At 47.8% G+C, this 71,234-nt stretch overlaps 1 protein-coding gene across 2 annotated transcripts; it reads right to left on the reverse strand.

Annotated features, from left to right (window-relative positions):
- Positions 1-18,418: 18,418 nt before the first annotated feature.
- On the reverse strand, positions 18,419-53,862 carry GPR20 (G protein-coupled receptor 20). Of its 2 annotated transcripts, none has more exons than XM_005291057.4 (2): positions 53,656-53,862; positions 18,419-21,481 (listed from the first exon to the last, which is right to left on the reverse strand). In XM_005291057.4, the coding sequence occupies exons 1-2, from the start codon at positions 53,845-53,847 to the stop codon at positions 20,384-20,386; spliced, it is 1,290 nt and encodes a 429-aa protein (XP_005291114.2). In that variant the 5' UTR covers positions 53,848-53,862; the 3' UTR covers positions 18,419-20,383. The 2 variants fall into 2 exon arrangements, with proteins under 2 accessions (XP_005291114.2, XP_042716885.1); XM_042860951.2 differs by lacking the exon at positions 53,656-53,862 and adding an exon at positions 36,212-36,314.
- Between the last annotated feature and the right edge of the window lie 17,372 nt (positions 53,863-71,234).

The following is a 71,234-nucleotide window of genomic DNA, read 5'->3' on the forward strand; positions in this document are numbered from 1 at the left end:
GGGGTCCCAGCCAAAAAAGTTTGAGAATCTCGGAGCTACACTGAAAACAAAGCCCTACCTAGCTACGCACCCCGTGCAACTCTACTCAGTTCTGCCAATGCACCACAGCATGGATCTGTATAAGCACAGCTTCCCTCCACACCTAGCCTCTGAGCACAGGCTGCTAATCATGCTAAGCTATAAGGTGACCAGGTGTCTGGTTTTTGACCGGAACTAGGGTGACCAGACAGCAAGTGTGAAAAATCAGGACAGGGGGTGGGGGATAATAGGAGCCTATAGAAGAAAAAGACCCAAAAATCGGGACGGTCCCTATAAAATCGGGACATCTGGTCAGGGCCGGCTCTAGGTTTTTTGCCGCCCCAAGCAAAAAAAATTTTGGCTGCTCCCCGTCCCAGCCCTGGGCTCCTCGCCGCCCCCCCCCCGCCACCCCAACCCTGGGCTCTCCCCCCTGACCCGCACCCCCCTGCCACCCCAGCCCTGGGCTCCCTCTACCCCCCCCACACCTCCTGCAGCTCCACCTCCTGCAGCTCCAGCTCTCCCCCCCCCCCCGCCCTGCACCCTCCTTCTGCCGCAGCCCTGGGTCACTGGTAACTTGCTCCCAGGGCGGATCATTCAGCAGGAATTTTGGGTATGCACAGAACACAGACAGGATTGGTTCCCATATGGTTACAGAACTGCAGTAAAGTGGAACAATTTTCAGCTTGTGTGATTGGAGGATATCTGGATGCATATTATAAGACTGTCCTACATAAATGAGGAAAAGTTGAGGTGCCTTTATTATTCTTTTGTTCCACTCTTTCTTTCTATGGGGAATTTGCCAATGCAATATCACTGTCTTCCTTTTAAACGAACAAACAAACAAAAGGCAATGGCTGTTGACAATAGCAATTCCAGTCCTAATAACCACCGGGAAGCATTTCTTGCTCAATTTTATCCTACTTTTTCTACAGCAAGTTCCAGTGGATCAGTATATTTGATTTGGGAGAAATGAAGTAAAAGCTGCCCAAACTGAGCTTGAGCACTCCTGAATTTTGAGGTGTTCAAATCTGAAAGGCAGGTGCTGGGGGCGGGGCTGTGGCTCCGCAGGGGAGCACGGCACTGCGTGAAGCCAGACACGCTGGTCTGAGTGGCACGGTAAGGGGGCTGGGGGCTTGGAGAAGGGGTAGGAGGTTCCGGGGGGCAGTCAAGGGACAGGGAGAAGGGGGGGTTAGATGGGTCAGGGATTCGGGGGGGCAGTCAGGGGACAGGCAGCAGTTGGATAGGCATGGGAGTCCCAGGGGTTTGTCAGGGGACAGGTAGGGGGTGAGGTCCTAGGGGGGAAGTTGGGGGGGGGTCTCAGGAGGAGGCAGTTGGGGACAAGGAGAAGGGAGGCTTAGATAGCGGGTGGGGTCCTGGGAGGGGGCAATCGGGACAAGGACTAGTGGGGCTTAGATAGGGGGTGGGGTCCTGGGGGGCAGTTGGGGCAGGGGTCCCGGGAGGGGGTGATCAGGGAGCAGGGGGGTTGGATGGGTTGGGGTTTCTGTGGGGGGCAGTCGGAGGAAGTAGATGGGGGCAGGGTGGGGCTACCCTCTCTCCCCGTGGAGTGTCCTATTTTTTTAATGTTAAAACATGGAATCCCTACTCCCTGTGCAGCTCTCCATTCACAGCAGGCTACAGCATGAGGTCTCAGCTTCCTCACTCCCTCCCCCTCTTTCCAGTTGGTAGCGGCCAAGGGAATGCTGGGAAATGTAGTTCTTTCCCTGCTCCAGGGCTGGCTCTATAGGCAGGGAGCTAACCAAGGAACTACAGCTCCCAGGGCCCCCTGTTGGTTCTCAGTTCCCATGCTGGATCCCTGCCGCCCCTGCAAATGGGCTGCCCCAAGCATGTGCTTGCGTTGCTGGTGCCTGGAGCCGCCCCTGCATCTGGTCACCCTAACCAGAACACCTGGTCAAAACGAGATTCTGGCAGCTCCGGTCAGCACTGCTGACTGGGCCATTGACTGTACGGTTGGCGGAGCCGCATAGGAGCCAGAGTGGGGACATGCCGCTGCTTCCAGTAGCTGCTTGAGGTAAGCGCCGCCTGGGACCTACACCCCTGACCCCTTCCTGGGCCACAACCCCCTTCCCCAGCCCTGATCCCCCTCCCACTCTCCGAACCCCTTGGTCCCAGCCTGGACCCCCCTCCTGCACCCCAAACCCCTCATTCCCATCCCCACCCCAGAGCCTGCACCCCCATCCGGAGCCTTCACCCCCTTTGCATCCCAACCCACTGCCTCAGCCTAGAGTCCCCTCCTGCACTCTGAACTCACCCCGGAGCCCACACCCCAGCCCTCTGAGCCAGCCCGGTGAAAATGAGTGAGTGAGCGAGGGTGGGGAGAGCAAGCGACAGAGGGAGGGGGACGGAGTAAGTGGGGGCGGGGTCTCAGATAAGGGGCGGGGCATGGCCAGGGCCTCAGAGGAGGGGCGGGGCAGGGGGCGGTTTTGTGTGAGTAGAAAGTTGGCAACCCTACTAAACTGTGGGGAGTCTGGGGCCATTCAAGGGCATGCACTTTTTCGGCTTGTGATCCAAGGCATGCCTGGAAGCTTGGGTCCAAATCCAGACCTGGTGTAAGCCGGGTGCCACTGTACTCTTTGGACCTGGACCCATTCCTGGCCTGGGGAAGTCGGCCTTAGGGTCACAGAGCTGACAGGTTGATGCACTAGTAGCACAGATAACTCAATTTAGCTTAGTTTTGACTGACTGTGAGAGCCGAGCCATAAAACGGCAATGGTTTGAGCTATTTCTGACTCACACCGTCCTGCCAATTGCCCCGACATCGCGGGAAAAAATGTGTCTGGGCTGACAGCTGTGTAGACAGCGCTTCACTCGGGTTCAATTTGAAACAGCTGCGGCACGCTGCAAACAGAGCCTGCTAGCGCATGGAAAGGAAAGTGCCTTCCGTGATGGGACACTATAAAACTGCAAGGGCCTGCTGCTTCCATAAGGCGCTGAGACTTCTCAGCTCCCACTGCACGCAAGGGGTGCCCAGCACCCTGCAGGATTGGGCCCTCCGTCTAAAAACAGCTGATAGGAATACTTATGCTTTCTTTATACAAGCTTCATCTTCTCCATTTGCTCTCAGGCAGACAGTTTTCTGTGAGTGTATGCTCCAGTGGTTGAGTGGAGAGGGCTCCCTAGAGGGTCATTAAAAACAGATTTCAGCCTTTCGCTGTTTGTGGAAGACAAATTGCGCCTTGCGATGGAGGCGAGGGAAATCCGGGAGGGCGCTTGCTAGAATGGGATTATTGTTTTCTTTTAAAGGCAGCAAAAACTTGTGCCTTGCTTCTGATCAGCTTTGTAAATACTCTTCGCTCCCAGCTGGCTTAAGTCTGTAACCACCAACTGCCTCCTGAAGAAAGCAGACACCTCATGGGACGCTAGATAGAGGCATGGGTTTCTGTGCTCCTTCCTGTAGGGAACAAGGGGCCAGATTCAGACCTACAGCTAGAGACAGTGTCAGCTCCTGCCTTCAGTTACATCATGTAGCTACCTTCCATTGGGAATCAGACGCGTTGACCTTCTATTAGCATATCTCAGCACCCTACACGCCTCAATGGATTTATCCTCTCCACCTCCTTGTGAGTACTATTATCCCCATTTTGCAGCTGGGGAAACTGAGGCACAGAGTGACTAAGTGATTTAGCCACGGCCATACCAGAAGTCTGTGGTGGAGTGGAGCACTGACCCTGGATCTCCTGATCCCATGCTAGTGCCTACCCCCCGGGCCAGCCTTTTCCTGATTGTCATCCACACCCACGTAGAGTGAGTGCCAAGTGCATGTAAAACATCACCACTGCTATAAGCAGAGAGTTCTGGGTTTGCCACACACTGCACAGGTGTTAAATGGTCACCCACAATGCAAGGGAGTAGAGACTCAACCTATGTGGTCTCAGTTACACCATGATAAATCCAGGGAAGGGGCCATATTCTGATCTCAGTTATACCTGGGTAAATCTAGAGCAGCCCTATTGCCATCAGTTCTCCATGGCATATGGTCTTGGTTCCCGAGCGACAGCAAGCATGACACTACCAGTCCGCCAGGAGTTGGCGACTGATACCAGTATGACCAAGCTGTGCTGGGCCCAGGCAAAACTCCATGTCCATTCAGGGATATCCATTGTAAGGCCTCAATAGTTCAGGCTAGAGGGCAGTGTAGAATGCTCACAGTTGCTTGGGCTGTAATGGATACAGCTGAGGCCTGTGATTCTGTAGAGGGCAGAGATCAGTTTGTACTTCGTACGACTTTGTTCTTCCCTTCCCGTAAACTATTTAAATGATTTTAACACTGTTTAGATTTGTGTTACTGCTCCAGGCTAATTTTTAAGCCCAGATTGTTTTGCGGGGATGGTAGCAGAGGAACGCCAGTTCAGAAACCGTGAATAGCGTCACTTCAGGAGTCATGGGGGCGTTTACAAGAAGGAGTTGGAGAGGACCACACTTGGGAATGATCCTGGCTACCCTTTGGCAACACCACGTATGGGAAATTGTGTAACCCTGCCTGGCATTGGTGACCCACAAGAAAAGAATGAGAGGTTGACACAGGCAGCCCTAGAGCTGTGTCTAGGGTGCTGAAAATAATATCTGGTATGTGGCGCAAAATGTGTCAGGTGCTGTCTCACTGATCCGATACCTCAGGCTGAAGCACTATGGAAGTGTAGCCTAGTGCTTGGCACTCCAGCTGGGGAGTCAGGAAACCTGGGTTCTATTCCTGGCTCTGCTGCTGGATAACCTTGGTCAAGTCACGTCACCTCTCTGCACCTCGGTTTCCTCCTCTCTAGGAAAATGCTTTGAGAGCTACTGGTGAAAAGTGTTGCATAAGAGATAGGTATTCTTCTTCAATTTCCATAGAGAAAAACTTACAAGTAGCCCTCCACTGATGTATACATTTTCTTTGTGCAGATAGAAAAACTGAACTGACTCATCCTGGCCACCCTCTGGAACCCAAAGATCAGCCTCTAAAGATCCCCACTAGTTTCTTCATCCTAGATATTAAAGGTTTCCAGTGAGGGAGACTATTCCCCAGACTAGAGGATCCCACTGCTAGGAAGTTCCTTCTGATACCCAGCTTGTGACGGGGCACACTCATCTCTCATGAGTGCCTCCTGTCAGCTGGGTGTGAACCTGCACTCTCTCTGCTAATGGTGCCTCCCAACAGCTATTGCCCTTGTCAGGTGGGTCATCGGTGGCTCAGCCCTCTGGCTGAGTCACACAGTCTAAACACATGAAGGAACCCCTTCCGGGGTAAAAAGGTCCAACAGGGCCTGTCCCTGTGCCCCTGTTACCATCTACAGCCCTGGCTCTGGGCTCAGTCCTCAGCCCCTTCTGGGCTAGCATTAAGTCTGTATATGCCTTGGTATAGTGCAGTGCCCCCAGGGCTTTCTCCCTGGAGACTCTTTATGTTCTGCCTGTTACTTGGGCCTCTAAATAAGCTATATCCCCTTCTCAGGGCTTTGGCTACACTGCCAGCGTTAGGGCCAAGCTCACCCGCTACTCCGGGTCCCAACCCAGGTACCCTACAAATAGCAGCCACATGCTGCTTCCTGAAATTACTGCTGCTGCTGCTGTTCCCTGGGCCACTTCCCATGCGCTTCACCCTTCCCTCAGGGATGAAGATCTCAACTCTCCTCCTTACCCACCCTTCTGGTCCCAGCCAGCAACTGACCTGCTCAGGCCCTACAGCTCCTTTTAACTGGGCCTCTTGCACTCTGATTGGCTGCTTCCTTGCAGCCCTTCTAGGCAGACCGGGAGGACCCACCTTTGCTGCTCCTTTTCTGTGGCGGGGTGTGGTAGGACTGCAAGGCCTCCAGCAGGGGGCCCTCAAAGGGCCTGGTACACCTCATCACACAGCTCAAATTTGCCTGTCACTTACTTTCATCCTATGTCTCCCAGTAACAAGAGTCACTCTAAGGGTACGTCTACACAGCAGCTGGGATATGGGATTCCCAGCTTGGGTAGATGTACACACGCTCGCTCTGATTGAGCGAGCGTGCTCGAAATGTAGCAGAGGCTGGCTCAGTCCTAGAGCCTTGGATGGGTTTGTACTCAGGTAGCTAGCCTGAGCCACCACCCGTGTGACTGCAGCCACATGGCTAATTTTAGCATGCCAGCTCAATCAGCAGTAGTGTGTGTGCCTCCCCGCCCTCTTTGGTGTTTGCACCCTCAGATAGTTGTGTTTGGTTGTCAGATCCCCCTCTCTGGCCATTGCTAGACCATGAATAAGGCACCTGCCCAGTTGTCCCTTTGGATTCGGCTTACAATTTATCCTGGTGATTATACAAATGTTTCACTTCCTTGTTCTAAGTCTGGCCATTTACGTCTTCTCTGCACTGCACGGGGACGTGGCAGTGGCTTCCCTTTGAAGGGCCGATGTTCACCCAACACTGGAATTTCTGAGGGACGTACAATATCCAACATGGGCCTGATGCCAAACCCTCAGTGGAAAGACTCCTATTCACTTAATGCCCTAGATGCAACCGCACCTGATCTACAATTTCCTCCACGTAGCAGGAAGTTCAACAACCCACATACAGAGCAAGGCTTCCCAACGGTGATTTGATTTGTTCCTGGCTTGTGGCTACCAGTGCGAGGCTGGCGTACCTGATTTCCCATTACACTTTAGTGGCACCAAGGCATTCCCAGGAGGTAGGGAAAGTTCCTATCCCTGCCCATCTCCTTGTGCATCTCCTGCATGCCTGCCATGTACTGAGTCACTCCATAGTTCTCAGATTTCTGTCAGAGCCTCCTCCACCAGGTGCCGAAACTGATCCCATTGATTTTTCACTGTCCTGTGCCTGCGGGAAGAGCAGCCCCCTGACTATTGATCCGAAACACAGACTTGCACTTGGCAGGTCTCCACTCCCTGCCCCTCAGCTCACTCACAAGTCACTCCCCTCTCACCTTTGCAGAGCTAGAAGAGTGCGCTGGCGGTGTCCAATCTCCATGCAATGTATGGACTATGCCAAGCAGTGCAGCAGTTTTCTGCCATCGCAAAGCAAAGCTGAACTGGGAGGACAGCATGACAAAGACCTCCCCTGAAGTCTGAAGGGAATCAGAAGACTCCTGTGTTGCCCATCAACCGTGGTCATTGAATGCCCAATAATTAGAGACAGTCTTTGAGAAACATTGACTAAAGGGTCTATGCAGAGACACCAGACTCTCCCTCACTCAATCTGCAGATGTTCCCTACCCCTAATGTATTACAGGCCCAGATTGTTTTTGATCTGTGTAATATTGATCTACAGGACAACAGTTATACTCTTGGTCACTTTAAAGGATGAGAGAAGTGAGTCAGAAAAAAAAAATCTTCTCCACCATACATTGTTCAAAGGGGGAAGAGCGGGACGTAGCTCCAGGACTTCGACTGATGTTAACAGGACTAGCTGGGCAACAAGGTAACAAGCTTTCTAATAAAGCCAATTGCAAGGTCATATATCTAGGAACAAAGAGCGTCAGTCACGCTGACAGGATGGGGACTGTATCCTGGGAAGCAGTGACTCTGCAGAGGACTCTGAGGGGTCGTGGGACATAAACAGCCTGAACACAAGCTCCCAGTGCAGTGCTCTGGCTATAAGAGCCAATGCAACCCTTGGCCGTATAAACAGAGGCATAGAGAGCAGGGGGTGGGATTGCCTCTCTGTACTGCATTGGTGAGCCCATCACTGGAATTCTGGTCCAGTTCTAGTGTCTACGCTTCAAAAAGGGTCCGGGGACATTGAAAAATTGAGGAGGGGTCAGAAAAGAGCCACAAGAATGATCTGAGGTCTGGAAAACCTACCTTAAAGTGAAAGACTCAAATTCAATGTATTTAGCTTATCAAAGGGAAGGCTAAGATTATGGTTTACGAGTACTCACACAGGGAGAAAATATCTGATACCAGGGTGTTTTTAATTCTAGCAGACAAAGGCACACAATCCAATGGCTAGAGTTTGAAACGAGACAAATTCAAACTGGAAATAAGGTGCACATTTTTTTGAGCAGGGAGCAGGGCCGGCTCCAGGGTTTTGGCCGCCCCAAGCAGCCAAAACAAAACAACAAAAAAGCCGCAATCATGATCGCGATCTGCGGCGGCAATTCGGCGGGAGGTCCTTCGCTCCCAGGCGGAGTGAGGGACCATCCGCCGAATTGCCGCCGAATACCTGGACGTGCCGCCCCTCTCCGGAGCGGCCGCCCCAAGCACCTGCTTGACAAGCTAGTGCCTGGAGCCGGCCCTGGCCGGGAGGTTAGTTAACCATTGTAGCCACTTACCCAGGGATACAACAAACTGTCCAGTCAATTCATGTCTTTGACGGGCTGTCTTCCTCCGAGACATGCTGTCGCTCAACCTGGAGTTACAGGCTTGATGCAGGAATCACTGGGTGAGGTTCTACGGCCTGGGTTATGCAGGAGGTCAGACTAGATGACCATAATGGTCCCTTCTGGCCTTAAAATCTATGGGGGGAAAAATCCAGCAAGTTACCGGGGCTGCAAACCTGCATGCCTTGTTTTAAAGCTGTAGGGGTTAATATACACTAGGGTGGTTTGCAGAAGGCTTCTCGGCTACATGAGCTTTGTATGGCTAAGCTGATGATTCCCAGATACAGCAGTCACATCAGTGCAGATGTTTAGATTGCATAGATATGTACCATCTTCAACCTCCAATAGTTTGCTTTAATGATGACAACATGGATTTGTTTGCTTTACACAGTGTTTGTCATAGGATGAAACATAATTACCAAATTTATACCATAGGCTCCTCTGTATATACCAGCAGGCCAAGGGGTTAGAAGAGCAAAGGCTTCCTGGGTTTGTAGTAGGCATAAAGGAAAGTTGCCAGATAAACAGGACATAATTTCTGTCAAGAACCTATCAACAGATTCCCACTACACATGTTGTGACTGGGTAGCTCCAATGAGGAGTTCATCGGCGTTGGCATGCTGGGTGCATGCACTGTGATATTTTCAAAGTAATGCTGGCAGGATGGCATTTCAGATTCTAAATAATATCAATCAGAGAAGGGCCTGACCCAGAAAGTTTGGATTCTGGTCAAGTTCTGAGCTATCCCAAAGCTCGGGGGTTTTGGTTTGGACTCGTCTCTGAAGCCCTTTACAGAATGTATGCCTAGGGATCATTTACTCACCAGGGAAATGCAGCCACCTCTGGGATCAAAGATAGGATGGGTCCAATGCTTGAGGGTGCTAGCTTGCGACTTGGAGACATCAGTGTAACTCCTTGCTCTGCTACAGGCTTCTTGCAGGACCTCGGGCAAGTCACTTTATGATTTGTCTTATCATAGCACCGAGGAGCCCCAGTCATGGGCCAGGACCCCATTGTGCTAAGTGCTGCACAGCCCCAGAACAAATACAGTCCCTGCCCCAAAGAACTTACAATCTAAGTATAAAACAAGAGACAACAGATGGGAGTCCAAGGAAACTATGAGGCAATAAGATACTTAGTCTTTCTGCCTCTCAGATGCCTATAATTGCACTTCTTTACCTCATGGGGTGGTGGTAAAGACTGGAAAAGTATCTAAGAGAGCCAGCAATATTACACAATAGTGAAGAAGAGACAGAGGAGCAATCACATGCCCCGAGAGCTTTTAATAACCTTAAGTGGTCAAGGATTTGTTTAAAAGTCTGATCCCAAAATACCACCTCTCCAGGACTGAAGCCAGTATCTTCTTTGGACTCTTCTGTTGAGTCATTTTGATGTCAGGTGCTTGAACCCTGCAGAGGTATTTTTGCAGATGTGTCCAATTAATTTCAATCTAGGAGTGCAATAGAGGGCGTGTCTGTGCCAAAAGGAATGAGAGGCAGAGATGGAGAGGCCTTCCAGGGAATACCCTAGAAACAAGCAAGCTTGAGGAGAAAGCTCAGGCTGATTAATTTAAATAGTAACAACAAAACTATATCAACAAAGACAAAACCCAAGATGGAGATAAGTTTGGATCATATCTAGTGTGAATATCCTTTCAGCTGAGCAGGGTGCAAATGTCACCTGCTCACAGATTTGTGAAGCATTATATATTTCATAGGGCTATCAAGCGATTAAAAAAATGAATCGCGATTATTCACATGATTAAAAAAATTAATCGTGATTAATTGTGCTGTTAATAATAGAATACTATTTATTTAAATATGTTGGATGTTTTCTACATTTTCAAATATATTGATTTCAATTACAACACAGAATACAAAGTGTACAGTGCTCAGTTTATATTTATTTTTTATTACAAATATTTGCACTGTAAAAAACAAAAAAAATAGTATTTTTCAATCCACTTAATACAAGTACTGTAATGCAATCTCTTTATCATGAAAGTTGAACTTACAAATGTAAAATTATGTACAAAAAATAACTGCATTCAAAAATAAAACAATGTAAAACTTTAGAGCCTACAAGTCCACTCAGTCCTACTTCTTGTTCAGCCAATTGCTCAGACAAACAAGTTTGTTTACATTTGCAGAATATAATGCTGCCCTCTTTTTGTTTACAATCTCACCTGAAAGTGAGAATAGGTATTTGCATGGCACTATTGTAGCCCACATCGCAAGATACTTGCATGCCAGATGCACTAAAGGTTCATATGTCCCTTCATGCTTTAACCATCATTCCAGAGGACACGCGTCCCATCCATGCTGATGACAGATTCTGCTCGATAACCATTCAAAGCAGTGTGAACCGATGCATGTTCACTTTCATCATCTGAGTCAGATGCCACCAGCAGAAGGTAGATTTTCATTTTTGGTGGTTCGGATTCTGTAGTTTCCGCATCAGAGTGTTGTTCTTTTAAGACTTCTGAAAGCTCCACACCTCGTCCCTCTCAGATTTTGGACGGCACTTCAGATTCTTAAATCTTGGGTCGAGTGCTGTAGCTATTTTTAGAAATCTCACATTGGTACCTTCATGTGCTGGATCATCATCTGAGACTGCTATAACATGAAATATATGGCAGAATGCGGGTAAAACAGAACAAGAGACATACAATTCTCCTCCAAGGAGTTCAGTCACAAATTTAATTAACACATTTTTTTTTAAGCAGTATCATCAGCATGGAAGCATGTCCTCTGGAATGGTGGCCGAAGCACGAAGGGACATATGAATGTTTAGCATATCTGGCACGTAAATACCTTGCAGTGCCGGCTACAAAAGTGCCATGCGAACACCTGTTCTCACTTTCAGGTGACATTGTAAATAAATAGGCAGCAATATCTCCTGTAAATGTAAACAAACTTGTTTGTCTGAGCGATTGGCTGAACAGGAAGTAGGACTGAGTGGACTTGTAGGCTCTAAAGCAGTGGTTCTCAAATTGTGGGTCGGGACTCCAAAAGGGTCCCAACCCCATTTTAATGGGATTGCCAGGGCTGGTGTTAGACTTCTTGGGGTCTGGGGATTTGGCTTTGGGCCTCCCTGCGTGGGGTGGCAGAGACGCTGGATTCTTCATTCAATTTGGATTGAAACAGAAGAATATAATGAAGAATCTGATGTGGAAAATGTTTCCCTCACTTGCTCCCTTTGTTTCATCTCTCCTTGATGTCTTAAATGTGTTACATTTTCTGCTGGGCTGTCGCCAAGCTGGTCTTAGATTGTCAAGACAATGAAGAAAGCAGGAGACCAGAACAGGCTGCCAGTTGTTTAATTTCCTGCTATTAATGGAGCATAATCTAAACACCAATGGCAAATATTTACCTTCGCATTCCTCTGGTCCAGTGTTTTGATGGGTGATAGACAGCACTCTGCCCTTCTCATTCTTGATGCTTATTAAGGCAAATCCAAAAGGAGCAATGGAGACCAAAAGAAGGATGCTTATCTTTTGTTTGCAACAGCCTGAATCTGTATCAACCTGAGTCAGTTGAAGTCATTGTCAGATTAACCCTGGATTTTTCTTGGGCATGCTCTGGGCCTGAGTTCATCTGTGTGCTTTGCTTCTTGCAGAGGGTGGCCCTCAGATCTGTGTTGAGCGGCGCATTCCATCCATGACCATAGTAAGTGAGAATGAGGACTGTGCCGGGAAGAAAAGGCTAAGGGAGAGGAAGACACTTGGGCCCGGCTTCAGGGCAGCACTTAAGCCCATGCTTAAAGTTAAGTAAAATCCCAAGGGATTTAAGGTAAGCACATATGTAAGTGCTGTCTTGAAGAGGGCTGTTTTCCTGAATCAGAACCTAGATCAGTGGTGGGCAACCCACAGGCCGCATGCGGCCCACCAGGATAATCTGATTGCGGGCCATGAGACATTTTGCTGACGTTGACCGTCCGCAGGCACGGCCCCCTGTAGCTCCCAGTGGCCGCGGCTCACTGTTCCCGGCCAATGGGAGCTGTGGTCACCGGAGGAAATTAATAAACAACAGGTTTAAAGCAAACATAAAAAAGTACAACATAAGAAAGCATAAAAAAGTACAGCGCACAGTCAAACCTGTGGAACTCGTTGCCAAGGGTTGTTGTGAAGGCCAAAAGTATAAAAAGGTTCAAAAAAAGAATTAGATAAGTTCATGGAGGATAGGTCCATCAATGGCCATTAGCCAAGATGGTCAGGGACACAACCCCAGGCTGTGGGTGTCCCTAAATTTCTGACTGCTAGAAGATGGGATTGGACATTAGGGGGAGGATCACTCAACAACGTGCCCTATTCTGTTCACTCCCTCTGAAGCATCTGGTACCAGCACTGCCAGAAGGCAGGATACTGGGCTAAATGTACCATTGGTCTGACCCTGTATGGCCGTTCTTATGATCTATTGCTACTAAGCAGCTATGGGAGCTCTCCTTCGGTTTTTGTGGTAAAGATCTGCAGTATTACCAACCCCAAACATTGAAAATCCATAAGTCAGGCCTCCCAAAATCCTGGGATTAAAAAAACCAGAATACGTTGTGGATGCTTTTTATTCACCTTCTGGTTTCTGAGGCCAGGTCTACACTAAAAAATTAGGTTGACTCTGCTACATTGCTCAGGGATTTTTCATACACACAAGTAATGTAAAAAGCAACAAAGAGTCCTGTGGCACCTTATAGACTAACAGACGTATTGCAGCATAAGCTTTCGTGGGTGAATACCCACTTCGTCAGACGCATGTATTCACCCACGAAAGCTTATGCTCCAATACATCTGTTAGTCTATAAGGTGCCACAGGACTCTGTCGCTTGTGACAGATCCAGACTAACACGGCTACTCCTCTGATACTTGACACCAAGTAATGTAGTTAAGTCAGCCTAGCCCTGGTGTAGACAGCACTAGGTTGATGGAAGAATTCTTACGTCAACCTAGCTACCACCTGTTGGGGAGGTGCTTAACAACAGCAATGGGAGAGCCCCTCCCATCCCGCCCTGCCTGCCCCTTGGCACATTTGGCCCCTGTCCTTGGCAGCTGGGCCCAGGCAGGGAGTGGAAGGAGCATGATCAGCCACCACTCTGGCTGCCTGTGAGAGCCCGGCTGGGGAAGTGGCAGCGGCTGTGCTCTCTGTTAGGTAGCTACTGAGCAGCCACCTTCAGCCAGCGTGAGAAGTGGCTCTGCCCCATCACCTCCACTCCCCACCTGGGCCCGGCTGCCTGAGAGAGTGGCAGAACGTGCCAGTGGGGGAGGCACACTGACTCTGAAATGCTCAGGGAGATTAGAGAGGCTATTAAAATAAAAAACTCAATAATAATAATGGGGGATTTCAACTATCTCCATATTGACTGGGTACATATCACCTCAGGAAGGGATGTTGAGATAAAGTTTCTTGACACCTTAAATGACTGCTTCTTGGAGCAGCTAGTCCTGGAACCCACCAGAGGAGAGGCAATTCTTGATTTAGTCCTAAGTGGAGCATAGGAGCTGGTCCAAGAGGTGAATAGAACTGGACCGCTTGGTAATAGTGACCAGAATATAATTAAATTTAACATCCCTGTGGCAGGGAAAACTCCACAGTGGCCCAACACAGTAGCATTTAATTTCAGAAAGGGGAACTACACAAAAATGAGGAGGTTAGTGAAACAGAAATTAAAAGGTACAGCGCCAAAAGTGAAATCTCTGCGAGTTGCGTGGAAACTTTTTAAAGACACCATAATAGAGGCTCAACTTAAATGTATCCCCCAATTTAAAAAACATAGTAAGAGAACCAAAAAAGAGCCACCGTGGTTAAACAACAAAGTAAAAGAAGCAGTGAGAGGCAAAAAGGCATCCTTTGAAAAGTGGAAAATAAATCCTAAGGAGGAAAATAGAAAAGAGCATAAACTCTGGCAAATGAACTGTAAAAATATAATTAGAAAGACCAAAAAAGAAGTTGAAGAACAGCTAGCCAGAGACTCCAAAAGTAATAGCAAATTTTTTTTTTAAATACATCAGAAGCAGGAAACCTGATAAACAACCAGTGGGGCCACTGGACGATCGAGATGCTAAAGGAGCACTCAAAGATGATAAGGCCATTGCGGAGAAACTAAATGAATTCTTTGCATCGGTCTTCACTGTTGAGAATGTTAGGGAGATTCCCAAACCTCAGCCATTCTTTTTGGGTGACAGATCTGAGGAACTGTCCCAAATTGAGGTGTCATTAGAGGTGGTTTGGGAACAAATTGATAAACTAAACAGTAATAAGTCTCCAGGACCTGATGGTATTCACCCAAGAGTTCTGAAGGAACTCAAATGTGAAATTGCAGGACTCCTAACTGTCATCTGTAACCTATCATTTAAATCAGCTTCTGTACCAAATGACTGGAGGATAGCTAATGTGACGCCAATTTTTTAAAAGGGCTCCAGAGGTGACCCTGGCAACTACAGGCCATTAAGCCTCACTTTAGTATTGTGCAAATTAGTTGAAACTATTGTAAAGAACAAAATTGTCAGACACGTAGATGAACATAATTTGTTGGGAAATAGTCAACATGTTTTTTGTAAAGGGAAATCATGCCTCACCAATCTACTAGAATTCTTTGAGGGGGTCAACAAGCATGCGGACAAGGGGGATCCAGTGGATATAGTGTATTTAGATTTTCAGAAAGCCTTTGACAAGGTCCCTCGTCAAAGGCTCTTAAGCAAAATAAGCAGTCATGGGATAAGAGGGAAGGTTCTCTCATGGATTGGTAACTGGTTAAAAGGGTAGGAATAAATGGTCAGTTTTCAGAATGGACTAGATCACTGGTTTTCAAACTTTTTTCCTGGGGACCCAGTTGAAGAAAATTGTTGATGCTCACGACCCAACGGAGCTGGGGACGAGGGGTTTGGGATATGGGAGGGGCTCAGGGCTGGGGCAGAGGATATGGGGGTGAGGGCTACGGGGCGAGGCCGGAAAAATGAGGGTTCAGGGTGTGTGTGTGGGCCTCTGGGCTGGGGCAGGGTATTGGGGTGCAGGAGGGGGTCAGGGCTCTGGGCTGGGGGTGCAGGCTCTGGGGTGGGGCTGGGAATGAGGGGTTTGGGATGCAAGAAGGTGTTCCAGGTTTGGGGGTCTCAGGGCTGGGGCAGGGGATTGGAGCGTGGGGTTGGGGCGCGGACTTACCTCTGGTGGCTCTCAGTCAGCAGTGCAGCCGGGGGGGAAGAGGCAGGCTTCCCATCTGTCCTGGCACCTCAGACCACACTGCACCTGAAGTGGCCAGCAGCAGGTCCGGCTCCTAGGCAGAGGTGCCCAAGTGGTTCCGCATGGCTGTCGCCAGCAGGCACCGCCCCCCCCAGCTCCCATTGGCCGGAGCTGGTGCTTGGGGCGGTGGCCCCCCTGCCTAGAAGCTGGACCCGCTGCTGGCTGCTTCCAGGGCACAGCGTGGTGTTGGAACAGGTAGGCACTAGACTGCCTCAGCTGGGCAGCACCGCTGATGGGACTTTTAACATCCCAGTTGGCGGTGCTGACTAGAGCGACCCAGTGCCTGACATGCCACGACCCAGTACTGGGTCGTGACCCGAACTTTGAAAAACGCTGGACTAGATAACCTCTCAAAGTCCCTTCCAGTCCTACGATTCTATCATTCTATGATTCTATAATATACAAATGATGTTACTAATAATATATTATTGCATCCTCCAATATCAAGGGTATGTGTGAAGATCCCCAAGTCCCATTAAAGTCCATCACCTCTGAAAATCAGGCCCAAATCTGCCTTTATATGCTAATGGGACTTATGTGCATAAACTCTCCACATCTAAGGGGTAGCAGAGGCCAAGAAATAAATGGGACGGAAGAAATATCCGTTGACTATGTGGAATGGATCATTGTTCCATTTCCTTTTTGAATGAACAGGATTTAAATGCACACACGGAGTGGGGAGTACAGCTTGTTAAATGTCCAAAAGGAAGTCGGTAAGTTGGGGGAACTGATGTTTGGAGTTGAGGGTTCTCATGTTGGGCGTACATCGGGCATTCAGCTGAAGCATGTTAACCCTGTCAGTTGGAGTGTGTTTGCAATCAAATTAAACGCTGGTCGTTAATAAACGCTGTAGCTCCTAGGGTGACCAGATGTCCCGATTTTATAGGGACAGTCCCGATATTTGGGGTTTTTTCTTATATAGACGGCTATTACCTCCCACCCCTGTCCTGATTTTTCACACTTGCTGTCTGGTCACCCTAGTAGCTCCCCAAACTGAAACATGTCTCTATAAAGAAAAATGTGGAGCCCTGGTCCATGACTAGCGCTCCCAAACTCTACACCAATGCCACTTTGAACTAGCGAACATCCTTCATGAAATAAAAGTGGCCCACACAGGCATGGTAGTAAAACACAGCTTTATTTCCTGGCCTGCATCACCTGACATATGCCAAGGTTACAGAAGGTTATACATCTCTGCCACATGACAGAAGTCAGCACCCACTGACTCCAGCGGCTACTGTTACACTTAATACAGAGCTTCTTGCAATACAAATGGTTTACATCAGATATAAATACACATGACATGTTGCAGATATTCTCTTTGTTAGCCATCAACAATCAGTGGAGGAGGAGATTTCACCGACAGTACTTGTCTTTCAGAGATTCTAGATACATTCAAAGAAACCCCAGGAACCAAAGAAAAATGGACACCACGGCGACACTGAAATGTAGCCTTTTCACCAAGCTCTTTCGGTTGAGCTTTCAATGACCTTTAGAGAATGTCTTCTGCTTTAAATTCCAGGCCTGATTATGTGGAATTTCCAGACATCCCTATTATTATTATTTGTACTTTGGGGCTAATATCCTGACCCTGCAAGCTGTCCATGTGCATCGCTCCCATTGACTTCACCAGAAGAATCGCGTGCAGAAGGCTTTAAGGAACCAGCCCTGCAGTTTCAAACATAGATGTCTGCAAAATATGTGCACTGCGAGGAATGTTGGAAGAGACCAAACCACAAAGAAGGAAATAAAGTCCAGGCCAGCCTGACAGAAGAAATACACACATACTGCATCTACAAAAGAGGTGTTTAACCTCAGTCCAGGCCAGTGCATGCCCGGGTACTGGTTTGTGTGTGAAATCCGAACGTGCACAATTACCCACTTTTCACGTGCATGCTTTCCTCAGGCACAATGACCTCTTTGCATGCGGGCATCATGTTCAGGCAGAGGATTAGATGCCAAAGAGCTAGATCTTGCTCTGTGTTGTGCAGGTGCATTGTGGGAAGGGAGTGGGTGTAGGCAGCCATTCATAGTGTAACAGCTGGGGAGGAGACCCACCTAATGCTCAAGAGACTTTTAAGAGTGAGGCCTGGCTGGCGGTTCTCCACTACCCAATGGGGTGAGATCTGCTACTTTGGGGGTATGGTTAGATTTCCCCATGCAATCTGCAGTTTGCAGTGTGTGTTAGCAAGGGGTGCTGCACTGCTCCTTTTCACAAGAGTGGCAGTGTGCCCAGCACCGCGCCCACTCTGCCCTGCGCCAGCAGGAGTGCTCTGGGAACAGTTGTATGGACAGCACCTGGGACTGCCAAATGTCACGCCCCGAGTGGGGCATGCATGTATCTGGCAGCCGGCGCACACCTTCATGCATCCCGGTGGAGAGCTCCGGCATTCATTCCCCCGGCGGTAAGTTGCAGTTCCTCTTGGCAGTTATAGGGGTTGCTGTAGTGTAGGTTTCTTGCCCTGCTGGCAGCAGACCCACACCCAGGCCCCCGGGAGGAAGTGGCGGTGGCAGCTGGGTCGGGGAGGAGTGTGTATGTGTGTTTGTGTGTGTGGGGGAAGTGCACAATGAAGGATGGAGCTGGAGAGGGCAGAACGGGGGGAGGCTAATGGGGGTGATGAGAAGAATAAGAGTCACTGCCACAGGTTCCCCCCAACAGTCTCCCCAGGCTCCAAACCCCTATTGCCCAGTCCCCCTTATTCCCCAACAGTCCCAATGATAGACTGACACAGACCCTCCCCCACCCCTTCCCCACCCCCATTGTCCCCCAATAGCCCCAACCCCAGGTTGCCACAGGCACCCTGTTCCCCACCCCTCCAAGCTTCATCACCCGTTGCTTAACAATCCCTCTTTCAGACTCTTCCCCCCCTCAACCCCTTGACTCCCCTTGTCCCCCGAGGCCCCTGACTCCTTCCCATACCTTGGCCTTCGCTAAATCCTGCGAACCTCCCCTTGCTCCTAAGGCCTGCCAAGAATAGGCTCCTACCTCCCCCAGGCCTACTGCCACTTGATTGAGGTGGGGAAGCACCTCGAGGGGGAAATCCCTGACTTCTCCCCACAAGCAAGAAATGGGACACATAAAGCTGCACAAACTCCACTGCCCCATTCCTTCGCTTGGCTCCCTGGAGCAAGAGCAGGACTTGACCCTAATTTGTACATTTTGGCATGCAGCTCTCCTTTGCTGGCTCTTGTGCAGAGTTTGCTAGTGGAAATTCCAGTGGGTTCCATTAGAATCCTTTAACTAGTCTCAATTGGTTTCTACTGGTTTAAATTGGAGGACCAGTAGTCCCAGTAACCAACAGACCAATAGATCCATTGCTCTGTTCCTCAAACCTCGTTAGCGAGGTGGAACCCGCTGAAAATATTTCAAGTGGCATTTCCACTAGGAGAATAATCACAGCAATGGATGTTTTCATTCATGCTGTGGGTCTCGCTGTTTCTCTGGGTTGCTTTTTCATGCTTATGCTTTTTTAATGGTGCCGTATAGAATGCAAATGGTACAGCCGCCAGCCAGCACTGTAATACGGAAACTGGGACTCTCATTTGCGCCGATGTTGTGAGTCAAACACCGCGATGGGATTTTTACAAAGGGTTGACTCGTTTTATGGCACTGCACGATGAAAAAGGTAATTCATGCTCCAAGAAGGGTGTAAACCTACCTGCCTGCTTTGGGGTGTAACCTGATTGCTGCAGGGGATCAGGAGTGAATTCGTCCCTTCCCAGGAACAGCATGACGGAAAGAGGTGAAGTTCGTCCCTGTGTAGAGGGCCCTGAACATAATTTAAATCCTAAACATAGGTCTGCCCTGGGATGGATTTCAACCTAGATGCTTTATGGGGTTGTGGGGTTTGTGGTTGTTGTTGCTTTCCTCTGAAGCCTTAGAGGAAAGGCAGATACAAATTAGTTGGACCAATGGTAGGATCTGGTAGCAAACCCTAATTTAATGCCGCATCATAAAAAAAACTCAAACAAGGCTGACACATCTTCGTATTTCAGTTCTGCTTTTCATCACCACTGAGTTGCTGGAAGAGGGAGCAAATGTGGGAAACAGAGTTTCCAAGAAACCACATACGTTTGGACAGCTTCTTTCCATGCCTGTCTGAAACATAAGAAAACTGGTGATCCAACTGAATAATATGAACCAAGCAATACAAATCCTTGCATGTTTATATATTATATAAAGTCATACAAATCCTCTCCTTACAGCTGAAATATGAAGGGTGTGTGTGTTTGGGGAGGGGGGGATATTGTTTTGTGTTAGAGTGCCTTCCCTGAGGAAATTCAGATGTGTTTGAGAAATATCCGAATAGCTGCTAGTGACAAGTGGGTTAGATTTATTTTGTCCCGCTTCAGTTCAGTCACCTGAAACCAACAACTCTGCTCGGTGTCTTAAATCTTTGCTGTCTCTAGTAACGTAGAAAGCTCAGCAGCACCTGCGTTACTCAACAACAATATTCCTTCCCCAGGCTGGGAGGCTTTCACAGACAAGAAGAGAGTTTATGGCCTTCTACGTCCTCCTGCAGTTTGGTAGCTTACTGTCACACTGCAGTGTGAAACAGTGAAAGAAGACCACAACAGTAATGGATTTGCTGCTAGTAAAACATATATATTAAAATGCAAACAGAGCATTCCTGCTGTGAACTGTTATTAATGGACTTTCTTTTGCATTGGTACTAATGGCACTGAGAGTTCCTCTTTCCAAAAAGAGCATAATGTTCTCGAGGAATAAATTCTAACACAGTCGCTCCAAAGCTCATATTAGAAAACAAGAGGCCAAGGGCAATAGTACCAGACAGCCCAGCAATATTCCACACGGGGTTACTGTAGTGTGTCCCTCTAGGAGCTGGTTATATCTGTGTACTGTTTGTTGAAGGTAAGCTCAAAGGGCTGCCTATTGTGTTTGAGAAGGCAATGATTGCATTTGTACCTGAGCCCTTGGAGCTCTTGTTCATACTGATGATGTCCCCACTTGTCTGCTCAGGCTCCGACTTCCTGAAGATACTTTTCATGGTCGACTGGAAGTTGTTGGTGACAAAGCAGTAGACGATGGGGTCCATGCAACTGTTGAGGCTACTCAGAGTCACGGTCACATGGTAGACAATTAAGCTGATGTTATGGGGAATGTCTGGGTTGATGGAAATGGCCACCTGGCGCACATGGAAAGGTGTAAAGCAGATCATGAAGATGATGAGGACGGTGGTCAGGAGCTGAACGGCCCTCATTCGCCTCTCACGGCTCTGGTGCATGAGGCTGGGCTTGGATAGCGCACACATGATCCTAGTGGTGAAGAAGGTGATGATGATGAGCGGGAAGAAATACTCGCAGACCATCAGGGCAAAGATCTTGGCGAGGCAGCAGGGTGCAAAGGTTATCGCCATGATCAGAATGGAGAAAGTGACCACAGTTGCAAAGACCCAGATGAAGACACAGATCCCCTTGGCACAACTGGGGTTCCTCCACTTACGTGAGGCTTCCACCTGCACAATGGCCAGGTACCGGTCGATGCAGATGCATGTCAAGAAGAGAATGCTGCAGTACATGTTGACGAAGTAGCCAAAGATGTGAACAAAGGAACACCTCAGGCAGTTCCCTGCAGTGTAGAACATGATGATTCGGATGGGCAAGGAGAAGCCCACCAGTAGATCAGTAACGATTAGGTTGATGGTGTAGATGACAGAGGTGGTTTTCGTCTTGGTGCGGAAGCAGAACACGTAGAGAGCTAAACTGTTCAGCACAACGCCCACCAGGAAAATGATGGCATTGACCGCCATCAGGGCTATCCACAGGCTGTAAAAGTCTTGGTAAAGTTCTTGGTCCATATGGATGAATTTGTCGAACATGTTGACCTCATTTGAGCTGTTAGAGTTGGGTGCCCTCGTGGAGTTGAGAGGGTTAAGGGCCGGTTCTCGGGAGGAGGAGGCGTGCATACTCAGTGCTCTGGGGACCTGAAAGAAGGAAGCAACAGCAAAGAGACATTTACAGGCATGTTCAGGGGTTCACAGCACAGAACACTGCAGCCTCATTATGAAGCATTTTGAAGGCATTTACCAAGGGTTGTGTGGATTCTCCATCACTGGCAATTTTTAAATCAAGATTGGGTGTGTTGCTAAAAGATCTGCTCTAGGGATTATTTGGGGGAAGTTCCATGGCTTGTGTTACACAGGAGGTCAGACTAGATGATTACAGTGGTCCCTTCTGGCTTGGGAATCTATGGATAATTATATCTCCCCAGTGGCCTACAGCCAGACCATCTCAGTCTGCGGTCACATCCCATCTCACAAGCTAAGCAGAGTCATGCTGCTGCCCTGAACAGCTTACACTCCATATTTTAGATATGGCCCAACATGATGGGATAACAAACATCAAGGAGGGAAAGCTCCGTGGATGGACCAGAGGTACAGCAATAGGCAAAGTGAATGTAGGGTATGTCTACGCTTGGAGCTGCGGGGAGCGGTGTATTCCAGCTTGAGGAGACATACCTGGACTAGCTGTCCTTGAGCTAGCCGACCCAAATACATGCCCATCAGAGACTCTAGGCATGTACTCAGGGCAACTAGCTCCTCCTGCTGCTCCCACTGCCGGGGCCACGCTATTTTTAGCCCACTGGCAGGATGAGAGCTAGTGCAGGTATGTCTCCTGGAGCTGGGAATTGCACCCCCAGTGCCAAGTTCAGATGCACACATCTGTTCAGTTTTTCAAGTAGAGAAGATACCGATCTGTTGACTCACTTATTGCTGGGCGTGGATGAGAGGCGTGACCTTTCAGCAGAGTTTCACAGGAATAGTGAGTAAGCACTGGGCAGACCAGAGCAGGGTGAGCTTGTTCCTTGCATACAGGTGGTATGATTGATTGTGCCACTGGGCACAGAGATGAGCCAGCCATGGTGGAAAAAATGGTCTCCAAATTATTCATTCTCATTTAAAAAATCTTAGCGGGCTGGGGAAGATCCTATTGCTCAGAAGCTTGGGACATGTAGAAACGCTATCTGAGCAAGAATTAGGCAGCTGGTGTGCTTAGAACACAGCCTGTCATGCTGAGCAGTAGTGTCTGATTGTTTCCTTGTGCTCCCGCTATTCGTCTGTCTGTATCCACCTTGTGTCTCTTGTCTCATACTTAGATTGCATAAGCTCTTTGGAGCAGGGGCTCTTTGTTTGTTCTGTGTTTCTCATGGAATATCAGGGTTGGAAGGAACCTCAGGAGGTCATTTAGTCCAACCCCCTGCTCAAAGCAGGACCAATCCCCAACTAAATCCCCAAATGGCCCCCTCAAGGACTGAGCTTGCAACCCTGGATTTAGCAGGCCAATGTTCAAACCACTGAGCTATCCCTAGAACAAGGGGGTCAATGACAGGGCACATAGCACTATTCTGATGCAAGTCCATAAATAAATAATAATTAATAAATAAAGTGCCAGACAAGCACAGCAGGTGGGCCTTGGGGTAGTGTGGGGACACTAGGCACATCAGCAGTGGTCTGGGGTAAGCTTCTAGTCATCAGGGTTGTGAAGAAAAGATTGAAAACATGACATGGGCATAACCAAGACAGCAACATCTGCCTGAGTGTGCAAAGAGCCTGAAACGCTTACTCTGAGAGATGTGAACTGTCCCATGAATTTCAATGGGCTGTTAGCTACACCTGGAAGTGACAGCAACATCTCCCTGAGCGTACAAAGAGCCTGCAATGGTTGCTCGGAGAGGTGTGAATCAATGGGCTGTTAACTACACCTGGAAGTACAACTCAGCAGCCAGCATGTAAATACTGGGACCCTCCCCACTGCCTGGTGCAGTCTGAGTGTAAGAAAGGGCCCCAGATCACTCCCCTGTCCCTGCCTCGCTTCCTTCCTTCGCCACTTCAAATGGAGGGGTGAGGCCATGGAGAAGTGATGGTGCCACAGCTTGGGGGTGAGCCACTGGGACACGGTGTCTGCCTAGAGCTCTGTGTCGTCTTGCGGGTGGGTCGTCTAGGGGTTGAGTGGGAGCAGAGAAGTGAGCTTTGGCAGTGATGCTGTATGGTTGAACTATTACCACGCTTGATTGCTCATTAAGAACATTTCACTCTCACCACGGGCCATAGAAGAAACTCATTCCGCCTAGATAAGTCTTCCTTGAACACCTTAGTACAGATATGGCCAATGGCTGCCCCTGTGAGTCAGCAAGCCGTGTAAGGACATGTGACCTGCTCCTGAGACCCTGGACTCCATCTTGTACCAGTAATTTCCCACAAATTGCGCTGTGAGCTTTGTTTGGGACTGTACATTTCCAGGCAAATGGCAAAGGGTATAAAAGACCCCTAAAATAGGAGAACAGGAGGACTTGTGGCACCTTAGAGACTAACAAATTTATTAGAGCATAAGCTTTCGTGGACTACAGCCCACTTCTTCGGATGCATATAGAATGGAACATATATTGAGGAGATATATATACACACATACAGAGAGCATAAACAGGTGCTCTCTGTATGTGTGTATATATATCTCCTCAATATATGTTCCATTCTATATGCATCTGAAGAAGTGGGCTGTAGTCCACGAAAGCTTATGCTCTAATAAATTTGTTAGTCTCTAAGGTGCCACAAGTCCTCCTGTTCTTCTTTTTGCGGATACAGACTAACACGGCTGCTACTCTGAAACCCTAAAATAGGGTTACCATACGTCCTCTTTTTCCCGGACATGTCCGGCTTTTCGGCAGTCAAACCCCCGTCCGGGGGGAATTGCCAAAAAGCCGAACATGTCCGGGAAAATGGCGGCTCTGTTTAAGAGCCGGGCTGCCTGAACGCTACCGGCTTCGGGCAGCCCCGTGCCTCCAGACCCTGCGCCGCCGGAGCCCGGGAGGGGAAGTGCCCGGCTGGGGGCGCAGGGTCTGGAGGCAAGGGGGCTGCCCGAAGCCGGTAGCGCTCGGGCAGCCCGGTTCTTAAACACAGCCTCCAGCGGCTGCGGCTCTGTGTAACTGACACTATGTCAGTTACACACAGCCCCGGCGGCTGGAGGCTCCAGCCGCCCCCGCTCTGTTTAAGAGCCGGGCTGCCCGAGCGCTACCGGCTTCGGGCAGCCCCTGTGCCTCCAGATCCTGCACCCCCAGCCGGGCACTTCCCGTCCCGGGCTCCGGCGGCGCAGGGTCTGGAGGCACGGGGCTGCTCGAAGCTGGTAGCGCTCGGGCAGCCCGGCTCTTAAATAGAGCGGGGTCGGCTGGAGCCTCCAGCCGCCGGGGCTGTGTGTAACTGACACAGTGTCAGTTACACAGAGCCGCAGCCGCTGGAGGCTCTGTTTAAGAGCCGGGCTGCCCCAGAGCTACCGGCTTCGGGCAGCCCCGTGCCTGGAGACCCTGCGCCGCCGGAGCCCGGGACGGGAAGTGCCCGGCTGGGGGTGCAGGATCTGGAGGCATGGGGGCTGCCCGAAGCCGGTAGCGCTTGGGCAGCCCGGCTCTTAAACAGAGCAGGGGCGGCTGGAGCCTCCAGCCCCCGGGGCTCTGTGTAACTGACCCAGTGTCAGTTACACAGAGCCAAAGAGGAGCAAAGCCTCCAGCCCCCTGGGCTGTGTGTAACTGACACAGAGGCTCTGTTTAAGAACCGGGCTGCCTGAGAGCTACCGGCTTCAGGCAGCCCCCTTGCCTCCGGACCCTGTGCCCCCAGCCGGGCACTTCCCCTCCCGGGCTCCGGCGGCGCAGGGTCCGGAGGCACGGGGGCTGCCCGAAGCCGGTAGCGCTGGGGCAGCCCGGCTCTTAGAGCCTAAGAGGAGCAGAGCCTCCAGCTGCGGGGGCTCTGCTCCTCTTCGGCTCTGTGTAACTTATACAGTGTAAGTTACGCAGAGCCGCCGGAGCCCCGGAGGGGAAGTGCCCGGCTGGGGGCGCAGGGTCCGGAGGCATAGGGGCTGCCCAAAGCCCGAGCGCTACCAGCTTCACGGTTTGCTGGGCAGCCTCCAGACCCTGCGCCCCCGGCTGGGCGCTTCCCCTCCCAGGCTCCAGCTGCGCTGGGGAAGCGCCGGCCGGGGGCGCAGGGTCTGGGGGCTGCCCGGCAAACCGTGAAGCTGGTAGCACTGGGGCAGCCCTTTCCCCCTGGCTGGGAGTGGGAGGGAGGAGGGGGCGGAGTTAGGGTGGGGGAAGGGGCGGAGTTGGGGCGGGGCTAGGGGTGGGGAAATGGGCGGGGCCATGGCCCGTGGAGGGTCCTCTTTTTTTATTTATGAGATATGGTAACCCTACCTAAAATGACTCCATTTTGCCTCTTTCCTTCTCTGAGTCTCTGGACTGTGGATTTACAACTAAAAGGAGCATATTGGACTATGGACTGAGGACCTTCCAAGCTTTTGGAAGTTACCAGAGACTTTACAAGCTAGCAGTCTATACCGTCACTGCTACAAACCTGATATAAGAACATTGTCATTATTGTAGGTATATGATTCTATTAACCATATTAACTCTCTTCTTCTTTTCTTTATTAATAAACCACTAGATTTTAGTTACTAAAGGATGGGCAGCTGCGTGGTTCTTGTATATTGACCTGGCTGTGTGGGTGATCTCTTGAGATCAGAAGAACCCTTTGTCTGATGAAATTGGATTTCAGTAACCGCTCATCAGAAAGTCCAGTGTCTGGGTGGACCAATAAGGCCTGGACTGCCTAAGGAGGCTGCATTTTTGACTTCTTGTTAACCAGTGTGGCGAGACCGAAGTTTACTTTTATTACTGGCTTGGTACAATCTAATGATAGAGTAACCACCAGTTTGAGGTGTGCCTGCCCTATTTCTCAGCAGTTTGTCCCGAATCTGGTATTCTCCGCTGTGACCCACTGAGGCATGGGGACGGGTGGGAACAGGGAGAAGTGCCCCGTTGAGTATGCCTGAGGCCGAGCCTTGCTTTGAGTGTCTGCTGGCGCTCTGATCCGTGTCCGGGGTGGGCAGATAAAGGGTCTGGGTTCTTAAGCTACAGTCAGATAGTTGCCAGGCAGTTACCTTCGCCATAAAAGTAAGGCACAGTTTCATTTTACAGCCAAGACCCAGTAGGCTGTGTAGCAGCTTCTCGAGCTCTGTAGACATAGCAACATCAGTCTTGAGATTCCAAACCAAGCTGCTGCTGCCAGGGTCCGACAGTTTAATTTTCAAATCGTTCCCGGCTTACCCACTGTTTTAAACAGATCGATATAAAAACTATGTACACGGAAACTTGGCTGATTGAAGTAAGTGGTTTGAAAAACATCTGGAATACCTCAAATCAGCCTCTTGGGACCTGGGGGTTAAACCTTCACCCCCACCCACGAGCCTCAGCCTGAATCAGCAGAGGATAATAAAGTCAGTCCTGGGCCAAGCGAGCTTAAAGCACATGAGACCAAAAAATAAACGTAGTAATATGAGAAACTTAGATGTAAACATATTTTCCAGAATTAACAGAACGCTAAATATCCTTGGGGATCCCGTCAGAGAAGGGGAGACGTCCTGTGCAATCTGCAGAAAGCATGGGAAGGTTTCTAGAAAGGCCAGTGCTCTTCTAAGCGAGCGTTGGAGCATTTGAAGAGATTCTCTACATGTGCTCAACCACTCTATGCTCATGAGAAATTATTGGAAACAGAACGAGAGTCGCTTTGCCCGCAAGAAGCTCCTATTAATAGTTAGCCTTGTAAAATGCAACCTAACGAGCAGAGCTGGTTGGAAATTCGCCAGTGGAATGGGTTTCCATCCGGGAATGCCAATTAGCTGCAATGCTTTGCAGAAGTGGTTCAATTTCAGCAAAGTGGCGGGCTGCTGGGGATCCCCGGGCTTCTAGGTTCCCAGCTCTTTGGCAGCCTATCTGGGGGTCTGATGGGGAGCTGGGAACCTGGAAGTCCTGGGAGGACTGGCTCCCTGGATTGTGGTTCTGGGGCAGCATGGAATTCCAGGGCTACTAGTGTCAGCCCATGAGGCAGATGGCCCCTGAACTGGAGATTTCAGGGTCTGTGGCTCTGGGGTAGCCCACGAAGGGCATGACCCTGGAGCTGGGGATCCCAGGGGTCTCAAGGTTTGCAGCTCAGGGGAAGTCATGGAGAATTTCAAAATTGTTGGGTTTTGTTCCAAAGCTCAGCAAAACCAAATCTGAAACATCAAAATGCTCCATGAAACCGAATCCCCTTTCTCTGCCCTGCCCTGCCCCACTAAGGAGAGCTAAAAGTGTGCTGCTTTGTCTGACCTTCCTCCCCATAATTTCCTGCCACTGTGAAAATTTAAATCATTAAAAATCGAAAAATGTTTTAAAATGAACAGCAAGATTATCTGTTGAAATGATAAAAAAATAGAAATCCAGTTCTGCCCCGCCTCGATATGAGAGTTTCTACCTGAGTCTGAAATACAGGATGACACAGTCTCTATTCTGCCTCTCAAACTGAGGGTGGCAATGGCATTTTCATTTATATTAAAGTAAGGACAGAATTAAACATATGAGACCAAAGGCCTAATCCAAAGCCCATGAAAGTCAAAGAAACGCTCCCGCTGGTGTTGGATCAGACCCCAAGTAAGAGTCAGATACAATGCAAACAAGAGAATGCAAATGAGAAACACCGGCACAGTACTCCAAATCAGAGAAAGCAGAACGCCGGAGATAGACGCCTTCAGACAACCACGGCACCAAAGATATTTCATTGTAATTTACGTCAGGCAGTGAGAGCAGAGCCTGGGAATTGAGACAGCCAAATTTGAATTGTTAGCTGCCCTTGGTCATGTGATCTGATTTGCTCATCGTCTCTACGCATCCAGTTTAGTTTTAAATGTCCCAAGTTATGAGCTTCCACTGCAGCGCCTGTGCGATTTTTCTTCAGCCTTACAGTCCAATATTCACCCTACATTTTCCTTTGCTCCAGTTCAGTTCATTACACCGAGTTAGCGACATGCCTCGTTATCACTATAATTGAGAGTGTCATAGGTCTGCCTGGTGCTTTACAGACAAATGAAATGGACATGCCCCGGCCTCGAGGAATATTGTTCATATACCCTAGATACTTGAGGCAAATCATAGGGCTTGTCCACCTAGCCCCGGTTTAAAGTGAAGCAAACTCTTGGCGTTTGCAGACCTAGCATCCAAAAGGTGGTAGATAACCCTTTGTCTGCCAAACTGAATTTACAGTGTTGGGTTTTTGTAAGGGAGAGTCCAACCTGGTTGGTTTAGATCTGTTCACCCTGCCTCTGCTTGTCTCCATGGAAAAGGGAAGGATCGGTGTCAGGGAAAATTAGATACAGGATGGCGTGGAGATGGCTTCTATTTGGGGTCCCTTTGTGCCTGCCTTGGTACCAAGGTCTCAGTAACAAAGCCAAAAGGGTTACGCTAAAGGTTTCCTCACTAGCAGGCAATGCAAAACCCGGAGATTGGGCCCCAAGCAAAAGAGAGCTTGCTCCTTCTCCAGATCAGAATTGAAATTGTTACAGAAGATTTGTAATATAAGATGAATGGACTTTTATTGTTGGGTCACATTCCATTATTTTTCTGCCCCCCATCGCTTGGTAATACGCATTAGGAATTGGGGAGCTGGTAAGGCAAAAAACTAAAAACCCTCCACCCATTTTTTTAAAATGAGCTGGCTCTGGACCAAAATCCCAGTTAATATTACTCAGTACTCTTCAGCTGTAGAGCGCCGAGGGCTTGACAAAAGGTATATTGTCCTCATCTGTAAAATGGGGATATTGAAGCACAGAGGGGCAAAGACCCAGGTTTCTGTAGGTGTTTAAGCACTGCTGCACTCAACTTCGTAATGCCTACCTGATTTAGGAGCCTAAGTCTAATTTTCCACAAGTGGCTTAGGCACACAAGAGCCTAAATCCCATTGATTGCCAATGGGATTTTGGCTCCTAAGTGCCTATGTCCCTTTTGAAAATGAGACTTAAGCCCATAACTCAGTTAGGCATTGCAGTGCTGAGTGCAGCAATCCCCAAACACCTTTAGCAAGCTAGTCCAAAGTGACTTGCTGAAGGGCAAAGAGAAAGTCAGCGGCAGAGTCAAGATTCTCCAGAGGTCTCCCAGGTCTCCTTATTCCAAATCTGGTGTGCTGTTCACTGGACCATGGTACCTCTCTGGCACAAGCACCCCTGACATGTTGGGAAAGTTTGCAGCTGGATTGCTCAGATCTATTTCTCTTTTTATCCCATTATTTACATCTGTGCATCGTGGGGACAGCAGAGTGGAAGTACCATAATATCATGAAAAAGCTTCTTCTCCCAAAAATTCCTACCCATTTTTGCAGACCCAGTAATCGTCTAAGTATCTGACTTCAGCCTAACTGTTCAGTTATCTAACCACTAGCTTTATTATCAAAGGCGAGATTCAGCACCTGAGGTTGTGAGGCGCTGTATACTGTTTCTTTCTGGGCCGGGGTGGGGAGAGCGAGCTCCCCTGGCCACAGGGCTGCAGCAGGGGCACAGAACCTGCCCCTCCAAACCCAGTGAAATTTAAATTCCTGCACATGCCCCTGATTTCTTTAAATCTGTAGTAGGCAGCTAGGCAAGACGGGGATTGGGAAAAGGAGAAAAGAAAGGCTTAGGGTTGCTATTGTTTTCCTTATTCTGATCAAGCTCTTTGTTCAGTGTTAGAAGAGCAACTCTCTTTGCAATTCTTTATCCTTGACCCATGCCCTGGGCTGATTCCATCAGGAATTGTGCCAGGGAGGAAACAGATGGATGCTTTGCTGGCCCAGACCCTAAAGTCGCTTTCCCTGTTGTCTCCATGCTTGGCGCTACGTTAGCTTATTTCTCATGGGTAGCTCAGCCCTGGGCCTGTCGGGTCACTCCCAGAAGGGCAGACTCGACCACCAGGTTTTCATTCACTGCATTTTTAGTTTTGCTTCTGCAGCAAAGACCAACTTCAGCCTCGGCTTTAGGGGCCTGATCCAGTGCTTAGCAAAGACCAGGGGAGTCTTTTCACTCACTACCTTGGCCTTTGGATCAGGTCCTGTGATGCGAAGTGGATGCAGAAGACAGGCAGCCAGGGGTAATGAACCAAGCTCTGTTGTAGCAGCACCTGCATGGTTAAAGGGTTATTTAGTGGCAGATGCAGATAGGATCTCGGCATGGGGGCACAGAGAGAGGGAACGAGAGAGCCATCTGCTGCGACAGCCAAGACTGAAAAGAACATTAACAAACAAGCCAGAGTGTAATTCAAATAAACAGTCAAAGTTAATGCTTTGGCTTTTTCCCATCTCACAGTCCTGAATCCGAACAGCTGGGCGAATTCCCACCCCCCACCCACCTCCTGCCTTCGAACGTTACGCAGCTCTCTGGGAACGGCTTCAGCGTGTGTTTAGCTTTGCAGCCGCTCTGTGTTTAAATTTCCTCCAGTGATTTATCATCTTATTTATAAACGAAGGGTTAAACCCGCTTTCTTTCGATTTAAAAGGGTCAGATCCGCGTGCTGGCAAGTTCTTTCTCAACTATGGCTCAAACTGGCCAAATATGGTATTTTTTGTAGACAGAGCACAAAGGACAGCTTTTATGCCATGTGTATCTCAGTGAGCTTGGAGAGGATGGCTATGCTGCATACTGCCAGCGGAATACCCTGGGTTCAGAACTGTTCAGAAGAAAGGAAACTACCTAAACAAATCCAGGGGGAAGCTCACGGGCTTTGCAGAATGTGCTAGTTTCTCTACGGGACAATTGACCCCACCACTAAAAGAACCATCACTAAGTGGCACCCTCGTTGGCATTCCCAGCAGACGCTAAGGTCTGGATGCACCAGAGTGGCCGAAGGTATTTAGGACCCTAAAGCTGCAGATAGACACAGTGAGATTTTTGAAAGTGCTTAACTCCTATTGAAATCTTTAAAGAGATTTTAGGTGCCTAGAATCTCTTTAAAAATCTGTCCCTGGCTGATCACAATCACCCCTAGAATGGCCCCCATCGTATCACAGTTGGGGCAGGTTGGCTGGGGCTGAATGGGGGAAAATTGCCTTTACCGGGCTCTGAGGCAGGAGAATTTCAGTACCCAGGAACGCCAGCTCAGCACTTTTCACACTTGTTCACATGTATTGCCCTCTCTCATACAAAATGCTATGTTACACGAGCATCAGGCTTGCAGAACGAAACCCTGCAAAGCAAGGAGGCTGCAGGTATGGTTATGCACACCACAGTAACTCTAGCCAGGTGTGTTCTTTCACCTAGAACGCTGGTTAAAAAAAAAAGCCGTTTCAATCCGGTCTACTGCGTCTGCAGAGAGGACAATTTTCAAGCCCTCAGAACATAGTCAAATCAACCCCCTCTTTTTTTTTTAACCAGAACACTCCAATGAATTTCTTTTCTGTTAGGGCTATTTCGGAGATAGCTGGGAGTGCTGGTGGCGTAGGGTCTGAGTAGGGACTCCACATATCCAGACAGTCCTTCAGTGAGAGTGCCAATGCCCGAGATGATGGGGCGTCCAGGATTTCCAAGTTTGTGGATCTTGGGTAGTAGATAGAATAACCCCGGTCGGGGGTCTAAGGGTATGTTGATTTGTTCCTGTGTTAGTGTAGGGAGTGTCCTGAGTAGATGGTGCAGTTTCTTAGTGTATTCCTCAGTGGGATCTGAGGAAAGTGGCCTGTAGAATTTGGTATTGGAGAATTGTCTGGCAGCCTCCTTCTGGTAGTCAGACCTGTTCATGATGAACACAGGAACAAATCAACATACCCTTAGAGCCCCGACCGGGGTTATTCTATCTACCGCACCATAACAACTCTAACTCAGGAACCAACCCATGCAACAAACCTGGATGCCAACTCTGCCCACATATTTACACCAGCAACACCATCACAGGACCTAACCAGATCAGCTACAACATCACCGGCTCATTCACCTGCACGTCCACCAATGTTATATATGCCATCATGTGCCAGCAATGCCCCTCTGCTATGTACATTGGCCAAACTGGACAGTCACTACGCAAGAGGATAAATGGACACAAGTCAGATATCAGGAATGGCAATATACAAAAACCTGTAGGAGAACATTTCAACCTCCCTGGCCACACTATAGCAGATGTAAAGGTAGCCATCTTACAGCAAAAAAACTTCAGGACCAGACTCCAAAGAGAAACTGTTCATTTGCAAATTTGACACCATCAGATCAGGATTAAACAAAGACTGTGAATGGCTATCCAACTACCGAAGCAGTTTCTCCTCCCTTGGTGTTCACATCTCAATTGCTAGCAGAGCACCTCACCCTCCCTGATTGAACGAACCTCGTTATCGTCATACTGATTTATATCTGCCTCTGGAAATTTCCATTACTTGCGTCTGACGAAGTGGGTATTCACCCACGAAAGCTTATGCTCCAATACTTCTGTTAGTCTTAAAGGTGCCACAGGACCCTCTGTTGCTTTTTACAGATTCAGACTAACACGGCTACCCCTCTGATACTAAGCCCTTTGAGGGAGCCATTTAGGGATCTGGGGCGAAAATCTGTCAGGGACGGTACTTGGTCCTGCTGTGAAGGCAGGGACTGGACTCGATGACCTTTCATGGTCCCTTCCAGCTCTATGAGATAGGTATACCTCCATTAAAAAAAAATTAGCCGCTCTCTGCTGGCCCACTGGGGTTTGAACTGTAGACCTCCAGCGCTAAAAAGCATAACTTGCTACAACTTGAGCTAAAGAGCCAAACTTCTGTAGCTTATGTCTTTAACAACTCTTTGCCTCTGTGGATCAGATCAGCACAGCGTGGGCCCTCCAACACACACTGAGCGGTGGGTTACACATGCATACAGGTGTAGACAGTCCCTGCTCCTCAGAGCTAGCAGTCCAGAGCTAGATCCTGTCATCTGACCCACAAAGATGCAGGCTCCTTCATGGATCAGATTGCAGGAGCATCCCCTCAGAAAACTATACCTACGTTCCAGCAATTATCTATCCTAACTTCCCATTAGTGTCATGCCAAAGACCTAAAGGGATTTTTGTCAATTAAAAGAAGGTGAATTCAATTTTTCAGAATTAGTTTTTTAAAGTGTAATCGGGCCATTCAGTTGGGCAGAGCTGCATTCTTTCTGAAAGCCGGCTAGAAGCCGATGCTCTGGCGAAATATCAGCAATGCTAGACACTCTGGAGACTCTCTATTTAAAACCCGGAAAGAGCTGCACTCCTCCAGCTCTGTCATAGCTCAAGCATGGAAAATATGGAATGAAGCTTGTGAAAATACAATACTAGGAAATCTTCATGGGCTTGTCTATCACTATGTCTATTTTGCAGTGGTGTAACTCCACTGACTTCAACAGAGGTACTCCTGATTTATACCAGTAGAAGCGAGAGAAGAAGAAGACCCCTATATATAGAGAGAGAAATATGTCACTTGCCTGTCACTAAATATACACACACAATGGTCGGTGCTGTTATGAGTTTATTCTTATCATAAATCAGAAATGGTTACATTACACAGGTCGCCTATCTCAGTGCCAGTAAAGCCTTCAAGCCACCACTGACTTGTTTATGCCACATTTTAGAGAAGAGTTACTCCTGAAATGTTTAGATTTTTCAGACATCTTATTGATGCCATGTATTTTGTATGTCCCTCTGCCTGTAAAACCTTAGGTTAAGTGGTACATTTTCATATCTGTACAAATTATCTATTAAGCTCTCCCATTATGATTTTGAAGATTCAGTATCTCACAATCTGCCAGAGCTAGAAACAAACGCCATCTGTCACTGAGAAGCATTGGAATGACATAGCTCTAGTGGACACAATGTTAATCTCTAGATCGGATATTGTGTGGGAATACAGACCTCACCGATCCAGGACTGAGATCTGTCAGTCCCGGTTGAGGGATCAGCATAACTGGGGGGAAAGTCCATGTCTGTGAGGAAGACAGGCCTTTTTGTAACAGATTCTTTTAGAAAAGGGGCCGTTTTCAGAAAGAAGCTCAGAGATTTTGAATGCTAATAGTACACCTGCTAGAGATGGATTAGTGAGCAGACTAGAGGGCAAGAAATATATTTTATGTCATGATGTCCATCATCTCTCTATAGATCTCTATTACGTAGTAACTCCCTACAAGAGGCAAAAGACATTGGTGCAGTACCTTTTGGAAAGGGAAGGTTCTTTTATTTGAAAGACCTCTGAGCCATGAGCCATTTGTGTATTAAGGTGAAGTTCTGCTCTTTATTTTTCTCCTGCTACTTGGCTGCTCTTACATTTGACAACAGGCCTGAGCAGAATTGGCTGGGGATATGAATGGCAGAGCCTTTCAACGGGGAGTTACGTTTGGTCCCTTAACTTTCTCGCCCAGGGTTACGTGCCAAACAAAGGCAGACTATGAGAATCACTCCATCAGCATGTCATCCAACATATGACTTCCCCACATAGGCTCCCTGTATTTTAGTCATTGCCAGTAGAAAGAACAGTATTGGCCACTCCAGAGTTTGGTTCAAACGCTGAGTGAAAGTGCAGAGGGCACAATGTACACTGCTTCTCCTGAATGCTCATCAAAATACTTCATTCTTATACAGCAGTTTCATCCCTTGATCCCCAAGTGTTTTGTGAGTACCCTTATCCTCTTTCTACTGACAGGGAAACTGAGGCACATAGCAGGTCAGTGGCACAGCTGGGAAGAAACTGCACATTTGATGACTCCCTATCAACTGTCCTTTCCATTGGACTGCACTGTCCTCCTAGTTCTCTCTCTGTAGATCGATAATAAAGATTCCACAGGAAATAAACTTTTGCTTGGTTGAATTCTCAAATGTTTGAGTCTCGACTCTTTTTAGTGAATTTTTCATCTCTTGTTTCATAGGATTTTAGCACTAGACACGTGTCAGGCTTGCTGCAGTTCCGACCACCTGTACGGGCTTTGCACGTTTAATCTTCGCTGAGGAAAAGGTTTGAAATGAGCAACGGGTCGAGTATTTTACCCGGAATTTCCCCCTAGTAGCAGCCATAGCAAAAGGGCATGTCATGTGACCATGCTAAAGTGTTCCTTCTAATAGTGACCTAGGCACTTGATGAAAAGAAGGAAAACAGCATTTTTCTGAAAGGTCTCTCACTTTCTGCTGTGCCGTCAAACTTAGGCCTGCATCTTTCTCCAGCCCTCAGCAAGCCTAGCTTTCTGTGCCAGGTGTTAAGAGACAGTGCACACTGCATCACGGCCTTCCTACTTTTTAATCCATATAAGCCAACTTTAACAAGAATTCACGTTTAACAACAAATTACAGACCCAAAGTAGTGACAGATCTTAACGGCGATGTGATACCTTTCACACGAGCAATGCAAAGCCCTTTGTAAACCTTAAATAATTCTCACTGTGAGTTAGGTAAATGCCTGTGAAGTAGATAAATCTGGAGATACTATTTTACAAACTCCGCTGCAGAGAAGTTCAGGGGATGTGCACAAGGCCACACAGAACAGTCAGGAACAGAGCCCGGCTGGGACTCATTCCCCCTTCATGGGCAATGAGGGACTCAACCACAACCAGAGAGTTACTACAATGGGAAAATCAAGGCCAGGAGAGCTTATATACCCCACTGTTTAGTGTGTGCTACACCTGTTCCTCTACTCTCAATCCATGGACCATCTGAGTCTGCTACAGCTTCCTGCTTTGGGCCTCTCAAACTCATAGCACTCGATTGCTGAGTTCAGTCCCCCGGAATGACCAAGCAGAGTTGATTCACTTACTCCAAACCTTTTCTGAAACTACTTCAGTCATTCTCCCTGGCTAATAACTGATCATTGTTCATCAGAGCAATAATTATTATGTGCTGCCTCAGAAGTGACAGGCTGACTTACCTCTGATCTGCTTTCCTCTTTTGCCCTTACAGGAGCCCTGGTTAAGAAAATTCCCTGGTGGAACTGAACATTATCCGAAAAGGAGACATCGGTTATGAGGAGCAGAGCTACTGGAGTGACTACAGAAGATGAAGAAATGCCTAATCTCGCTCTCTCTCTCTCTCCCCCCCACCCTCCCTAAATATAGCATTGAAACCAAGAGGAAAAAATATACTAACAAAAAAATTCCACTTCTTGCCTTCAACATTCAGAATTTCTTCGCAAGCATCTGGCTTCTTGCCCAAGTCTGCCTGAAATTTATGAAGTGTTAGAAATGTCAGAGAGGACTTAAGACCTTCCCTATAGTACTAATCCCTATGCATCTCTACTCAATAAATCTCTACCTCCGTTGCCATGGGTAGCTTTCCTACCTGCATGGGGAGATGAGCTTCCTCTCCTTGGTACAAATCAGGAGACATACTTTTTGCTTCAGGGTGTAAGTCAAGTTTTAAATTGCCTTTGTCTAGTCTCATTGCTCTTATCAAGATCTCCAAGATCTTCCTCCTCCACTGGTGAATTCAGGGGACAGGCAAGAAGCTGTGTCACTCCTGCAGATCATCTTTTTCACTTTAATTAATATAGATACCATCTGACATACTGCTTTCTTCCTGCCAAGCTCTGATACAGAGCCTGAATCTCTACCATGGGCTGGGCATGGTAGGAGGAGGACATATTGGGGGAGCCAAAAGGGAGCAAGTTGCCTAGACAGAGACTCCTGTGTCTTACAGATTTTGGGTGCTACCACATTGCAAACAATAAATAATTTTTGATCTAGTCTCTGGAATCTGCTGGCATTCTGAAGTGCCAGATGACTTACTTGCCATGGCTTGGGAAGAAGAAACATAAATAAATGCCTTCCTTTTTCAAAGTCCTCCTCATTGGAAGGATGATGTTGACAGAAGTTTAGACAGCTATCTGCCTAGTGACAAGTAGCTCATAAGTTAGACCAGTAGACAGTCAGGACTCCTGGGTTCTGTTCCCATATGTATAAATTTAGACAAGCTACTTAACAGCTCGGCACATCAGTTTACACTTCTGAATGATGAGTTTAATTACTGTTCATAAAGCGAGTTGAGATAGTCGAAAGAGTGGCACTATATCAAATACTATGATTAGCATGATTGCAGACTCTTAGTTAGCCGGCTGCGAGCTTTCCAGACACTGAAAGGCGAGGGAGCAGATTGGCACCAATTGAAGACAGGCCACGCAGCGGTTAGACTTTTCACCACAGAATTAGTCCAAGTAGCAGTGGTTTGATAGCTGGATTATGATGATCTGTTCTGAATATTGGTCAGACCTGGCTAAATAAACAAACCCAGTTCTCAATGGATGGGGAAATAAATGTGAATGTCCAACTCCTCTTTGACACTGAATGCAGCAGATGAGAGGCTGTCGTTTCCACAGGGAGTTCACCAAACAAACCACCCAACACATTTTATTGATAATAGTAACTAAGAGCATCTTCCTGAAACAGGGCCAACACAAGACAAGCCTCCCAAGGCAATGGCAGCTGTCATAAATATAAAGGGAAGGGTAACCACCTTTCTGTATACAGTACTATAAAATCCCTCCTGGCCAGAGGCACAAAATCCTCTTACCTGTAAAGGGTTAAGAAGCTCAAGTAACCTGGCTGGCACCTGACCAAAAGGACCAATAAGGGGACAAGATACTTTCAAATCTGGGGGGAGGGGGAGAGAAAAGCTTTGTTCTGTCTGTTCCGTGTGGCTTTTGCCGGAGACAGATCAAGGAAGCAAGCAATCCAACTCCTATAGAGTTAGTAAGTATTTAGCAAGGAAATGCGTTAGATTATCTTTTGTTTTGGCTTGTGAATTTCTCTGTGCTGGGGGAATGTGTATCCCTGTTTTTTCTTTTTGTAACTTTAAGGTTTTGCCTAGAGGGAAACCCTCTGTGATTTGAATCTGATTGCCTGTGAGATTATCTTCCATTCTAATATTATAGAAGTACTCCTTTTACCTTTTTTCTTTCTAATAAAGTTCTATTTTTTTAAGAATCTGATTGGGTTTTTTGGTATCCTAAAAACCCAAGGCTGGTCTGTGCTCATCTTGTTTATTCTCAAGCCTCCCCAGGAAAGGGGGTGTAGGGCTTTGGGGAATATTTTGGGGAAATAGGACTCCAAGTGGTCCTTTCTCTGATTCTTTGTTTGAATCACTTGGTGGTGGCAGCGTTTACCTAATCCAAGGTACAAGGAAGAATTTGTGCCTTGGGGAAGTTTTAACCTAAGCTGGTAGAAATAAGCTTAGGGGGTCTTTCATGCGGGTCCCCACATCTGTACCCTAAAGTTCAGAGTGGGGAGGGAACCCTGACAGCCGCAGAGCGTGTCTAGAGTCATTTCATGGACACTTCCGCAGTAGCCCCTTTGAATGTAATACAGCCTCTGGGCAGGGCTAGGGAATGTTGATAAAGGCAGGAGCATCTACATAGCATTGCATCTGCCCCCTTCCCCCTCCTTTCCCCATTCCCACCCATCCCCTGTGCACGTTGCTGTGGGGACACTAAGCTCAGGAGCACGGAATGTGTATGGCACCCCTCAGACCTCCCCCCCCGCTACAGAACAGAATTTCGCCCCCCATCGGGGATTTCATCCTCAGCTGCAGAGGCAGGAATCACCTCGGTCATGAAAATTAACACTAACGGTAAATGAAGTCTCAAATATAATTAATTACGAAGCTGTTTTCTTCACTGGCTGCTGAATTTTGGTATAAACAGCTTAATGCAATATTTGTACACCATGTGTAGACACACAATAAAACAAACGGGGGAAGGCTGGGATACAGCCAATCAGCACGTCATAGGATCGTTCAAGGGAGATTGAGCTTTGGGTTTATAGGCCAGGCCCATAAATAGACCAACGGTAAACTCAGCCCATCAGCGTCTCATTGGACAGTGGTTACTAGAGAAGGTTGACCCCATTTTCTGGAATGTTTTCATCCTTGGATCTTTCCCAGGGAGCCGCAGGCTGAACTTTGTGTGGTTCTGTGTTATTTTTTAATGGGCTATTTTTGGTTTTCCCCCTAATCCGGAACAGGTTCTCTGCCCCTATTTCTGGAACATCCTCCCTAACCTCGGGAGCTTTCCAGTCCAGTTGGCCTTCTCCTCCTGAGCTCCAGGCCAGCCTTCTTTCTGGACACCCACGTCACTTGCGTGCTGCGAAATCCCAGGCTCTTTATAAGCAAGCATTATTTCAAGGGCTCCATGAATCATCTCTTCCCAGCTAATCATTGGACTGATGCAGGAGTTCGCATCACGCTCTCCCACCATCTTCTCTACCAAGGCTCCATCTTCCATGCTGGCATGCAATGGAATGAAGAGTACAATAGCGAAGGGGTGAACCCATGGAAACAAAGCAAATACTTCATTCTCCTCTATACAGGCTGTGATGGGAACATAACGGAGACGTTCCAGACATGCTCTTGCCCTAGAGAGTAAATCTCAAGTTAAACCCGCTAGGAGGGATTCTTTCCAAAGTCCTGGTCAGGGACAAGGAGGAGATTTTCTCCCAGGGTGTTCTCTTGATATTGGTATTCTATTGAGATTGGTGTTCTGTCCACCTGCTCATTGGCTGGGTGGTTCCCTGCTTTGTCCCACTGCTGACTTTGCATGCCACACAGCCGCTGTACTCCCAGCCCTAGCACATGGGGTAAACGGAGCTTTCCCTGCTGTCACATACTCTCCCTCGTTGCTGAATTTAGAGCTGTATTCACAGTGGCAACAGCTGGAACATTTCAAGTGGTCTGTGAGACTGTGCCGAGCATGATGTGTGGAGAGGCAGGTTTCCCATGGATGTCTGTAGGCCTAGCCAGATGCTGCAGTTAAGGTGGAGATGGCCTATCTGGTTTCTGAGCCAGGCACATTTTTCATTGACTACCAGGAAGCATGGGCACAACTCAAGGGCAGCAGCAGGGCCATTGTATCCCTATGTTCAGTCATTTATAATTTTCTCAAAAAGCAAAAACAAACAAAAAAATACCAAACTTATGGGCTGGAATTTCTCATGCTTGCTCAGATGGCTATGCGATGATGTCAAGTACTGTATAGCATGTTCAAATGTTTTAGGTGGGAAAAGGTACTAGTTAAACCTAAAACAACATATTAGAGACAGTGGGGTATTCAGGATAGGGCACTGGACTGAGAAGCAGGAGACCTGGAGTCTAGAGTCACTTATCTGCGTTGTGCCTCAGTTTACCCATCTGTAAAATAGGGATAATACTGCTTATCCAAGTGCTATGAGACATCAGATGAGAAGTGTCATTATCTTAATTACACATGCTCACTGGAGACACAGTATAAAATGAATGAACTTCTTTAACATTATATTCTATTAGTAGCATAGAACATACCAGTGCCCAGCACTGCGTGGTCACATAATGAAAGATTGTATTGTAGTCAGAGATGGCCCCTGACCCAATCCCTAGATCAAATCCCCATGAACTTTGCAGGAGTCTGGATCTGGATCACAGGTCCCAAAATCCTGAATCTGACCATTTCCTGGACTTTTGACACAGTTAGATCTGGATTTCATGGGGTTTTTTTAGGGTCAAAGAAAGTGTTCCTCTTTCTGTCGGGCAGGGGAGGGAGCCCATATCCAGAGAAGCCTCGGCTCCGGTAACGGGCTCTCAGGCAGTAGTAGAATCAGCCTTGTGGTTTAAACTGAAATGATCAGTGGGGTTTTTCTGGGAAGAATAATTGGTTGAAATCAAACAGTGGGAATGATACTGGTATGTCTAGTAGCAACTTCTCTATTCGTTATGTGCAAACTGGTTCAGAAACAAATGAGACTCCTCCCCCCTCCCCAATATATACCAGTTCCTCAATCACAAATCCTTAAAGACCATGCCCTTGATTTTCTTGGGCAGCCGGGGTGGTAGTGCCATGCAGTGAGTTTGGTACAAGACCGAGAATTTGGAGGATTGGCAATAGTTTCTGTTGTGAACCCTGACACTGATTTGGAAGACTGTGGACAAGTCACGTAATGCTGCTCCACCCTGACTGTCCCCGTCCGTAACATGGGGATAATGCTATTTTCATCTGTAGATCTCAAAGCACTTTGCAAAGGGAGGTAAACTGCAAAGTATTGTTCTTTGTTCAACTTCATCAAACAATAGGGGGGAAAAACAGGATCATTTTCTTCCATTGCCCACAACTTACAAGAACTTCCTTCCTTGTGAAACATGAAGGAGGAACCTGCAGCGATAATGGAAATGTTTTTCAAGTGTTTTGGACCCATTGTGTTTACATCAGTGTTGACGAGGGAAATGTATTTATTTCCCCACACTCCAGCAGCAGCAGCGGCAGCGAAGAAGGGCTCTGTGATTGGAGAGCGAGCCTTGGACAGGAGTGTGGGAACATTTTCAAAAGGGCACCGAGCAAAACATTGGCTTCAGTTCTAATCCGAGGGACGGAGTGTAGTGGAGAAGGGGGCGAGATTCCATCAGGTGGCAGCCTGATTTCCTATAGACTGTGCCCTCTGCTCAACACCCCTAGCCTAACTCATCTACCTGCAGCAAAGGGAGAGGGACATGAGTCAAACTGATCATGGAGCGCAGGATGCCCAGCTCCGAGAGAGCTGCTGGCTGTTATTTTGCTATAATGACAGGTTTCAGAGTAGCAGCCGTGTTAGTCTGTATCCGCAAAAAGAACAGGAATACTTGTGGCACCTTAGAGACTAACAAATTTATTAGAGCATAAGCTTTCGGATGCATCCGAAGAAGTGGGCTGTAGTCCACGAAAGCTTATGCTCTAATAAATTTGTTAGTCTCTAAGGTGCCACAAGTACTCCTGTTCTTTTTGCTGTAATGGTTATCGGAGGGAGCTGGGAGTCAGCAAACCTGTCTCCTCCTCCCAGCTCTGACAGGGGCCCTGTTCACGTTCTGGGTGAGGATTCTGAAGGGTTCTCGTTTTATTCAGGCTGGTTCTCCCACCCCCTCGTTTGGAGGCTCATGCTCCTTGGGAACTAGGCCCAGTTGTCTGAGGGGGAGTCTGATGCAAGAGTGAAGAAGGGCCAGATTTACCCCTCCTGTCCCTGGCTGGCTCCGAGGGAGTGATGGCAGGGAGGATGTTAGCTCACAATGCGCGCAGCTTAGTGAAAGCGCAAAAATTCATCGCAGACAGCTCTTGAATGCCACGGGGTTTTAATGGCCAGTGGAGTCCATCCAGGGGCAAATCAAGGTTTATAGGTGCAGGGAGGCTGGAAGGAAGAGTCTGCATGGGGCCTGATGTTTTGGGTCCCCTGAAGTATTGTTGAGCCCAACTTAGTTTCAATCCACCACTGCCATTGCATGACAGGAAATCAAGCTCCGCTTCTCAACCTCCCACGCTCGATTTTGAATGACAGCCCTAAACCTAACATGCTACAGGAAGTACAATGACTTGTACGGCAGCTGGTGGCCGGCTGTCAGAACAGACATAACCCATCGGGGCTGGTGGCTCAGACAGCAGCAAGCCTTGCTCAATCAAACTCTACTCTTCGTTACACCTCCGCCTCTCCCGTCCTCTGCATGTTCTTCTACAAGGTGAACTATGACGGTGCATCCTGCCAGGCCAGAGGTTGCTGTGCTGAGGTGGCCTCCACTGGGAGTAGCTCTTTGGCTACATCACACACCCCTGTGCCAGGCTGGTGCTCACCTCTGCTTGGAGATGGCTCAGAACTAAACCCTGGAGCCAGCCCCACCAGCCCTTGGGGTGGGGAGAAATTCCAGTTCTAAAATGAGACACAGATTTTACATTTGTCCCCTAGCTCTACCATGGGCTGAACCAACACGTTAGAGCCAAACATCCTCAGATTTTGGGGGGTGGAGGGGAGGTGTTCAGATTCTGGATCTGGGTCTTAAATATTTGCTTCAGGTTCGTTGCCAGTGATGGTGTTTGCCTCTTTGGGTTGGCCATCCCAGATCAGACCAGTGAGCATCTTGCCTCCAGTAGGTGCCTGATACCTGAGAATTCAGAAGGAGGAAACACCCTCCTCCTTCTCCTATACAAGAACCCAGCAGGCCAACTGTGCCAGGCCATGCTGCACACTGAGGAAATATTCCTTCCTGTCTCCTGCTCTGAAGCATCATCATCATCAACCATTGTTATTTCTATTGCAGTGGTGACTAAGGGCCTCCAATCAAAGATCACGGTTCCATTGTGCTAGGTGTGCTACAAAAATACAGGGAAAAGGCAGACCCTGTCCCAGTGAGCTTACCACCTGGGTTTATAACAAGACAGAACTGGTGGGTGGAACAGACATACGGGGTTGTGGGGGAGATGGGGGATGAGGTAACAGTAAAATGAGCTTGTTTTGCCCAAGAAGCAGGGCTCAGCTCACCACCAGCCTAGCTGTTTTAAGCAGCACAAGATTCTAGCTGTGGATGAGTTGGGTTTCCTTCCTCTCTCATCTCCTGGGGATGGTGGATTCTCTGGATGAAGGAACCTAAACTGCGAGCAACATCTGTTCTTTCTTTCCTTCCTTCTCCTGTGAAAGCAGCACCCTGGCCTCCACAGACGGGCTCTAGTATCTCCTCACGTTCTAAGAGCTCTGGTTCCCCGGGGTTTGAATGGACCAGTAGATGACAATTGCTTGTTACCCCCATAGAATGAAAGGTGGCTTTTTGTTGAAGTCACCTTCCTGATCTTAATTCCCTCCCAAGGACAACCCACCTTTCTGGCTGAAGAGTCACGGAAGCTGAAGATGGAACAGAGCTAAAAGCGCTTTTAATCCATACGTAGGGGATCAATTCAGGGTTCTTCCCTACAGTACAGTCTGTCCATGCCAGCTTTAAGTGATGCAGACAATTAGGACACTGCTCCGTAGGGGACTGTCCTTTAGTCTAATACATTCCCGATTGACCTCTCTTTGTGAGCTGTGTCCAACCCATCTCAGTGAGAGTGTCTCTCCTGCTGCGATGGGACCACATTGCCTCTGAACTGCCCTGATGGTCCAGGTCTGAACTCAGGTCCCTCCTCTGGCACCGCTCCATGTTATATCACTGCGCCATTGCTCTCACTAGCAGCTGTTTCTTTTTTTAAGCTTAAGAAGCTAACTGCCAAGAATGCTACGTCCAGTTTTGCAGTGTCACGTGGATCTTTCTTTAATTCCCAGCAAAGGATTTCCTGCTGGGCTTGTTTGTCAGGGAGACGCAGGGGGACATTTGCATTTTGAGCAGGAGGATGTGGGGGGGGGGAGGCGATCACGTGTGAATTCAGCACTGAGCCCCCTTAAAGCTGCTCCTGCCCAGGTCCCAGCTCCTTGGCAGGTCAGCGCCCGGTGGGGTAATTCGCTCAACTGGAGTCAGTGTGAAGGTGCAGTGGCAGGAGCTGTGCGTGCACAGGGTCTGCGGGGAGAGAGGAGGGCGGCTTTATGACGAGAGTGGGGAAACCTGGTGAATTGTGGCAGATGAATTGAAGACACTGGAGACTGCTGAAATGACTCCGCGGGAAAACACTGTCTCAGTGGCAAGGCCCTTCCCTCCAGTGAACAGCAAGAACATACCTTAATGTTTAACCAGTAAAACAGCCTGGGATTCTGCTGAGACCTGTGACGGGAAGCCCAGCCTTCCTAAACCCCTTTGCTCCTTTCGCCTCCCAAACATCCCCTGGGCACCCACAGGAGAGAAGGGTGCAACTGAGCTGAAGTGACCTCCTTTGTCACTGGGGACCTGTACCAGTCACAGAAGGGCCAGCCCTGAACTCCTGCCCTTGTTCCAGGGACAAGTGTCCTGCCTGCCTCAAAGATGTTCAAAGGATGGGGCTGATGGCACAGCTGGCCTTGAACTCCAGAATTTGGTCAGGATCAGGGTTTCAATTTCAGACACAGCCCCATAAAAACAGGGTGGTTTGGATCCAGAGGTTTGGACTGAGCCCATCTGTGTTTAAACGTGGTAGGCAGCATTAAACTAGCAGTGCTGGACTGGCTCCAGTAGCTTTGAGCATGGCTTAGATTTCAGCAGGATGCATTCACCTATCTCTGTGTTTTGATGGACAGAAAGAAAAACGAGAAAAAAAGAGCTACCGCACTTTCAGATTACCCATGCAGAATTTGATTGCACCTGCCCTAGAACTGGGTCACGCGGTGGACATGCCCTGTCTCGAAGGGTGTTGTCAATATAACTTCACAAATACCCGTGAGGTAATCAGATACATCCCTAGGCCCTGATCCTGCAACTTGTGTGTGTGACTCTACAGTCAGTTGCAGGAGAACCGCCTTAGTGCCTGAGTCAGCAAAGCACTTACGAGTGTGAGTAGCCCCAGTGAAACCAGGTCCTTACGGTTAAAGCACCGACTTAACATTCAGAAGAGGGGGCTTCAGTTGCTGGCTTTACCCCAAAATGCCTTTGAGGCCTTGTGTCATTCACATAGCGCCTCAGTGCCTCATCTGTACAACACGGATGCTAATGCTTCCTTTTCCAGCAACTCCTTTGTCTTGTCAATTTAGACTGTCAGGTCTTCAGGGCAGGGACTGTCTCTCCCTGGGGGTGGGTACCGGACAATGGGTTCTGCTCTCAGTTGGAGCCTTTAGGCATGATTGGAATGGATAATAATAAATACTAGGGTGAAAGCCTGTAAAGTACATAAGCCAAGGCCATAAAATACAGGGCCCCGTCATCTTCAAAAATCATACTTCTCTCTGCAAATTCTGCAGCTGCTGCCTCCACAAGGGGTTTGTAAAATCGCAGTAAATGAAAGAAGCTGGTAAAAGAATTGCTTTTTTCCCTCTCCATTAAATGCCTGGTTTGTTTCCTTTGCACTGGCAGTTCTCCAGGATAGTTTGACTTTATAGTAACTTGGTTCTTCAGTCAGCCAGGCCCCGATCCTGCAGTGAGCTCTGGGTGAGTGGATCTCTGCACCTAGCTCACTGCAGGGCTGGTGCCTCAGTTTCCCCCGGCTCAAAAAACCCTTATAAACACCAGAGGTACAGAAACACTGATATTTAAAAGGGATTTTTTTGAGGGGGGGAATTAGGAGATCTGATTTAAGGGGGCTCCATTAGAAAATGGAATTAAAAAAAAAACTGTTAAAAATTCAAAATATACAGAGTTTCTTAAACTCTAAAAAACAGTGCTGCAGAAATCTATGGGCCCTGATAATAAGATTGGTGGTTTTTATTTGTAAGATGACAGTACCTTGTATGCCTTAAATGTGACTGCCCCATGAATTTCCCAGCCATCCGAAATCGATTGCACCTTCAATTGTTACTTCTTCAGAAAGCTTGCTCGCTAGAATAACACATTATTAATGATTATTAATTATTCCAGCTTTATCTTTCCTGTTTCCTAGGGATTGGCTGGATGGAGTGACCCTGCTGCATTCTGCTATCTCAGAGGTAGCTCTGATTAACCAAAAGTCCAAGGGAATTCCCCCCTCCACACCCCCAGGGATTTAGCAGCAGAGAGTAACTCTTGACTGCAGATTACCAAGGAGGCCTTGAACTCACTGCAGAGCAGGCAACTAACGGCAATATTTGGGGAGGGCCAGAACTAAATCATAAGGTCATCCATAATTCATCTTCTTGGAAGACTCAGGCCCCTCAATCAAGCCTCCTTTATAGACACACGACGAGTTCCTTGGCTGGGACTTAAGTACAAATTGCCTGTGCTGTAAAATCTTGATTCACTTCTGCAGCCGTATCTCATCACGACCCTTTGTTACATTATGTTTCATTACTTTGTCTTGGGCTGTGCCAGGGCTCAGGACACATGCCCTGCATCAACCCAAAGCAGATCCTGTATCTTGTCCAACTAAGCCTCGAACACGGATCTCCCTAATGGAAATGCTAGTCCACTTCATTAGAATAATCATCTGGCCTCCCTCTGTTGGATTCTATTGGTGGCTGTTGGCTTTAACTGGAGGTTGAGTGGTCCCAGGAACCAGTAGACCAACAAATGTGTTACAAAACCTAGTTGGCCAAATGGACATAATGGGGTCCAGTTTGCAATGTGCACTTGGTTTGAATATACAGCGGTTTTAACATGCCTATTTTCTGTCTGTACACACACACACGTAACCATCATACACATATACATGCATATATTTGAGGCGTCCAAACTCGATATGACTTAATCATGAATTGGGTTTACATTTCTGTCTGAAACTGAAAGGAAGTAGCACTGAATTATCCCTTGGCATGGCTTCTGCTGTTGGGCACGTTCTCTTTACGGTGACATGTTGCCTTCGACAGCAGTAACATCTGAGACATTATAAGCAGGAAAGAGAAAGAAATCAATCTTTTCGGTTTAGCAAGTTGTGTCTGGCCTGGGGCCCAAATATTTTGTGCCTACAAAGTTGAGTGTGTCCACCTTAATCGGTATGACAGAGGTACAGCCTGTAGAAACGACAGGTCCCAGCATGTATTGCTCCCCTTTGACCTACGCAGTTTTTGCAGCTGCAGTTCACTCCTTTTACTATAATGCAACTTAGGCTGATGCCCTCAGGCTGACAAGTTTCTCATTTGCACAAATTTGGTTGCTCTTTTATAAAAATCTTTCAGCTCACCCAAGGATTGTTAAAATAGATTGTGCTTCCTCTTGTCTCCTTTCCTTTTCCAGGACAAATAAACGACAGGCGACAATGTTTTAAAATTTGCCATCTCATCGTAGCCAAGTATATATCAGTCCCTCTATTGTAAATTATCATCTACTGTTAAGCTCTCTTGGTCAAGGATTAGTGACTAAACTGTCTCAAGTGCCTTTAATAAATCAATGCTTTTAAAATGATCTGCCCCTCCCCCCGCCTCCCCAGCCCAGCTGCGTGTTAAGGTAGTAACTGATTGATCGGAAGGCAGTGGGTTTGGTGGCTCAGGGACAGGAACGGAGGAGTCAGTTGGAATGGGTTCTAGTTTTCAGCTCTACCATTAGAGGGGTAGCCGTGTTAGTCTGGATCTGTAAAAAGCAACAGAGGGTCCTGTGGCACCTTTAAGACTAACAGATGTATTGCAGCATAAGCAGCTCTACCCTTTGCAGCCCTACCATTGACTCATTGCGTGACCTTGGGCAAGTCATTTTGCCTCGCTGGGCCTCAGTTTCCCCATCTGTAAAATGCAGATAATACCACTTTTCATCTGAACGTGGAAACACTTGGCCGATGCCAAGTAGTGCTGTATTATAAACCAAACCAGCGACAGCGTCCTCCACAGCTAAGGCACTTTCTACAGCCAGCACGAACCCTGTGCTGTATCTGTCACATGTATGCAGCGACCAGACCTTTGTCTTTATAGTTGGTAAAAGGAGCCCAGATCCTTGAGTCTGACACCTGCAAAACAGGGTGTTTCATTTTTCAAAGCACATTTGCTGAGCTACCGCGTCCCTCGCACTACACTTGATTTACAGGCATGAGTGAGCCCTGGGGCCTGTGTAATACAGCTCACTAGCCTGGATTGATCTCAGATACTCATTCCGTGGCAGGTTCATGCAGTATGAATGACCAGGGAAGGTGCCAGGCTGAAATCTCCGGGAGACTGACGTTCTCTCCGTGTATCAACAGAACAGGTACAGCCCTGGGGAGCGATACTAGCAGCTCTCCCCACCCCAGCCGTCTGCTTCTAGCCAGACCCCTTAGCTGGATTCAAATAGGTGATCTAGAGGCAAAGGAGTCTCTTAATCCTGACGTAGGGGATGGCACAGCCATAGTGCTCGGAGCAGCAGGGCTGGGGTTTGTAGGTTTCCTAGAGCTGCAGGACTGAATCCCAGAAAGATGAAAGTCCAAACTGAAGTGTGTGTGTGTGTGTGTGTGTGTGTGTGTGTGTGTGTGTGTGTGTGTTGGGAGGTGGGGTGAGGTGGGGTGGGGGGATTCTTTTACAGAACATTTTAAATACCAAGATCCTGTCTTCTGTGCATGGCCATTTGAGAACTGCCATACTTTTCATATGAGAAACTGTTTGCTCTGGTATCTTTGGCCACAATTTGCCTCCTGCTGTATGCAGGTAACCTCCTTTAGTACATCACTGTCGTGCCTTGAGTGTAGTTTTGGGATGCCCTTTGAGATCTTTCTGAATGAAAGGTGAATGAATAAATGCCCTCGTACCCCATTAACAGCTCCCTGACTCACACCAACACCCACCCAGCTGCTCCATGCTTGGGCTAGGGAATCCCACAGTGGGCAGAGATCCACTCACACAGAGCTCATGGTCAGCTCAGGGCCGGGCTGACTAATGACGACACAGGAGAAACAGGCTCGTACTTTAAGACCGGTTTTATCCAGCAGCAAATTGCCATTTTGCTGCTGGATAAAATGGAGATTTTCAGCAAACATCCCACACGGTTCTTAGAATGATTCATTGACACTTAAGATCGATGCCCATCAACATTAGCTGGCAGATCAAAGCTTCGTTCCCTCATGGTGACTTAGATCTGAAACCATGCACCAAACGAAAGCATTTGTTGATCATTCACTCAGTGTATCACTTAAACTCCCTTTCTCTGTCCCTCTCAGCACATCCATCGCAGAGGCTAGCAACATCAGTGCGCAAATGGCTGGGGAGCTCCCTGTCGGGCATGCTCTATGTGTGGGATTTGGCTTTGGGACACACTGCCAAAGCCCAGGTATTTTAACCTTTGGGACATGCTGCCAAGCCCACCTTGTCACCGGTCTTTTGGGGACAAGGCGGGCAGAGGTTTATCCTCTGGCTTTATTTTATTACCCCCATTATGTTTGCTGGTAAACAGATATCTGTCAACGTGGGAGGAGCAGCCCTTCGTGTCACGTATTTCTAACTGATGGAAGGGCAGATAGTGAGGCTTTTATAGATCTAAGTAAACAAACAGCGAATAAAAAAGAATGGCTCTTGGCAGTATCCTCGTGTATACTGACCACAGTAAACGTCTCCTCAGGATTGATGCACAGATAGGAGATGGAACAGATATCATGTATCTAAGTGGCACCACCCCGTCTGGTGACATCATTCCCAGTTGATGTCAGTGCCTAGCTAAACCTAGCTCCTTCTGGCCTATGATTCCTCTTCTTTTGGCTTCTCCCCTTCTGGCCTCACCTCTCCCACATCTGTCTTTGGCCTGTGACCTTAACCCAACCTCTTCCATTTCTGGACCTTGTCAGATCCCATCCAGCTTCTGCTTCCATTCTCTATGACCAACTAGATCAGAAGACCCGCCCCTACCTACAAGGAGAATCAATAGGATTTGCTGTGTGGCCTGGAGTCCCTAAACCATTGGCTGATTCATAGTGGCCCTGCTAGAAATGATAAAGAGCTGCAGCTAAAACTCACAAGGAAAACTAAAGTCTATGGAGGAAGAAGAGGGAGGGAGGGTTCTTTAAAATATTTGCAAAGGGGCCTTTGGAGAAGCTATGGACATTTGTAAGAAAGGTCTGTTGAAATGTCGCAGGATGTTCACCCACATGGAGAATTGTGTAGTAAAGTTTTAAACCCCTGGGCATTTACAACAATGCCTTATAATACTCCATGGAGTAAACAATGTATAAACAACGTGTCCTTTCGAGTTTTGTAAGAGAGCTAAGACAATGCAGAATCGCTGGCCTAAATTTTCAAAAGTGCCTAGGGATTTTGGGTGCACTACATGAGTCACCTCTGAGATTTTCAGGAAGTGCCGAGCGTCCACCATCTGAACATCAGGCCCCTTTCAGTTGGGCACCTAAACACAGAGGGACTTAGAATCACTATTCACTTCTGCAGACTAGGGCCACGATGCTTGTTCCTCCCTCTGGACAGGGGATATGGCTGCTGACTGTTAAATGTAGCTTCAGGTCGAATGTAGCCGCTGTGCTGATCAGTGTACCAGACCTGTCCCCACACCCTCCATTGGCTGCAATGGGATTTGAGAGAACAACGGTGCTGAAGTGCGTGCTGCGGGGAGCGGCGCTGTCGTCCTGTCTCTTGTTTATGTGTCTGGGGTGTTGCAATCACATCGGGGGTATTATTGTTGGTCTGACCCACTGCAACTCCCAGGTGGAGTTTTGCTTGGAAATCAGCCTTGACACAAGGAGGGCATGCGGAGGGTCTCATCCCTCTGCCTTCTCCTGCCCCCTCAGTGACTGGAGGCTTTCTGGGGGCTTTTGGCTCCATTACACTCTGCTGAGTACAAGGTAGACTATGGCTCAGTATGTGTCCGAAGAGCTTACGGAGGAGTTATTTTATACAAAGCGAGTGCTTGTGTAACCCACACACCTCCTGGGTGTGGTGTTCTGTCCCATCTAGTGGCACTGAGACCACTTAGCGAGAGATTAATGCGTCTGCTCTACAGCCTTAACTAACAGCCATATTGCTTTGAGCTCGTGTAGTAGAGGCTCATGCACTTTAAGCTCCAGAGATCCCAGGTTCGATTCCCCCAGCGACGACGGGGGTCTGTAGGTGTTACCCCTGGCTTTCCAACTGAGATGGAGGAGGTCAAGTGGCAGAAATGGACCGAAGCAAAAGTTGGTGGAGTCAGCGGGATTGACTCACTTGAGGGATTGGGTGTTAATGTTGTCCTGAGGCATTGCCGTGGGGCTTGGGGGGAATTTGTCTCTGTTGTTTTTCTCCTGGATTGGCTGAGGGGTTTATTTTCTGTCAGAAGAAGTTTAAAACATTCTCATTTAAAAAGTTTACCAGTCTATGGCCAGCTCTTCCCTTCACTTATGCCCAGTGTGACCCCCCCCCCCATGTCAGCACCATTGCTCAGAGGGTAATGTCGGAGGGGACAGATTTTTCACATGACCGGTTGCAGACGTGATTGGCGCATGGCTGCTGTCTTGTCCTGCACAGCTATGTGTTTATTAGCGATGAGCCCAAGGCACAAAGTTTAGATCTAAATCCAGAAATCAGGGGTGTTTGCACCTGGGTTTTCAGCTGGGATTCTGCCTTTAGTTTGTAATTAGGGATACAACATTTCATAGACATGCTGCCATCCTGTCTTCACTTTCTGATACAGTAGGTTTTGTTGCTTTAAGAATGCATCTCTAGCTCCAGGAAGATACCAGATTTTAGTTAAGGAAAGAAATGGGAGTCTGCCTTTAGGAAATGTTTAAAGAAAAGGTGCCTTGCATTGCTAACACCATTGTGTGACGTGAGCCAAAAGATAACTCAGTTTTCAGTTAAATACACACGCCCACTAACTATACTCAAAAAGAAGAACAGGAGTACTTGTGGCACCTTAGAGACTAACAAATTTATTAGAGCATAAGCTTTCGTGGACTACAGCCCACTTCTTCGTATATACATCCGAAGAAGTGGGCTGTAGTCCACGAAAGCTTATGCTCTAATAAATTTGTTAGTCTCTAAGGTGCCACAAGTACTCCTGTTCTTCTTTTTGCAGATACAGACTAACACGGCTGCTACTCTGAAAACTAACTATACTGTGCACGCAATGGGTGTGTAATGATACAGAAAAGCCAAATCATAGACATTGCAGAGACCTGTGAGGCCATTCAACCCATCCCACAACTAGCTCAGGATTGGTCCCGATAGCACATTTCCCAGTGCTTTCACCAGTCCGCTTCTGAATGTCTCAGGCGATGGGGCTTCTATACTGGGGAGACTTTCCCACATCCTAACTGCTTCCATCATTAGGAAGCAACAGAGGGTCCTGTGGCACCTTTGAGACTAACAGACGTATTGGGAGCATAAGCTTTCGTGGGTAAGAACCTCACTTCTTCAGATGCAAGAAGTGAGGTTCTCACCCACGAAAGCTTATGCTCCCAATACGTCTGTTAGTCTCAAAGGTGCCACAGGACCCTCTGTTGCTTTTTACAGATTCAGACTAACACGGCTACCCCTCTGATACTTGACATCATTAGGAAGTTCATCCTAATAGATTTCAGACTCAGTTTTCATTATCTTAATTTAAACTCATTACTCCTAGTTCTGGATTTATACATACACACATGTACGATCTACAGGTATCTTCTATCAAGTAAAGCTATACATATTACACCAAATGCTAACAGACATCTATCCACAGTATGCTTGTAGATACACCTGTGCTTGTGTGTGTGTAAGTATCGACACACACGCACATATAGCAGACAGATATAAATAACGTGTTTATTTCTATATACAAATCAGTTCTGATATAATTGAACAACATGGAAAACACTGGATTTTTCCCGTGCTAAACTGAAGAATGACATTCGCATTTTTGAACCAGATACTTGACTATTAAACTCCAGAATGACTCTGATGTCTAGAAAGCCATCAATGACTGAGACTTACTGTAATTTAAGGACCATTTCTACTTGTGTTCTGCTGCCTCTCCCGTACATTGAACAAACCAGCTCAGGACACACTAGACTTGTTGGTAAGGATTTTCAAATGAATTAAATGCCCTCCAACACGTGTATAAACCAACCGCCAGGACCTAACACGCTTCATTTCTAAACTGCAATTGATAAAACTCCCTGAGGGAACATCAGCCCGACTGTCTGCTCAGGGAGGTCAGTGCAGAGGAGAGCACAGTACTTACACAGTTTGAATGAGAAAGATCAGCTGCGGGTCTTGAAGTCTGCTCCCAGATCCTTGAATCGAATGACAGTGCAGTTACTCCCCAGCGCCGAGCCCTGCAGAGTAATACAGGAACCAGACCTCTTTGGTTTACTTTTACATTGACGTCAGCGCCTTTTTCTAGCATCCCCGGCTCATTTTGGTAACAGGCCATTTTAGGGGGTGGGGGGGAGAGAAAGAGGAGTAAGTGGGATAGTTTTATAACTGTCTTTAGGAGGGAGCCAGGCAGCTGTGGGATGGTGTGTGGGCAAGTGTGTGTATTGAACATAGATGAACACTGCATATAGAGCAGTGCAGACTTTTATGGACGGTCATTCAAAGCCTGATTCTGCTCTCACCCCAGTTCTACACTGGTGTTCCACCACACAAAGGAGTCGCTCCTTATCTACACCACTACGAGTGTAAAATGCGCCCATTCCGATTTGGTCCCGTTTTACCCCCACTGCTGTAAGTGCCTGTGCCTGGCAGTAGAAAAATCAGGTCTTGTGCGTGTGCAGGATATATGGGCATGCACGGGTAGGCCAATTTTTTAAAAAATGGATGCCTACAGTTAGGATCCTAAGTCTATATTTAAGTACCTAAGTAAGTGGCCGGATTTTCAAAAGGGCTCAGCACCTAGCCGATCTTTTTAAAGTCAATGGGAGCAGCAGATACTACCCCAGAATATCTGGCCATGTAGTGTATAGGTTTGTGCAGTATCACTGTGTATGTGTGCATATTTTGCAATATGGTATGCACATACACTGTGTGTACAGGATGTGTCTGTATGCACAATATAGCTGTGTGTACTATGTTCATACACTCAGTATAGTGGATTCATATTTGTGGAGAGCTTTGAGATCTACAGGCAGAAGCTGGAGCACCGGGCAAGCGCTAAGAGTTATGATTCCAGCTGGTTGAATTGTTCGGTTTGGTGAATTTAGCACTTCTTTCTGCTTGTGAATAGATCCAGGTTGTTCTGCTTGGACAAACAATTTTCAGGGTCTCAACCATATGTTATGAATCATGCCCCAAAATAACGTTAGATTTCTTTTCAGGCATGATCCTGCAAACACTAAGGGTACGTCTACACTACCCGCCGGATCAATGGATAATGATCGATCTATCGGGGATCGATTTATCACGTCTAGTGTAGACGTGATAAATCGATCCCCAATCACTCTGCCGTCAACTCCTGTACTCCACCGCGGCGAGAAGCGGAAGCGGAGTCGACGGGGGAGGGCGGCAGTGGACCCCGCGCCGTGAGGATGCGAGGTAAGTCGACCTAAGATACGTCAACTTCAGCTACGAGAATAGCATAGTTGAAGTCGACGTATCTTAGGTCGATCCCCCCCCGCCCCAGTTGTAGACCAGGCCTAAGAGTCTGTCTCCACTGCACACTAAGCCCAGGTCAGTGGCCTCCAAGCCTGTGGACTCGGTATTTCCAAACCCGTGCTTAGCAACCACACTGCATTGTGAACCCGGGTTTACAATTGCTGGACCCAGGTCTCACAACTGTGCTAACACGTCCACATTGCCCTATGCAGACCTTCTGACTTGGGTCTGTGGCTTGGCCAGTGTCCATGACAGGGCTTGGACTGAGTCACAGCGGGACTTGAACACTGATCCTACGCCCCGGCAGGGTCCTAGGATCTGGGTCCTGAATGCTTGCTGGCCGAGTCAGACTGCTTTGTGTGTGGATGGAAAGAGGGCTTGGGCTCAAACCTGAGTCAGAACCTGGGCTTCGTGTGCAGTGTAGACATACCCTTACATACTCTGGTACTAAAAGCTCCTGTGATGAAGCTGAAATGGAACCTACAACATCAGAACAGTAAAGTTACTAAGACTACAAGCTCTTTGGGGCATGGGCTGTCTGGCACGATGGGGCCTTGCTCCATAATTGGAGCCCTGGGGCACTACCACCGTGCAAATAATACATGAAATTATCATCAGCAGCTGTGTTTGTATCCCACCTGCAGTGATCCCCGGAGCAATTACACTGAGTGGAGTAACAGAGGGTCCTGTGGCACCTTTAAGACTAACAGAAGTATTGGGAGCATAAGCTTTCGTGGGTAAGAACCTCACTTCTTCAGATGAGTGGAGTGTATTCGCCAATACATATGTGATGAATGTTACACATTACACACCACATTGCTGTGTATTATTTTAGATCATATGTGAACGCTGTGTAGTTATGCTACGTTCCATAACTATGAATTGTGTTATGCTTTTCCCAGAATGCTGTTCACTCATGCCATCCCGTAACACTTTGCAACAGTTAAACCTGGCTCTTGGCACAGGCAATTACAAAACTCTGTCAGGAACAAGATGGATGACAGTTAGGGGGTGCTTACATGGCCCACTGGCACCTGGAATGTGATGTCCAAAGCAAAGATAAGGAAGGCACAGGACAGGAAACAAGAGAAACTGGTACATAGTGGAGGGGTTGACCCTTGGGTGACTTATAGACTCCTCGCGGTCAGTGAGGTCATGCCTAGTGGTCAGAGCAGGCATCAATCAAAGCCCAGGGCCAGAAGCAGAGGCCAGATGCCAGAGCCAAGGGTCAGAGCTGGAGTCAGGAATCAGAGCCGAGGGTCAGAACCGGGTTACCTGGAATGAGGCAAGGTAGGAGCTACGCTGCAGCAAGCACAGACACTATCACAGCCACAGCCAAACACTTTGAGCAGCCACTTAAGAGCCAGTCTGTTTAAGAGCCGGTCTGCTCACTCTGCCAATCAAGCCGGTGGCGTAGCCAATTAGGCAGCCTACTACAGGCCAGCTGTGCTCGTTAGGGTGCCTGAACCGTGGCTTTGCCCAACACCCTGCTGCCTGATACTCTCTAACTTGTAAACAACTGGGCTAGAAACGTAAGTAGTCTTAGATGCATATTTTCAAAGCAGACCTACTGTGTAAGGTGAAGGCAGTGAGATTGCTTCCCAAAAGGGTGGTACATACATCTCCTTTCGTCCGCTGCTTTGTCTTTGCCTCATAAACTGACTCAGCTTGGCTGTTTGGTCTCCTGAATACTTTTAATATCAGAGGGGGGAGGGATAGCTCAGTGGTTTGAGTATTGGCCTGCTAAACCCAGGGTTGTGAGTTCAATCCTTGAGGGGGCCACTTGGGGATCTGGGGCAAAATCAGTACTTGGTCCTGCTAGTGAAGGCAGGGGGCTGGACGTGATGACCTTTCAAGGTCCCTTCCAGTTCTAGGAGATGGGATATCTCCATTAATTCTCAGTCTTATAATTCTCAGAGCAAGAGTGTAGTCAAGCAATTGACTACCCTTAATGAACCAGGGCTTACTACTGGTTGTATCCCCACTGAAAACCCTAGTAACAGGTAAGCTCACTAGTGTGGGATCATGGAAGAAGACCCTTTCATTGTATCTGGAGCAGGCACCTGATTTAGTCTATATCTGTCGAGGGCCTAGCATGCTCCAGCCACTGTATGACTCCATGAAGTCCACTGTGGACTTTGCTATGCTAATGTAATTAGCCTGGAAGGCACTCTAGTGTCATGGTGATGGGCACTAGCACAAATCTTGATAGATAGGTCTTCTTATAAGTATTACAGAGCTACTGAGAGGTCTCAAAAGAGATCAGGTGCTGCACAAATGCACAGTAAGAAACGGTTTCTGCCCCAAAGAATTTACCAACTGAACAGACAAAGAAGAGGCAGAGACGTGAAACCCTAAGGTCACCCGGTAGGTGAGTGGCACAGCCAGGAATTGAACCCCAATCTGTCGAGTCCCACTCCAGCATCCGAGCAAGCCAGACTTCCATCTCCGCTCTCACTCTTTATAAATAATAATAAAGCTTCTAAAATGCCTGGTGTCGTTGCTCTGAACCAGTGATTTCTCACTGTTACGGGAAGGCAAAGGCTCACAGAAATGCAGACCCTGGAAAGGTCTATATTTATTCTTAGAAATGCTGTTACCCATTGCAGGCTCCGTTTCAGGAGCTTTGAATACCAGAGCATGTAAAGGAAAAGGATCTATTTTTTTCCCAACTCTACAAACTCATCCAAAGGTCATTCTGAAACAGGAATAAAACTGTCTTTGAAATCTAAAGCTGCTGTAATAGCGTTTTTGGCAGTGAATAAGAAACTTGAATATTTGAGGTTTACGCCGTGAAACACAAAGGGATGGAATGCCTCAGGAAAAGGTTAAAGCCCAAGGAAAGGATTAAGTTCGGCATATTTTCGATACGAGGAATGGCCCTGCCGTGCCCTGCTCTGTGACCGACAACAACGTTTAGAGGAGTCTAATGGCAGTGGACAAAAACCTGAGCTCAGCGGGTGGAGTTAAGGCTCTAAAGTCAGACCAGCTACACCAGAAAAAACATCCCAGCAAGGTTATAGTTGTAGGATGTTTGGTAACCCCCGTCCCCCCACAGCAGGAGTACCAGCTGGAGTGATAGTCCCCTGGGTCAGAGTCCCAGACACAGCGTTAACGCTCCATTTCCCCAGCAGGAGTCCTTGTCCTCCCCGAGGACCTTTCACAGCTTTGTAGAGCCCACAGGGTTGTCCTGGGAGAACTCACAATCGGAGGATATCGAAGTGCCCAGACCGGGGCTTTTCTGTGTCTCTCTTTGAAGCTGAATGCCACCTTTGTAGACCCCAGATTCTAGGGTATTCTGGGGACTACTTGGGTCCCTGCCTTCGGGCTTCTTTGACTTATGCTCAGCTGCCAATGGCCCAAAGGGACAATTCTGGCAGCTGCGAATAGCCGGAATGCAGTGGCACTCTGACGAGGCCCTTTTTTCTCCAAGCGTGCCGCATGCTCTGGGAGCTGAGGGCATGTCATGCGGCTATACTGGCTTTACGCTACCTAGGGAGTCTTCTTGTGCAAGAGGAAGTGCTAGGTAGCTGGCTAAGCTGGATTTCCAACTGCCTTGCACTGCAAAGGGAGTCAGGGGTCACAAATCTCCCAAGATCCCCATGAAGAAAGGAGTATCATCTTGGTTATGATCTCCATCCACCAGCAGCAAAATGGGGCACTTTCATTCTCCACAAGTATGAATTTAGATTAAAGAAACAACAACAATGAAGCAGCAGAGCAGAGCAGAGCATGTCCCTCTAAGATCCTCAGTCCATCTTCACCCCAGATCCCCTCGCAGCCAGGCAAGCAAACTTCAATGTCAGAGAACGGAGCCATTTACCACCCGAGAGTGGTGAAATCAGACAAAAACACGGACTCTCCTAGGAGGTCTGCACTTAGACTGGGTGAAGGCAGCTCTAAGGAAGGGCACTGGGATGGGATCTTCCTCTGATCCTTTCTGAGCACCCAAGGCGGCATCCTCTGCAGTAGAATTTTCATTTACATCATCTTCCTTTCCAGTGGTTACGCTGATATTGCACTAAGGTACCACGGTGGTGGATGAACTTAGGCAGAGATAGAGAGAGACAGTTTAGATCTATCTAGATTGCAAACATACTCCTAAGGCCCCCTATTATCTGAGTACTATCTATCTAGATTATTCTGAGTATCTATCTGAGTATTATCTATCTAGCTTACTAACATACTATTAAGGCCCCCTGAAGTATCTGAGCACCTCAAAATCTTTAATGTATTTGTCCTCACGACACCCCTGTGAGGTAGGGAAGTGCTATTTTCCCCATCTTACAGATGGCTAATGAAGGCACTCAGTGATTTGCCCAAGGCACATAGGAAATTTAACCCAGGTTGCCCAACACAATGCCCTAACCACTAGACAATCCTTCCTCTCTGATAGGAAATCAGCTCCTATTTCATGCCTTTAGCCTTGTTAAAAATTTGAGAAGCAGCTTGTTTGTGTCACAGATGCTACGAGAGAGAGGGAGAGTTTGAGTAACTGGTGGTTACTGTGGTTCTTTAGCTACAGGGACCCCAAGATTCTCAGTGAAAAAGAACAAAACGCTTACAAGTGTGGAGGAATCCAAGGGTGAGGAAATCTGCTTGTGAAGACATTTTGACACTATCCACTCAGCTGGACCAGGTGGAGAGCAGACGGACTCCCTGAACACACTCCTGGTGTAATTACTACACATCCCGTTATTTCTTTGTTGTTTTATGTGTTTTTTCCCTTTACTTTTTAAAAGTAAAAACAATGAGGAGTCTGGTGGCACCTTAAAGACTAACGGATTTATTTGGGCATAAGCTTTCGTGGGTAACTGAAGAAGTGGTTTTTTTTACCCATGAAAGCTTATGCCCAAATAAATCTATTCATCTTTAAGGTGCCACCGGACTGCTTGTTGTTTTTGTGGATACAGACTAACACGGCTACCCCTCTGATACTTTTTAAAAGTAGTTTGTTAAATATCAGAGCCTGGCTCTATCAGTAAGGTAAGCAGTGGATTGTAGATCTCATAATGGATGGAAATTACATGTAATGCTTTTTTGGCCCTGATGAGTTGTCCTGGGATTATCCTTGCTTCCAGTTTATATGAACTTGAAACTAATCTTATGTTTTGAGCATTCGTGTGGCTTTCCCTAGGTGGCCACATCCACCTAATAGATCTGATTCTCTGAAACTTCGCCTCTAATGGAACCAATCCTGTGCAAAGGCAGTGCGGGGTAGGTTTAAAAGGCTACCAAGTCAGATATCGCTACTTAGGTACACCAGCAGTAGCACTGTGCACCCACTTTCCATAGGTATAACTTGTGACAGACGGACAATATCCTGGACAAACCTGATGGAGTTAAAATACATGTAAACCTTATTGAATGAGGTTGAATACCTTTTCGGTCCATTGTTTTTAAAATGCAATTGGGTATGTGTCACTGTGCCATTGTATGCAAATCTTCCGTGAGGCGGGGGATGCTAATATACCTCCTCCATTATCAACCCTTTGAGACCACACCCCTGGAGAGGTTCACATATACTAGTTCAAGCTGCATTCTCCAGGGACCAACAGGCAAAGACAAGATTTTTGGATAAATAGACTGGACCTACTGAGGCCCCTCAAGACTGTACTGAAGCTGTGATGCACTTAAAACCACAAGGAAACCCTTGGCTGGGGTGTTGAAGGATTGTTCCTACCAGAGCCCATGTTAGGGTTGGAGTGATCACTGGGATCATAGAATATCAGGGCTGGAAGGGACCTCAGGAGGTATCTAGTCCAACCGCCTGCTCAAAGCAGGACCAATCCCCAACTAAATCATCCCAGCCAGGGCTTTGTCAAGCCGGGACTTAAAAACCTCTAAGGATGGAGATGCCACCACCTCCCTAGATAACCCATTCCAGTGCTTCACCACCCTCCTAGTGAAATAGTTTTTTTTAATATCCAATCTAGACCTCCCCCACTGCAACTTGAGACCATTACTCCTTGTTCTGTCATCTGCTACCACTGAGAACAGTCTAGATCCATCCTCTTTGGAACCCCCTTTCAGGTAACTGAAGGCTGCTATCAAATCCCGCCCCCCCATCTCTTCGGCAGACTAAATAACCCCAGTTCCCTCAGCCTCTCCTTGTAAGTCATGTGCCCCAGCCCCCTAATCATTTTAATTGCCCTCCGCTGGACTCTCTCCAATTTTTCCATGCTTTTTAGTAGCACGTGTGTAGGTTCTCTGAGTGATTTTGATATATTTTCCCTGTAGTGCTTTTACCTTCCGAATAAAACAGGCTTGAGTAAAGAGAGCTGTGTGGTAACTCTGTAACTGCTGACAGTCTCAATGTTAAGCGACTCTCACAAGAAAGCAAGCAGGCCGGTTGATCAGCCTGTCTTGGCTGGGAATAACACAGTGAAGGCAGTGAACTGTAGAGCCTGGAAATACCCTGGTCAGAAGCAAGTGAGATGCAGAACTCCACCCAATAAAGGCAATGGCCAGGGGAGATGGAAACCTGAGAGTGGGTGGCCCTTGCTGGACCACTGAGGGGTAAATATAGGTGCAGTTGCCCTGAACTGTGACCTATTTCCAGAGGTGTAAGTGATAACATGAGGTGCAGGGCAGTGGAGAATTGAGCCCTAACAGTCTGCCTACAAAATTAATGGAAGTCGGCAGCCATCTTTAATTCCTTTACTGTGAATAAGCAACAGCAAAGTAGCAGTTTGTTGCTGACCCACAACTTCTGCCCTCTCTTGTCCAAACTTGGCAACTAATTCAAGGCCAGATCCAAAGAGCACTGAGTCTGTTTTAAGCCAGGCTTTTTATCAGGGCCAGCTCCAGGCACCAGCTTGCCAAGCAGGTGCTTGGGGCGGCCACTCCGGAGAGGGGTGGCACATCCAGCTATTCGGGGGCAATTCAGTGGACGGTCCCTCACTCCTGCTCGGAGCAAAGGACCTTCCGCCGAATTGCCGCCGCAGATCGCGATCGCGGCTTTTTTTTTTTTTTTTTACGCCACTTGGAGCGGCAAAAACCCTGGAGCCGGCCCTGCTTTTTATCCAGTGGAGTCAATTATAGTCTATAAGTACCTACATGGGGAACAAATATACGATATCTGGCTCTTCAGTCAAGCAGAGAAAAGTATAATACGCTCTAATGGCTGGAAGTTGAAGCTAGACAAATTCAGACTGTGTGATACAGGATGTCAGATTAGTTCATCCCATTGGTCCCGTCTGGCCTTGGAATATATGACTGGGCGTTAGACGTGTGCACTAAAATATATTTTGACTACATGCATCTTTAGTCATAGGTATGTAAGGTCAACACTCAAGCAGTGACACTACACTTCATGGATTGCTGGGCCAGATCTATGTCTGATCAAGCATCATGCATCTCTCCATATTTCCATCCCTAGCTCTCTCACACTTTGTCTCTCATCTTTGCTTGTCTCGGCAAACAGAACCCTGAGGCATCACCTTAATTATACCAATAAAGCTTTTTTTTTTTAAAAGGATCCCATTTTGGAGCTATTTCTGGAAGCTTTGTGGCATAAAACCTCAGGCCCATTTCTAGTATTGCTACATTTCCCCATTCCTTCAGCTCTTCCATGCCAGCTACAATTTAAAAAAATCCCACCACATTTGTACTGCACCAAAGCCAAGCAGTTTTAAGGGCTCTCCATTACTCTCCATTCGCCCATGGGCCAGCTCACTTGGGCCCCAATTCAACAAGGCACTTAAACACATGTTTAACTTAGGGATGTGAATAGCCCCTTTGAAGTCAATGGGATTTAAATGCTTTGCTGAAGCTGGGGCTGTAAACAAGGACTTCTCAGATGAGTAAGGGCTGGAGAGGAGCAAGAAGCCAAGGTTCACACTAGTGCTGCTTGTAATCATGAGCTTGTCACTACTTTACTTCCATGACCTTTCTGCTCAGAGCTTCTTTGCCTCTTCTACCTTCTCCTCCTTTTCTCAATCCAAGGTGGGAATGCGCAGTACTCTCAGCCTGGTACAGTACTAAAACAGCAGAAAACAAGTTTCCAGACGTTTCCATTAACTCAGGCCCAAGGCCTCTCCAATGTTATACTCATAAAAAGATACCTTGCTGTCACTCGCCTAACTAGCTAGCTTGCAGGGTGACCTGAACACCGATGCTTTGCAGCTGGAAGGAGATGCATTGTTTGAAAAGAAAAGAGCACACTTGATTCATGTGACGTGATGGAGTCCTCAGAGGAGTAGGTGGGGCTTTATTCAGTCAGACCAAGTGAGGTAAGGGCCCATTGCTTTATGGCAGAGCACGGGCCAATGTAAATCTCACCTCGCTGAGGAGCGGGAATGTAAACACTGTCTATATAAATGATGTAACTGGAGAAGTTAATTTTTCATGCCTACTCCTGCGCTCATTGATGTCAGTGGTAGTTTTGCCATTGGACTTCCATGGCTGTTAGACAGGGGTTTTAATGGCACTCACAGAAGGCATTATATATCATATTGGGACCTGGTTATGGGAGCCATCTTGAGACTTTCCATGGGTTTGCATAAGAGGGAATGGCTTTTCCTTGGCTAGCATAGTACAGCCTCCTTGGGTAAAATACAGTCTCCTAAAGCCAGACCTAAAAACCAGAACCAAAACTATTTCCATCACTCTTGTCTTTCAGGAGATCCCCATGAACAGTGAATTCATGCCCAGCACACCTCCTCGGACTGCTTTTTTCTGACTCACCCTGAGGTTGTCAAGGGAAAACTAGTAATTGTGAGGAAGAGCTGAGCATTGCCGACTAAACCAGACAGTCTCAATGAGAAAGACCAGCTCCATCATAGCAAGAGTTATCGTCCTCAGCACCTGCGCAGATATGAGGGTGTATAAGAGGCTGCATCATATCGGTCCCCGGAGTGATCAAAGTGGGGAAGAGGAGCAAATTCTGTAGCTTGCCATAGAAACCAAAATAATTTGTATAATTCTGACCTTTCAAGGCATGCCTACACTTGGGGAATGAGACGGTGTCAACAGTGGGTCCCTCCTGGCCATCCCACAACTGGGGTGGAAATGGTTTAACTTCTTGCATAGACAGACCCAAAACATTTTCAACACCTGTTACAGAAAGTGTAATACACATCTTGGGTCAAAGCCACCACTGGGGCCTTATTCCACTGCCATTCCACTTTTCACTGCTCCGGGGCTTCAAGGTAGGTGCAAATGTAATTTGTGTTCACCCTAAGGCCTCATAGTATGAAGTGGCCCGAGTGTAAGTGGGAATTAGTGTTACTCCACTAAAGGTCAGTGCCTAATAAAAAAGTCACCCCTGTCTCTCCCCCACAAGGTTCTGGCCATTATGCTCTGGAAGACCATTCCTTTATGACTCCAGATTGGTCGACTACCTTAACCCTACCCCATGAGCAAGGCCAACACCTAAAACAGCTAGTCAGAGTAAAAGAGCTGCCGCATGCGCTGGATAGAGAAAGCCAAAGAGCAGGAGAGGGAGTTCAAATCATTTCACCAGCCTTGTTTAATCAGTAAAGGGGCAGGCCATCAATGGGACATGCTTTGCCAGTCTGTACCAAAGCCCTTGTAATTCCAGCAGCAGGGAAGAAGCCCTTTGAAAGGAAGACATTGAGAATGGCTCATTGTACATCAGTGATTCCCAGCATCTATCAGCATTGATTTTCACCCCCAGCCTATAAAGCAGATCTATGAACTCACAGGGAGGCAGTAAATCACCTGCAAAATAGCCGCTTTGTTGATATATTTTATAGCTTGTTAATTTACACTCTCTAAGGCTTTTCTCTGTGCTTCAACAGCTTGGCCAGCATGTTCTCCAGGAGTTTACTAGAAACGGACACCTATCATTCCAGGAAGAGACTACACACTTGCTGTTGGTTCATTCCTATTGATCACTGGGAGAACTATTTTGTAAATTACATTGGATGCAAAATTGTAATTAATTATCTTCAGCTGGCAGCATCTCTCTAAGGCAAAGGCCTATCGAGCCGTGATGGGCAAACGGCCAACCATTTGGTGGTTTGCTGCAGTGCTGATAAGCAACCAGCAGTTCTGAGGCTTATCCGAGGCCATTCCCATGTGTCATGAACATACAGCTAAGGGTAGCATAAAATCCCTCCTTTACCTGTAAAGGGTTAAGAAGCTCAGATAACCTGGTTGGCACCTGACCAAAAGGACCAATAAAGGGAGAAGATACTTTCAAATCTGTGGAGGAAGGTTTTTGTTTTGTGTTCCTTTGTTCTCTCTGGGTCAGCAAGGAATCAGGGCAGGGAAAATACATCTCCTAAAGCCATACCTGAACTAAGCCTCTAAGATTACAAATTTTAAGTAATAGGAAGGAAATGCGTTAGATTATTTTTTGTTTTAGCTTGTGAATTGTTCCTGTGCTAAGAGGGAGGTTTCTCCCTGCTTTTGTAACTTTAAAGTTTTGCCTAGAGGGGAATCCTCTGTGTTTTGAATCTGATTACCCTGTAAATTACCTTCCATCCTGATTTTACAGAGGTGCTTCTTTTACTTTTTTCTTTATAATAAAGTTCTGTTTTTAAGAATCTGATTGGGGTTTTTAGTGTCCTAAAAACCCAAGGGTCTGGTCTGGGCTCACCTTGGTTACTCTCAAGCCTCCCAGGAAAGGGGGTGAAAAGGTTTGGGGGGATATTTTGGGGAAACAGGAACTCCAAGTGGTCTTTTTCCTGAATCTTTGTCTAACTCACTTAGTGGTGGCAAGAGCAAGGAAGAATTTGTGCCTTGGGAAAGTTTTTAACCTAAGCTGGTAGAAATAAGCTTAGGGTTTTTTTCATGCGGGTCCCCACATCTGTACCCTAGAGTTTAGAGTGCGGAGAGACCCCTGACAGCATGGACCAGTTTCTCGCCTCCACTTTCTAGTTCAGACAAGGTGTTTCCTGCTGTAAGAATAGCCTGGTTGCATCCCATGTAGACTAATTTCTCCTGTGCTCATTTTTATGTCTCCCACAATCCAGTCAGTCAGTTGTCTCTTATAGCTAGAATGGCTCAGAACAGTGCCACCTTCCCCACCACCGCCAGGTTAGTAGAGCAAGGAGGACCATTATTTGCAAGCGACGTTCAGCCCTGCATCATTCTTTGATGCAGGCTGGAACTTCAAATTCCAGATGCAACTGCCTCCAACGCTTAAATTGGCATCCAGCGTGTTCCAGGTCTGAAAGGCGCAGTTGCAGGCTCTTAACGTTACCGAAGCCATACACAATCCCCACAGTTGTCTGTCTACAATATCGCTCATGCATCTGTCAGGAAAACATTCAAGCACCATTCCCAGCTGGATAGCGTGGTTCTTTGGTGTGGTCATTGTGAATGACTGCTGTGAAATCGGATCACGTCTCTCTCTCTCCTTACGACCATGCCAGCTTCAGAAACAGGCAGCTCGCTTTTGGGCTCCCAAAGAAGTTTAGCTTCAAGTGTGGAAGCTGTGTGTGTGCAAGGAAAGGGAGCAAGGACGCGTGAGCCCCTGGTAGAATGAACCACTTCTCAGCAGGCTCTGCAGAGGGACAGCCCTCACCTGAAATTCCCAAAGGGCTAGGCAGATTTCCTTCTGGTTATGTCTCTGGCTGGCAAGAAAAAATGCAGATGATGCTAAAATGAGCCTGCTCAGCTCTTAGTGGTACATAGAAACGACAAAGGCTATTTTTAGGTTGATTTTGCTGAAATTAGAGCAGCCTGTTTTCTACGTACATGAGAGTGAGGAAGATGGAGAGCAACGCCGAGAAAGAGAGGGAGATGAAGGAGTCAGGGATGGAGCGTGGGAAGAGAGAGGTACAGAAAACAAGAGATTGGACTCAGTTAGTTACACCAGTGTAAATCCAGAATAATTCCATAGGTTCCAGTAGAGAGTCATTCCGTACGACTCAGCCGAGAGATGGTGGGTCAGTCAGCAGGGGGCATGTGATGACTCTGCTATGGGAGAATCAGCTGTTACCCCTTTCCATCTAGCTCAGGAGGGATATTGCTCTCCAGGTGGCTGGGGACAGAGGGATGGTGTCCGGGTTACTGTGGAAGGAGCGTGGGGTGGTAGGCAGTGGGAGACTATTTGGGACCTACCAGATGCTAGAACCAGTGTGGATGAAATGCCTACTGTGCTTGCCTAGGAGTGGTGCCACTAGTGAGGATTGGTGCAACATGGTGCTGCAGGGCCCTAGATTCATAGGCTCATCGATCCCAAGGCCGGAAGGGACCATTAATAATCATGTGGCCTTGGAATCTTGGGTCCTGAGCTCTCTAAAAATGGGACGGCCATTCAAGATGGACCTAAGCACACTTCATCATCCCATTCAGTATAAAGCCATATAGATGCAGATGAGATGAATCAGAAAACATTCAGCCCCCCCAGAGTGGAAATTACCCTTCTCTCCCCAGTGTTGGAGCTAGCAGAGGGCACCAGCTCTCTCCAAAGGATGCCAAAATGATAGCCCTAAAACCATGAAGAGTGCCAGGTCCTGATAGTAACAGCAGCGGCCTTCCCAGAGCAGGGCCTGGCAGTTGGGACAGTACCATGGGGAGCCAGGAACGTGGCGCTGCACATAGGCTCCCATGCAGGTGGGAGGTTACAGGTTAGAGAGAGAGTGACCATGATGGAGAAGGGACCACAGATGGGCAGCAAGGCCAACCCAGCCCAGACACTGGGAACCTGGATTACAAATGGATGGGTGAAGCACAGAGGGGCTCTGAGGCAGGAAGCTGCATTGCTATGCAATATAATTGCATAGTATTTCATAGGGATCATGTAAATGGTTTGTATGCTCTCGCTGATCGGACCCGGAATACGTCATCTTTGGGCTGGGCTGGGCTGTTAACGACCCAGCAATCGATGTAGAACTGTTGAGAAAGCTGATGGAACCACTTCAGAACAGTGGCAGCCGGGAAGAAGGGGAACTGATTCAGACTTCTCTGGGCTCCAGTGAGCTCAGGCAAGGGGCTCAGCTAACAAGGTGAGCCCGATATGGCCAGCCTCCAGGGAGCAATGTCAGTGGAGCCTGTAAGTTGCCAATAACCTACCGAGCTGCAACATGGTGTTGGGGATGTGTGGGAGGAAGTAAAAATCCAGGTCACATTGGGTCACTGATTGTTGCATCAATGGATTGATTTCTTCTTTTCCCCAGTTTAAGCAATCACACTCGGCACCTACACATAGGCCAAGAGCTGGCCTGGCCACTGGGTTATTCCAGTTTTATGCCGATGTCCAAATGCCTCCATGTCATAGAATCATAGAAGATTAGGTTTGGAAGGGACCTCAGGAGGTCATCCAGTCCAACCCCCTGCTCAAAGCAGGACCAACCCCAACTAAAATCATCCCAGCCAGGGCTTTGTCAAGCTAGGCCTTAAAAACCTGTAAGGACGGAGATTCCACCACCTCCCTAGGGAACCCATTCCAGTGCTTCACCACCCTCCCAGTGAAACAGTATTTCCTAATATCCAACCTAGACCTCCCCCACTGCAACTTGAGACCATTGCTTCTTGTTCTGTCATCTGCCACCACTGAGAACAGCTGAGCTCCATCCTCTTTGGAACCCCCCTTCAGGTAGTTGAAGGCTGCTATCAAATCCTCCCTCACTCTTCTCTTCTGCAGACTAAATAAGCCCAGTTCCCTCAGCCTCTCCTCGTAAGTCATGTGCCCCAGCCTCCTAATCATTTTCATTGCCCTCCACTGGACTCTCCAATTTGTCCACATCCCTTCTGTTGTGGGGGGACCAAAACCGGATGCAATACTCCAGGTGTGGCCTCACCAGTGCCGAATAGAGGGGAATAATCACTTCCCTCCATCTACTGGCAATGCTCTTACTAGCATGTTACACTAGCTAAAACTGGAACAATGCACTAGTGGGCAGGGGGCTAGCTTACGACTCAGGAGAGCCAGGTTGATTCCCTGTTCTGCCACTGACTTTCTGTGTGAGACCTTAGGCGAATCACATAGCCTCACTGGGTATATCTACAAAGCAACTAGACACCCTCCCATCCTGCAGGGTCCTAGAGCCCGGGCTCCAGCCCAGAAGTCTATACTGCAAGGAAACAGCCCCACTGCCAGAACCCTCATCAGCTGGCACGAGCCAGCCATGGGTTTTCCTTTGTTGTGTAGGCTGTTCCAGGGTTACCTGTAAAGTGAGGACAATAGCATGTCTCTATCTTACAAGGCTGTTGTGTGTACGTTAAGACGGTGAGGCGGCTCAGATGCTGTGCTAATGGGAGCTATGTCAGCACATGAATCAGTGTGATCTCGACGTTATCAAAGGGGAAACCGAGGCAGAGGGAGGGGAGTTGACTTGCCCAGGGTCACACAGCATATGAGGGGCAGGAGCTGGGATTAGAGTGCAGGGATCTGCTGTCTCCCACCCTGAGCTCGTTTTCCCAGCCCGGGCTGCTTTTCAGCACTTTGTCATGGCTTTAAAAGAGAGGGTGTGGCCTGTGCATTTGTTGTACGTGAAAATATATCTCAGGGCCGGCCCCTCTCTGCACCTGCTGCAACAGCTGATAGTGAAGGGATAATTCAGGTGACAGATTCCCAGAGTGGAGCTAGGAAGATCCCGGGGCAGAGCCGTTTTCCTGGAGGGCACAATTCCCTCCCCATGATGTCCAGCTGAGCCTGAACCTCACTTAGGTTGGAGGGGATCCCGCAGAGCACCCCAGCCATGTCCCTCTGCCTGGCCACCATCTGGCCGCGTTCCCAGTGGCTCTGGCTAAGGAAGGGAGAAGAGGGTGTGGCTCTCTGTCTCGGAATTAGATGTATTTCTAGTGTCTGGATAAATGCTGGGTACCCGAGAAGTGTTTGTGAGCTCTTCCTAACGCACCCAGCTGCGCAAGGCTCTACTCATGGCACTGCAGGAAGAGAAGATGGGGATTCAGTCCCTGCCATCTTCCCTCTGAATCCCTATTGAGCCAACATCCCAGCCAGGTGGTAGCGGGCAGCGTGATGTTGAAGGTACAAGTTTTCAATGAGATGGAAAACTGAGCACTTGTCCTGGAGTCCATGATCAGGGTACCTTTCACTAGAGCAGAAGTGTTACCCTCCAGGCCGGACAACTGCATTGTGCCTTGCTTAAATTCCCTCTGCAGTTTCAACTCGATGGTATTCTTCATTTCTTATTGTGTAGCGTTGCGGTGCGCTATTAAACAGCTGCCATGTTCCACCTCAGAGGTGGCTGCATTTCTGTGTTATGAATTATTTTAATCCATTCTTATTTGTACAGTACTGCTCTTGTGCAGGGTGCTTCATAGACAAGTATGATGACAATGTCTCTGCTGCTCCAAAGAGTTTATAAACTACACAGTAATGATCATTTCCTAGCTTGTAATGCTGTTTGGAAAGGTCCCGTGTGAAAGGACCTATATCAGCATAAAAATATTATTTTACCATGGAGGGAAAATATTCTGATCCCATCCTGTGATCTGTTTGTGCCCTGAAGTGTGAGATCTGATGGCATATGAACTTAGAGTCGGTTTCCACTGAAAGGAAAATCTGACTCGGTTGCTGTGAGTCAGGTTTGAATAACCTCCCTGGACTGTGCCCCGGGTTAATCTGAACTGCCTTGTAAAAGCATTAAGCAGCTAGAGTCTCTCTCATGTAGCTGACGAAAGCTCCCTCCTGAAAAGTTCATGTCTTCAAAGACAAGGACTTTTTAAACAGGAAATATTTAAGGGGTGGCATTGACTGCAATCATCACGTAGCCAGCTGAATTTGTATGCGTCAGGCACTTTGATTAATAGAGGGGGTTCTGGGTGCTTGAGAAAGATTAAGTCCAAGAGTGGCTATGCCAAAAATGCTGCTCCTCTCTTGTGAGCTTGGAGTAAGCAACTCCAGTCATTTGTCTTAGGTGCTCGTGACATCAGTGTTGAGGTCTTTCACAATTGTAAATTAAAGTGACTGATGATCCTGACCAGAGGTGGCTTCTCCTCTCCGGGAAAGGGAAATAACTCAGAAAACACAGCTGGATTTATACTAACGCCGGCTCCAAGCATTGGGAAGTAGCCCAGGATCCCTAGCCCACACCACCAGGACACACACCCCATGGATGCAGCATTGGAGCCAAGATGTCTCACAGGAGCAGAAAGCCCTACATCGGAGCTCTAAGTACCAGGCGTCTGAGTGATAGCTTTCCTCTGAATTACTCTCCTTTTTCATCTGCCATGCTGCATTTTTCCTTCTCATCAGCTACCCGGGTGTTTGGAAATTCTGAAGTAGGATCCTGGTGGCCCTATGCTGCTCCTGTTGAAGACAATGGGCCTTCTGCTGTTGCCTTC

This window comes from Chrysemys picta, chromosome 2 (genome assembly GCF_011386835.1).
Source record: "Chrysemys picta bellii isolate R12L10 chromosome 2, ASM1138683v2, whole genome shotgun sequence".
NCBI classification, from domain to species: Eukaryota; Metazoa; Chordata; order Testudines; family Emydidae; genus Chrysemys; species Chrysemys picta.

Excerpts from the sequence above, each read along its gene's own strand:
- GPR20 (XM_005291057.4), bottom strand. The coding sequence starts at position 53,847 with ATGGCCTGTTACCAAAATGAGCCGGGGATGCTAGAAAAAGGCGCTGAC. Across the intron at positions 21,482-53,655 it reads ATCTTTCTCATTCAAACTGT|GTCCCCAGAGCACTGAGTAT; the intron begins GTAAGTACTGTG and ends TCCTTCTTTCAG.